Here is a 72,089-nt window from a genome sequence, read left to right as displayed (position 1 = left end):
GGAATTGATAAACCAGGGAAGGTATCTAGTCACTGTTATCTGATGTGTGGGGTCTTACAGTTATCTTTGAATGTTGAATCTTTGAGACACTTCCTGCTTTCCTTGTATCAACAGTGTAACTTGAGGGATTTCTGTTAAGCATTAACAGAAAATGTTTCCTCTGACTTGAACAAAAAAATCAAAGGACCTTAAGGGCAGATGTCAAGTGGAGAAATGCTGTATTTGGTGGGTTAGCTCTTATTGCTTTCCCATCTCCTTCCTTTTTGATACATTGTCATTGTATTTTCCCTTCCTGTTCTAAGGTTTATTATTTCATTAATGTATGCATCCCTGTATTCATATATTCATAATTTACACATTAACATTTATCAGTTTCTAGTCTCTGTACTTTGCAAAATATTCAAGATGATGATTAGTCATGCTGTACAAATGTGCAAGTGTGAGAGAGTTACACTTACTTGCTCCTTCGCCACAAAGCTCTCTTGATAGTTTATGTGGTGGATTTTTGGAGAAAATAATTCCTGCTCTAGGAGCCAGTCACAAAGTAGTGATGCCAGTATTGGGATTTGTAACTGCAAAAGGTGGCAAGGGGTTAACCCTGACAAGTTAATGGACACTTAGAACTTTATTTCATTCACCCACTGGCCCCCTCTCTTGATCAAAACCTCCCATAACATCATGTGGTGTTAATAATTCACACATAGGCTTACTATGTTCCAGGCACATTGTATGTGTTTACACATATCACCTCATTTAATTCTCACTACAGCCCTGTGAAGTAGGTCCTATAATTATCCCTATGTTTAAAATGAGGAAATTGAGACATAGATGTTTAGTACATTGCCCAGGCCACGCAACCAGTAAATGATAGAGCTGGGGTTTGAATGCAGATAGTCTAGCTCCAGTTGTCATGCTGTTAGCCACCATACTAAGATATGAAACTGGTTGATTAATTCAGTGTGTACATCTGTATTTCTCTCAGCTACTCTGTGTTTTCTAAATGTGGACCCACATATGTTTGCTCAAGAGAACTGCTCAGAACCAAGGAAAATGTTGGTTGCTCACAAAATTTAGATGTACTATAAAAGATTATGGGTACTCTACCAAAAGATTAACTGGAACTAGTAGTAAAAGAAAATTAGAGCAGCAATTTGGAGACAGAGGAAAGAAAGTGGAATTTTTAAGATCTCTTTTAAGTTCTGATATTATAAATCTTTGAACAGCTTTCTCTTCAGGGAAATCTTCAGTTATTGCCCTCTAGTTACCACATTAGCACATTTTTAAATTGGTCTACAAACTTGAATTGAAATGGAAGGGTATGAGATGTTTAAAAATAAGGAAATTTCATATCTTAATTTGGCAATGTCACCAAACAGGCAAGAAAAAATTCTAGAAAAGTATAAAAGATTTTCTTTTCTAAGAACCCAGAATGAATCCTACAAAGTGAATAATAGACTCTGTGGCTTTTAGAAGTTTAGTGATTACTAATGTAGTGTTAACATTGCTGAAATTTGACTATTTACAACAGTTTAGAATAGGCTAAAAGAAAGAGTACAGAATTAGTTTTGACAGGTTAACATGTGAGGTGATATACTTTTGTAATGGAGAATAAAGCACAAAAAGATTAAAACCAGTGAACATCACTTAGTTTATTTAGTACTATTCAATAATTGTTCCAATCAATAAATGGTCATCTTTCTTTAATGGTGTAGTAATTCTCTAGAGTTCCTAAGTTTCAAGTTTTAGAACCACCCATCCCTATACCTGTTGCACAATCCAAACAAACGATCACCAGGCAATCTCATTCAGTCTGACACTTTAAGTATCATTTATTTACTATTATTGACTCAAATCTAAATCTCCAGTCCTGAACTCTCCCTTAACTTTGGAGTCATGAGTCCAACTGTCTACTCTGTATCTACTTGGAAGTCTAATAAATAACCCAAACTTATGTTGCAAACTGAATTCTTTATTCCTACACTGAGCCTTCTCCTCCCCCAGTGTGCCTCATTTCAATAAACAGTATCACAGTTTACCCACTTGCTTAGTCTAGAATGCTTAGCCTCATTCTTCACTTTTTAAATTAAATTAAAATTTTTTCTTTATTTTCTTTTTAAATCCATACTTTTTAAATCACAAACAGGGATAATTAAAATTTTCAGTCAGGTTGAACATATGTGTACTTCCTCACACATTCAGGAAGTCCCACCATTAATGTATTCAGATTTATTACCTTCATATTTTTGTTTCTTAAAACATTATTCCTTCTAAAATAATACTTGGCATAATTCTGGATTCCCCTCTTTCTCACATGCCCATATGTAATCTTTTAGAAAATAGCACCACTGCTACGTCCAAAATATATTCATAATATGTCACTTCTCACCATCATAGTGTAAGCCACAATCATCTCTTGACTAGACAATTGCAAGAGCTTCCTAAGTCATCTCCTTGCTTCCATTTCATGCCCATCCAGCTTATTGTCTACATAGCATCCAGAGTTAAACATAACTAATTTCATTCACTTCCCTAATCAAAACCTTCCAGAGTCTTCCCAACTCACTCAAAATAAAAGCCAAGCCATTACAATGGCCTACAAAGCATCATATGAACTGCATCCTCCTCCACCTCTCTGACCTTTCCTTCTCCTACTTTCCTCCTTGCTTACTCTGCTTCAGCAACACAGACCTCCTTACCACAATTCACCAGTTACAACCTCTCCTCAGAGCCATTGCACTTGCTGTTCCATCTGCTGGTAACGTTGTCTAACAAGTTATCTTCATGGCTTCCTCACTCCATTCATTCAAATTCTTCTACAGAGAGGCCTTTTCTGATCACCCTTTCTAAAACAGCCACCTTCCCTTACTCCCCCAGTCACCATCTAGTCTCTAGCCCTGCTTTATTTTTCATTATGGCATTTGTCCTTACCATTTTTTTTACTTGTTTGTTTGTGATTTTAAACTCAATGAAGGCAGGAATTTGTTCATTCACTCCTGTATCCCACTTACCTACCACAGAACTTAAAAACTATTGGTTGAATTAGCGACTGAATGAATGAAACATTAATCACAGTAACCTAGAGAGAAGGTCATATTCCTGAAGAAAGAAATAAAGCAATTAATCAAAGATATGCTGCCAACTTAAAATAGTTTGCAAGATCATCTTAATATTAGTGTAAAGGATCCAGGGGTTCTCTTCTTAGGCAATATAGCCACTTTAAAGTCAGTCTTAATATTCAGTGAATATGATCCATAAAATCTGTCATTTTCTTCTAAATTAAATAAAAGGATTCATAGATTGGATGTTTTTGAAACCCTGTTCAGTAACCACGTTAAGAGTTTAAAACCAACATACCGCTAATAGAATGAGAACCTAAGGAAATTAACATGTATTGTTGATCTTTAATTTTCTGGAAATTTTAGTGTGCCCTGGCTGCTAGGAATTTTCTGTTGGTTGTCTGGTAACTAGCTGGGACTTCACTTCCTAATTTTATTAAGGCCTAATCCAAGGTCACACATATATACGCAATGGCTTCCTGTTAAAAGTTCATTAACAAGTTCATTTTACTGTCTCCCCATCATCAGGGGACAAACCAGGAAAGATCATGATGTTACAGTAAAATTTTATGTGATTATTTCTTTGAACTTTTTTGACTGAAGGACTGTTTATTTTAGAATACATTTTAGATGTTAAATTGGATAAATGGAAAAGGGTTGTTTTGTAATTTCCATTCTTGGAAAATAATTAGAAGGACTCATATCTGGTAATACTAGAGATTAGGCTAGCCTGTTTTATTGAGTTTATAGAGAGACCAGTTTTACCATATTCTATGAATTATTTTCAAAGAATTCAAATAAATTAATGAGTATTTTATACTAAGTGAAAGTGTGATATAGCAGAAACCAAATGTTATGTAGGCTCTGTCACTAACTAAATGACCTTGATCAGATCATCTCTACTTTCAGGTCCTTGTTTTCCTTGTCTGTAAAAAGAGAGTGTTAGACTAAAGTTTTTTCATTTGTTCCTGTCTTATCAGTTTAAGATTCTGTGACCATGGTACTTCCTGATATTTTAGAGTAGGAATATCGTTTCTCATGATATGATATTTTAATAAATATTTGGTTATCTGGATAATTGTCCAATCTAGTTAATGTGTACATGGGATTTCATTGTAGCATTTCAAGTTTTGTGTATGTTTGAATATTCTTACAATACAGAATTTAGAAATATAATTAATAAAATGCTTGATAGCAGATAATTTACTACATTCAAACTGATCTTATGTTCTCTTTTTCATGTCTGTAATGTTTTCTTCCATTGTCCCCAGAAACATTTACACAAAATGGCAATCCCTCTTATAGTCATTTCATAGCAATTTTCTTCAGTTTTTGGATAACTGTGCCAAGGTTCAGAATGGATTAAAATTTTTCCCCGTGAACAAATTTTCAAGATGAAGATATTCATTGATATGGAAACTAGAAAAATTTCTTATAGGCATGATGTAATTTTTATTGGCTTGGCAACTCACAACATGCAATTTAGGTTGACTTAATTACCCATAACTAATTCTTAAACCCAAGCTTATTTTTCCCTTTGCCACCCTACACCTTGCCAGACTGTTTCTGGAAGACAATGCAGCAGAATACATTGTGGCTGAAAAAGTGACGATGTCAAGCAGTTCTGGATTCAAATCCCCACTTCAGCCATTTTGTAAATGTGGGAACTTGGGAAAGTTATTTCATCTCTCTGAGCCTCAGTTTCCTTTTCTGTAAAATAGGAATGTCAATTATAGTCTCTACAACATGGAGTTATTATGAGGACTAAAGAACAGGGATAAATTGTTGAGCATGCTGCTTGTCATGCAGTTTAAACCAACAATATCATCCACCATTAGTTTCTTGGCATTATTTGATTATTTGCATTAATAGGACAAAAGTTATGTATAAAGGATTTTTTAAAAAAGTCAAGTCAAGGAAGAAAATATGGTTGTTTTGGTTATCTTTACTAGAATTATTCAATAAATTGGACATCTGGATTTACAGAAGCAGGTAAACACAGTCCCTACCCCTAAGGAAATTGCATACCAAAGGGAGAAACAGACATGTGAAAGCTTGAGTCTGAACTTAAAGGGGGTGACAGAGTTGTTGCCATGCTTGGACTTAAAAGGAGGTCAAAACAAAACAAAACAAAGTAACAAAATCTCTGACCAGTGTCTGGGTCTGAAACACCATTAATGTAATTTTCCTTTGGATTTTGTGCATTCTTTGATCTTTGGATTCTATGTGCAAATATCCTTGTAAAGAGTAACACTTTTGGAAATAGAATTAGCACTTTAATGAAGATTTGTTTCTGCATTACTTAAGGTACTAAGTAAGCTGCTATATCAAGAGAATTCAAAATATGGTGGCTCAAGCAACAGACCAAAAGTCTCTAGCCAGGGGACCATGTACACAGCAAAAACTCATGATTTTATATTACTAAAAGGAGGAGCAGGAGAATGGATACTGGGGGAACAATTAGCAGTCTCTCATGCAATTTATCAGACAACTTTCATCATGATAAACTTCCCGAAAGACCTATGCCTTTCCAAGTAGGTAGGGGATTGTATGACTGGCAAATAAAAAGTTATAGAGGATGTTGCCTTGGTATTGTGAGGAGCAAGTGTTCTCCCTGATGACCCTCACCCTTTTCCCCACAATGCAGGTAGAATTAACTGTTCTCCCATCTGAGCTCCCTTAGCCACTAATGATCCCTTCTATAGTACACTATACTTCTCACACTGTACTGTAGTTATTCAATAGTTTCTATTCCTCTAATTGAGCCACCACATGAGATAACTAATTCATCTTTATACCTCCTGCATCTAGCACGTTTGATGCTTCACTGTTCCATAACTGTTGTCTGAATGTGAGTGAATGGAAGACAGCCTGGTACTGCTGACCTCTGCAGTCTGTGTTTAAGCCTGTTTAGTGTTAATTCTTACTCCTGCCAGCATCTGGGGACCATGATGTTGCTAACTGTATTTTTTAGCTCTTGTGAGTTTCCTGAGAATCTCAGCTCTGGTCTCCTGCTGTTGAATCTGTAGTAGTCTGGAGAGGAATTCAAAGTTCATAAATTAGTTGGTTTCAGAAAAATTAAAAATGCATTTCAGGGAAAGCAGACAGGCTTGTTGCTCTGTCTCACAGGGTGTGTTCTTTACAGGCTATTGTTTTTATTTATAATATATGCCAACTATCCCAAATACCTTTTCATGTTGCTTTTCTGGGGGTAGTTTTGATTTTTTAAAACCTCTCAGAACTTTAGAAGCCTGACATTAGCATGAATGCTTAAAATCTGTTCTCAAATTCAGAGAATTTTGTTTAAAAAAGTATGTGCACATGTATATGCATATAAACTAAAAAGTCAACGATTGTTTTTGCCTATTTAATGGCCTTTAATCTTATGAAGGAAATATCTCATTTGGGGATTGTTTTGGCTTGCTAAAGCTGAAGAAATGCAATATACCAGAAATGGGTTGTCTTTTACAATGGGGACTATTAACTTACAATTTACAGTTCTTGGGCAGTGAAAATGTCCAATTCAAGACATCAACAGGATGATACCTGGACTCTGAAGACAGGCTGCCAGCATCTGGAAAACCTCTGCCACAGGGGAAGGCACATGGCAGCATCTGCTGGTCCTTCTCTTACAGGTTTCATTGCTTCTGGCTTCGGTGGCTTCCTCTGTTTCTTGTGGGTCCTCTTAGCTTCTCTGAGCTAAGAGCTCTCTATGCTTTTTCTGTGTGTCCTTTATCCTCTTATAAAAGACTCCAGTAAGGGCTTAAGACCAACCTTTGGGCAACTCCTCAATTGAAATAACCTAATCAAATGTCCCACCTTCAATAGATCTGCACCCACAGGAATGTATTAAAAGAATGGTCTTTTCTGGGGTACATAACAGCTTCAAACCACCACAAGGATTAAATACTGCCTTTGCTGATCACCTCATTTGAACAGCAGTTCAGGAATACCCACTTCCTGTTTTGATGGTCAACAGAATACTCTGGAGTTAAGGAACTTTACACAATAGAAGAGATATCATAACCCCTGCCGGTCAAGTATTTTAACTAATGATGTTTCAGAAAGAATCCCGGCAATACAGTGACTCTGCAGGAAGAGCACTAGACTGTGTCAAGTGACCTAGATTTTATTTCTCCTGAATCTTTGACTTTTAGAAAGTCACTTAACTTATTGAAATTGAGTTATGCCCATCTGTAAAACTGAAATAGTATTCTCTCAGCTGTCTGAGGGGTTAATAGATAAAATAAAGTAGTATATATGTTACTGCTAGAAACAGTACCTCTTTACATCAGTCCCATCCTAGTTGCACTTAATGGTGTCAGCCTACGAAGTTGTCTCAGCTCTGACATGGCTCTGGCCCAATGAGAACCATTCTCTATTAACAGACAGAAGTCTGGAAATAGCCTTGAGTGTGCTATGCCTCTGGAATTGATTTGGGCCCCTGGGAACCTTTGTAAACATCAGGATTTAGCTTTTATTTCTTATTCCACATCTGCTTTTGACTGTCTAATTGGGCTTTGGCTCAGATCTGGAAGCTCAATTCTTCCTCTGTGTCTATTAAAATTGGGGCCCAGGCTTAAATCCTTTTGCCTAGTTTCTAATGGCCCTTTCCAGGGACGGTTGACTGCTTGCAGAATATTTTTATCAACTTGCCTGGTTCTTCCAGAAGAATGACTGGATCCCAACAGTCCCGAAGAACTTCCCCATGCTGAGGCTTTGATGTACCTCTTTGCTCCACATCCCTTAGATGACACTGACCCTGGTCTGACTCAAATTTGGGTCATGTAGACCATCTTCACGCTAGGGATGGGCTGCCCCAATTAGTCTTACCTAGTCCCCTTTCTCCATACCAATCAGGTTTGCTCCCAAATCCTTCTCTTTTTCTTTGAAGTTGCAACATTCCTTGTGCCTGGGGCAGAGATTAATGAGTGCTAAGGTACAAGCATAAAAGTACCATTGGCAACTTGCAAGGCTAAGGATATATTTATTTTATGCGATGTCACTAGAAAGTCATAAAATAGGAATTTTTGTAAATTAAAATGAATTGTCTTTTTAGTGTCTTTCTCTTCACACCAAGAAGCAAACCTTAGCCTGTGTTTTCACTGATTAGCCCATCAAATCAAAGCAAAAGGGAAAATCTAAACTAACAGTGAAATTTAACTACTGAGGCATTGTGCATTATTGTTTCCAACTGTATTTTATTAGTTGAACTTGACTTATGGTTTGAATTTCTACAAATAAAAGCACTGTAACATTCCAAGATATCATTATGCTTCTATTTATTTTAATTCCACCTCTCTGATACCATGATATATAATAAAAATATCACTAAACTGGACCAAAGTCATTCAAAGATAAGCTACAGTATAATGAAATATTTACAACTGCCAGCAGATTTGGGGGAAACAGAGGCTTGAAGAAAACTTCCTGGGTATTTTCTTTTTTTAAATAGAAGACAAATGAATTAATTGGACAAATTCAGGAAAAGGAAAGAAGATTTTGAATCTAGGTCTCTTTTACTTACCATCATGTCAGCAAATTCCAATTATAAAATTGTTCACGTGGGCCTGATAAATAGTTTTTAAGAGAAATGACTGCAAGAGAGCCAAATCAACTGACATATGAAAAGCAGATGCCAAATCTTCAAAACAATTCTCAATTTCTTCCTACATCCCTAACTTCAATTCCAAGGAAACCATTAACTAATCATATTAAATAAAAAGAAAAGACATCTCGAGGTGAAATATCTTGGCATAAATAATGGAGATAAGGCTGTATACATGGTCACTTCTTCATTAAGATTCCCCTCCTTTTATTTGTTTATTCATATGTTTAGTATAAAATGTCTTTCAAATCTGAGAAAAGTTATCAAGTCCAAACCTGGGTTCCAAATCAAGGGAAATAATATTTATCCATTGGATAAACATTAGTTGGTGAATAAGCTGGATCCAACCTCAGTTCATTTCCAATTTGGAATAAATCACTGACACCATCTCACCTACTCTAGAAAGCCATCAAAAGTTTTCTGGCTTCTTATGGTTTTGCATGGTTCATGGACATGGAGATAAACCAAGGACAGACAGAAGCTTCGTGGAAACTCGAAGGATAAGAGACAATTTGGTGGTGGCCTGAATTTATACAATTTTATCTGGGTTGAAATAAAATTTCATTTGGATATGTAAAGAAAGATTTGATAAACTCTCAATGGGAAAAGGAAATGTATATATGAAACAATGAATTTTAATTACAATATCAAAGATTTAGAAATAAAAGGAGCCTTAGATATATTGCTCTATCTGTTCATTTTACATATGAAAAACTGATCATTTCTTGGGGAAATTGCAGGAGTAATTCTTGCTTGAGGTAGAAGTTTAGACTAGATGACTTCAAAGATCACAATGAATAAGTTGTTTTGCAACTGAGGCCCAAAATTGGTTAAGGAAGTTACCCAAAGTCAAACAACTGATTGTGGGAGGGATACCCTAGAGTAGAAACCATGTTTCTGGATTCCTAGTCCATTCACAGCTTTTTTTTTCATATTATGGTATTTGATATGCAAAACATTGATTCCTCTGGGCAGTACACTCTGAGGAAACAAAATAGACCTGACAATCACATACTTCCCTTTGGATTATCTTTTAATTCCCAGTGTGATGAGTCACATAGAAAAATAATATTGGCCTACCAAAATGCCATATCAGGAACTAATTAAAAGAGAGAAAATCACTTGGATGAACTTTGTGATTTCCTCTGAATCTTCTAACAATAAATCTTTGAGGCTGATCTGCTTTGAGTGCAAATTTTCTCGTGATGGTACATTTTGTGGATAAAGAAGAGTTCCTCCTGCATAAAACAAAGCCTTGGTTCCACTGAAGTCATTTAAAATCCATTAAGCTAAGAAGCAGTTCACTGAGGCAGAAAAATTTGATTACAACTGGATGAATCATTCACTTAAGGTAAGTCTGGAACTTTAGCTTTGGGGGGATTGTGGGGGGATGTGAGAAATAACTTGTTTTGAATAATTATATGTTTCGCTTTCTTTATCTTTTCTTAACGGGGTCGTGAAACTTATTTGCGGCAAAAATTGTTTGATTTGACATAAAATTAATTTGGGGAAATACTGCATCTTTGCATGAAACTAATAGGTAGTGGATAATCAGTACAGATAAAACTATTGCTTTTAAATTTTTTTGTTGTTGTTGTTTTCTTATCAGCCTTTATTTCCTATAAAGTCATACTCTTCCAAGCAAACCTAGCCCTTTGGAAATGGTGAGGATAGTTATTTTTTAGACTTAAGAGGTTCTCTTGAGGTTATTCTCTGTGTGATTTTTTTTTCTATAAATGAAAACTCTCCAGTTTGCAGTAACTTTTACCTCTTAAGCTCATAAATACCATAGAGTTCCTCTAAAATGAATCATTCCATTTATCTTTATATGATGTTTTGATTTAATTTACAGAATGTGTATATTTTCTATATGTGATGATTTCACCTGTTCATGTGTTATAGTTACATATATAGCAGGGTTGTTAAAATAAAAATTCAAGTTTCACTGAAGTTTTCTCTAAAATGATCTAGTATCTTATGCATTTGATGCATCTTTTCCTCTGAAAGAGTGCATAGTTAACACTTAAATCTGATCATCACTTTTATACAATGCACTCACTTTGGATGATTCCAGATTAGTTTTCTTCTTTTAATATGTAAGAAGATACATAACTCCAAGATGTGAATGCAGGGAATTTATCAGATGTTTTCTATTTAAATTTTGTTTAACTATAGAAAGTTCTAGAGAGTTCATGTCTCATGTAAATTATGTGAAAATTTCTATTATCTTAATTAGGGGGAGTGCTCAATTAAGGACCAAGAGATCTGATTTCTAGTTGTAGATAGCCAGTGTTCAAACCTTTAGAGGGTCTAAATATGAAATATTTTATCACGTTAACACCGTAGCAGACAGTGCGGCATAGGAGAAAGAATTCATATTTTCAAGGCAGGTAGACAGATTCCACCACTTAATAGCTATTTAAGTTGCACATGATGCTTAACCTCTCAGAGCTTCATTTTTCCTCTTGAGTAAAACAGATGCACAGGCCCTTAGTATACTAACCATAATGTGTTGAACATCTGCTGTGGCTGTGATAGAGTGGGAAGAGCACTGGAATGGAAGTCAGGAGACTTGGTGTCCTTATAGATCTTTTTCATTCACTCAGGTAAATATTTATTGAGCATCTACCATGTGTCAGGAACTGTTCTAGGCATTTGAAATACAGCAGTGAACAATTTAAAATCCCTGATTTCTTATAGCTTAAATTCTAGTTTGGTGCTAACCTGATATTATCCATATCTTGGTCATGTAGAAAGGGATAAATGTGCTCATTCACATTTTAGAGATAGGAAACTAAGGGTTATATGATACAGTGGTGAGTAAAATAAATATGGTTCCTGACCTCATTAAGTTTATAGTCTAAAGGAGTAGAAATTAATAGAATAATCCCACAAATTAATAAAAATTTAAAACTATGATAAGTGCTCTAAAGAAAAATATTCAGTTCTCTGGAAACATATAACAGGGGCCTCACTTCAGCTTCTCTGAGCAAGTGACATCTTAGCAGTTATCTGAAAAATGAATAGGTGCTAACCAGGTCATCCTTCTACATGTCCTTATCAGATCCTTCTGGATTTCCCTCAGCCCTTTTACATTCTTGTTGGTGGTTATCGCAAACCTTCTCCTCTCTCTTCAGGCCTCCTACTCAGTTACTACATATTTAATTTCATGAAGTAGGTTTGCCTATTTCACATAGAAAAAAAAGCCATTGAATGTGCCTAAACCTCTTCTCCACCCACCTCCCCATATCTTATATGTACATTGTTTGCATCATCATTCATCGTTTTGTCTGTCTCAAAGGAAAACCTAGCCTTCCATCAGTCCAAATTCAATTTCTTCACCTGTGTATTAGATCACATGCTGTCCTCTTGCTTTTACAGGTATCTCTTTCCATAATCATACACTTTGTCTTCTGTATTTTCAATCTCATCTTCTCTACAAGTTCTTTTCACTGAACAAAGAAAAATTGATGCCTCTTCTTGACCCTTCCCTGTACAAGCAAGGCCTGTACAGTCTATATAATAAAAAGTGGTCCACCCATATAACGACCATTACCAAGATCACCAATTATTTCTCATGTCCAAATGCAACAGACCCTTTTCAGTTATTATTTCACTTGCTCCCATCCTCCTTTTTTTTGCCATATGAAGCACTAGAATTTTGAATACATTCTCCTTGAAATTTTCTGCTTCATTGGGTTTCATGATTCCACTTCCCCCTGTGCTTCTTCCTACTTCTCTGGTCACTCTTCAGCCCCATTTGTGAGCCAATCAATCTCCAATTCTACCTGCCAACTCAACTGCCTACAATTTCTGCAGTTCTCTTCTCTAATATTCAGTTATCACTAAGACTGATTTATTTTACCTTCTTACTAATATCTGTTATGTGTTCCATCTTTTTTAGGGCATTATTATCATCACAGTTTGGGTCTTCATCATCTCTACCCTGGACTATTGGAAAGCCTCCTAACTTGACACTCTGTCTCCCTTGTTACCTCCCTCAGATTTGGTCTCTTAAAGGCAGCAAAGGCAATCTTCCTAAAGTTTATACATGCTCATTTTGAACTGTGTGTTAGACACCATGCTCAGGTTTAAAAATACTTCAGAACCCACTTATTATCCTCAGGATAAAGTCCAAAGTATTTAATTATATTTTAATTTTAACACAGCTCAGAATGCATGCCAACCTACATATTACACTGCAAACAAAACAAACCACTTGTAGACTCCTGAATTCATTAGGCTTTCTCACCTCCTTGCATTTGCTTAATCAATTCCCACTGAGGATAAATCCTTCCGCCAAATCTCCCTTTACCTACCTTGGCAAACACCTATTCCTTATCTATAAGAAAGCATAGGTACTTCCTCCTTTAAGGACACTTACCGGACCACCAATACTTCCAAGGCTAGATTGGGTGCCCATCTTCTGTACTTACCTCTTCTTGGAATTTACAACATATTAAAATTGAAGTCATTATGAATCTTAATCCAAGAAATTAATGAAAGAAAATTCATATTTTTAAATGTTCTTTAAGCTACTTTTTAACCCAACATTCTGCCAGGAGAGTAAGATTTACAATTTCAGTCAATACTTGAGCCTCCTGCTGGGTTATGCAAATATTTTGAGGCCTTAGTCTACATCAAAGTACCAGAGAGGTTCTTTTGGTAATTGATCATCGATCTTCTTTCAATTCTCTGATATATCATTTTTTCTCAACCTGGCAGGTCCTGTAGGGTTTGCTGCTGCAGCTACTTCTGTACCATTCTTGGGGAATCAGATCTTTGCTAAGATTCAGTCTTTTGTGCCTAGGGCCTTGCATACTCATTGACATTCCTCTGAGCTTTTGCTTCCTTCCTAGGCTGCTACCATCAAATATTTTACTCTCCCCCATTCTCCCTGCCACCTTTAACCCCTACTAGACTCATGACTTCCTTTTATCTGAAGGATATGTCCTTTTACATCCTTTCAACACTCTAAAAGGAATTTCATCTGTCCTCTTGAGACCCTCATTGGCAGTCCCAAGTACAGTCTATCTAATGGGCTTGAGATTTGGGAAAACAAAAGCCAGGATGTTAAATGTCTGTGGACAACTTATGCCTTTGACCCTGACAGTGGGGGAGGAAAGACTCATATGAGTAAGGAAGAATAAAAAGGCCTGGCTATCTTCTTGACATGGAAGGGAAAGGGGGAAAATTTTGAGTAAAACACAAATGAGTATCTCAAAATATGTTGCCACATAATTGTCTGTTTATAAGACTGTCTCCTCCTCTAAATTGTGAGTCCTCTTCAATATGCTGCAGAATTTCATTATCTAATATTTCATTATAGAGTAATACAGAGGAGACTCAGAATGCAGTCTAAGGCAGGGAGTACAGCAAACTTATAGAAGGAAGTGTTACCTGAGCTAAATCTTAATAACTAGGAATAATCTCCTTAACCAGACTAGGTAAAACAGGATTGGTATCAGTGGAAATGCATGGACAAAGGCTTAAATATAAAACAAGACTCTACTTTTCAAGACCTGTAAGGAGATGTGTCTGAAATTGTTGGTAGGATCCTGAAAACAAAGATCCTTGATTGCTACACTAAAGAGTTTGCATTTTATTATGAGTCAGTATAGCATAAAGGTTAAAGGCATAAACTCTAGAATGACACTTGCATGACTTTCAATTCTAGCTCCATCAATTGCTAGCTACGAGACCCTGGGACAATCATTTAGCTTCTCTGTGCCTTAGTTTCCTTATCGGTTAAATGGGACAATAGTACCTATCTCTTAATGTTGTGAAGATTAAATGAATAAATACAATAAAGTGCTTAGAAAAGTACTGGCATACCATGAGCATACTGAATTGTGAGTGATTATTATGAATTATACTGTAGAGCAATGGGAAGCCAATGTTTGCATTTGAAAAAGGACACACTGACATACAGTGTGAAGAACAGCCTGAATCTGACTTACTGTAAACTGGAAAATATATTAGGAGATTATTGCAGTTGATCACACAAGAGATGGTGATGGCTTGGATTAGGGTCATGGCAGTGAAATATGGCATGATGTAGGTGGACCCCAAATGTATTTAGAGAAAAGAATCACTGGCACATGTGTATGTGTGTTTGTGTGTGTGTGTATGTGTGTGTGTGTGAAAGAGAGAGAGAGAGAGAGAAATGGTGGTTGAGGATAAATGAGGAGAAAACTAGGATGATTCTTTGTTTTTTGACTTGGGACACTGCTTGGTCAGTTAAGCTAAAATTTTATGCAGTAAATAGAGTAAAGGAAGATGATGATAAGTTGAGTTAATGTTTTAAGAATTCATAATTCCCATGTGTATTCATATTCTTTGGAAAAAAACCAGTATTTTGAGACCATGTACTGAAGGATTTTCTGGGTATTTTAAGATAATCTGCATAAATGGAATTTATTACTGTCCCAGGGAACATATACTTTCATCTGTATGACTTTCTTCTGATAAGTACATGTTTGTTATTGATATAGCTAAACAATATTACTGAAAAGATTCCTTCAGAGACTTAAGTCATGGAAGGTCAAAGTACCATGCTAGAACTTTGTTTTAGATTAAGTATCTGTTTGCCTGGTTGAACTGCAATCCAGTAGCCTTGATTCTTGAAGATGATGTGTAACTAAAAAGCTTATATGATGTGAACATGTGATTGTGAAAACCTTGTGGCTCACACACCGTTTATCCAGTTTATGGGCAGATGAGTAGAAAAATGGGGACAAAAAGTGAGTGAATAATAGGGCATGAGGGTAGGGAATGTTTTGGGTGCTCTTCTTACTTTTACTTTTATTTTTATCCTTATTTTTATTTTTTTGGAGTAATGAAAATGTTCAAAAATTGATTGTGATGATGAAGGCACAACTATGTGATGATACTGTGAACAACTGATTGTACACTTTGGATGATTGTATAGTATGTGACTATATTGCAATAAAATTGCATTAAAAAAGTCTGTTTACCAAAACCAGAGGATCTCTGGCAATAACAATCAATCATATCAATTCTTTCACTCATATTGATTTATTCCCCAAACATTTATTAAGTGCCTACTATGTGAGAGGCATAATGCTAGCACAAAAGCAGAAATAGTTCCTGCTCTCATGGAGTTTACAGTTAACCATAAAAGATGGGCATTAATCAAATAGTCACTATGATAAATGTATAATTTTAAACACTACTATGAAGGGAAGTTTCGCAGTGGCAGTATATTATAATTAAAACACAGGCTCTAGAATCAAACTATTTTGGCTTGAATCCCGATTGCTCCCACTTACTATCTGCATAATCTTGGACCAGTTACTTAACTTCTCTGTGTCTCAGTTTCTTCTATAAAATGGAGTAATAATATGAGAAGAAATTAATTAGTTGAAGGGAGATAGAAAGAGATAAGAGTATTGCAGGTAGATGAAGCATTTGCACAGTCACTATAGTGAGAGTTCAAAGCACACATGAGAGAATGCATAAGAAGTGACTGAAGAAATAGTCAGGTGCCACAATATTTAGGGCCTTGAGGACAAAGCCGAGGATTTTGATATTTATCCTAAAATTAAAAGGAAGCCATGAATAGTCCAAGAAAAATAAGATAATGTTCAGACTAGTGTGGTAGGGGAGATAGAAGTAGATAGGTTTAAGGACTGTTTGAAAAATAGATAGGACTTGATTATGGATTGGATATGGGAAATATAGGTGTCTAGTGTGACACTTTGGTTCCTGGCTTATACTAAAGAATGGACACTGATGCCTATCACTGAGATGGGGAATACTGCAAGAGGACTCATTTTCATGTGTGAGATCATGATTTTGGTTCTAGACCTTTTGCATTTAAGGTGCACTTGAGACTTCCAAGTAAAGATATTGAGCAAGCAATTGGATATACCAATCTGGAGCTCAGAACAATATGTAGGGTGGGAAATATATGTTTGAAAATCATGGATGGTAATGGAAGCTATGGGTGTGGATAAAATTATATAGGAAGAAAGTAGAGTCAGGGGAGATGAGGGCCTGCAACCAAACTTTGAAGAATTCCTACATTTAATATTAGGATAAGTAAAGACTGAGCTTGAAAATGGAACAGAAAGCATGGCCAGAGGGGAAGAAGTAAAACTGAGAGACCGGTGTCAGAAAATTCAAGGGACGAGTGTTTCTATAAGGAGGGTGGGAAACAGGTGAATGCTGCTGAGAGATAAATGAGATTGTGATTAAAATGATCAATTGGATTCAGAAACATGCAGGTCATTAGTGATTCTAATGAGAGCTGTTTCAGGGGAGTGTTGATATGGAGGAAGAAGACAGAGGGACTAGAGTGATGAAGAGTGAGAAGAAGGTATGATAGAAATAGCAAATACAGACAACACTTTGTGTAGAAGTTTGTCTGTGAAGAACATGAGAATTGGGGCAGTTGCTGCAGGCAAAATGTGGGAAAGGTATTTATTTTATTTTTATTTTTGAGATTGGGAAGAAATGTGCATGCTAAAATGTTAATGGGATTTTGAAGATACACAAGAGAGAAGAAAATATTTAAAGTATAAGATTGCTGCTAATGTGTCAGGTTTGGCTTTCAAAACACACAGGAGGGAGGAAGAGGACCCAGCCCGGGGCATGGACACCAGGGCAACAGGCAGCATGCTGGGTGTGCTGGGGCCTGAGGTTCCCAGCAGCCCCACTTGATGAGTTCAACAGAAATATTTTGTGGTCACCTGCAACTATGAAGCCAGGAAACTTGGAGTTAAGGTTATGAATGCCAGAGATGCAAAAGAAAAATGTTACAGCTTGTCTTAGTTAATGGAGAAGGCTTGACCCATTAGAGAGAGATGTCATATAAGGTTACAGAGTTATTGGAAGAATTTAGCCCAGTTGTTGAGAGATTTGGATTTGGTGAAAATCTTGTGAATCTGAGTGAAATGGTTAAGAAGAGGCTACAACAGCTTCAAAGTGATGAACATTCTGCAGTCTGTGTCAGGTCACACATATAATAATCAGTCTATAAACGTACATGATATCTTGCACAACAGACTACTCATTGGATCTCAGATTGCAGCAGAGATATGGGAAGCCATAAACAATCAGTTTGGTTCCATTGGCTGTGTTGGAGTGTCTTCTAATAAACTACTAGCAAAATTAGTTTCTGGAGTCTTTAAACCAAACCAACAAACAGTCTTATTACCTGAAAATTGTCAAGATCTCATTCATAGTTTGAATCACATAAAGGAAATGCCTGGTATTGGCTGTAAAATGACCAAACATCTTGAAGCACTTGGTATCAGTAGTGTACATGATCTCCAAACAATTTCATCTAAAATATTAGAGAAGAGATTAGGAATTTCAGTTGCTCAGCATATCCAGAAGCTCAGTTTTGGGGAGGATAACTCTCCTGTGACACCCTCAGGCCATCTCAGTCCTTTAGTGAAGAAGATTCATTTAAAAAGTGTTCATCAGAAGTCAAAGCTAAAAATAAGCTCAAAGAACTATTTGCTAGTCTTTTGACCAGAGTATGCCAAGATGGAAGGAAGCCACATACTATGAGATTAATAATCCATAGGTATCCAACTGAGAAGCACTGTAGACAGGAGAGTCTTCAGTGCCCTATTCCATCTCATGTAATTCAGAAGTCAAGGACAGGAAATTATGATGTGATGACCCTGATGGTTTATATTCCTATGAAACTTTTTCAAAACATGGTGAATGTGAAGCTGTCATTTCACCTCATCCTTCTAAGTGTGTGTTTCTGCAATCTTAAAGCACTTAATACTGTTAAGAAAGAACGTATTGATTTTTGTCTGAGATCATCATTATTAACATCTTCACACTCTGGAAAATGCACTTTTAAAATAAAAGACATTCATATAGAAAATTATTCAAAAGATAAAGAAACAAACTGGGATTTTTTTACCAAGTGGAAGAATTGAAAGTACAAGAAATGGGAGTCTCCACTAGCTACTACAAATTTTTCTAAAGAAAAAGTCATCAGTGAATTCTTACTCTATTCACTTCCTGAGGGTACTGAACAAGAAGTCTTTAAGTAGCTTCCAGTAGGTATTCTAAAAGAAATCCTTTCTGGATAGTCTAGAAAATATTTCAAGGGAAAGGAAGTTCGAGTTTTCCATTACATTCCTCCAGAGGAATAGTATCTTTCTTTTCTACAAAACAGATGCAAGATAGTTCCTTGAATCCTAGAAACCATTTATCCAGTAGCAAACAGGTATCCTCTGTATCTCACTGTGAACCAGGAACATCAGGCTTAAAAGAGCAGTAGGGCTTCAGAGGTGGGGCAAGATAGTGGAGTAGTGAGGTGTGGGTTTTAGTTACTACTCTGGGGCAGTAGGTAGATAGCCAGAAACTGTGTAGAATGGACACATCAGGGAAATCTGAGTTTGGACATGTGTCAAACAATAGTCTTGAGTGCATGGAGCAGATGAGATCAGTGAAATCTGTAAGCTCTCATGGCTAGGGGGCCTGCACACCTCCCTGCCAGGCACAACAGACTGTTTTGAGGCTGGTTTCCCAAGGGAGGAGGGGCTGTTGGCACTGGGAACCAGGAGGGAGGCTCAACCCAGCCCCAGTTGCAGAACCAATTAACAAACTCAGACTGCTGAACAAAAACTCCAACCATAGGTAAACTGAGACCAGACACTGGAGAATCTGGGAGCAGTCAGCCTGGCTGAGAGGAAATAGGGCTAGCAGAAACAGCAAAATAAATAAATAAATAAATAAATAAATAAATAAATAAATAAATAAAAAAACCCCAAACAAAAGAAAAACAAAAACAGACTTTTGAAGTTGGGGATGAACATAATATGGAGAAGGGCTAGGCTCAGAGTCAGGCACATATGCAAATCCAGGAGGCCAAGACCCTTCTCTGAAAAGCCAGTTTTTCTGGTTTCTTGTTTGCTCCTCAATTGCTCTCCCACTCCTGGTCTTTTTGCATTTCAATAGCTCATCAGAGCTGCAAGGATGGAATTAAAGCACATTTTTTTAAATAGTCTATACCGGGCCTTTCTTTTTCTTTTTTCTTTTCTTTTCTTTTCTTTTTTTTTTTTTTTTTTTTACATTTTTCTGTTTTTATTTTAAATAACTATTCTAAGTAGCCCATTACAGAAAGCCTCAAAGACTTGCAATTTGGGCAGGGCAAGAGCAGAGCTAAGCTAGCCCTGAGAGAAAAAGCAATAAGTCCAGTGGGGGAAACAATTCCCTAAAAGGCATAACAGCCCCAAGAAAAGGGGATGTGCATTCCAGCTGGAGTGGCAGCCCTCCTTTGGGGAACTCAGACCCCAGGGGCTGGAATTCAGAAACCATCTTCAGTCAGCCATGCCTCTGACACAGTCAGGGTCACCGGGAGATCTAAAGACTCCACAACTCCTTACAATAGAGGGGGAGCTGCAGGCTGGCAAGTGCCACCTGCTGGACAGGATAGGAAAAGCACAGAATCTAAAGGCCTCAAAGGAGGGTCTATTTCAAAGAAACTCCATACCCTCCTCCTGAGACCTGGGCATCTCTGGACTGGGAAAACCTGACTGGGGTTGACCATATCTGAGGAGACCCTCACACAAAAAGATTACATAGTGGCAGGGCAAGGAACAGAAAAACAAGAAGTGAAAAACTCTGATCAACTAAATAGAACCTAAGTTAGAGGTCTAGAATAAGATGAACTTAACACCAAATGTTAGAGAACAAAGCCAACCAACAAGAAAACCCTAGGTAAAAAGGTAAAAACAAGCTCTAGAATAAACCAAGAAAGTCAGATGCCTAGACAGCTTAAGATAATGAGCCATACTAGGAAACACAAAAATATGGACCAACCAAAGGAACAAACTAATAGTTCAACTGAGATATGTGAATTGAGGTGACTAATGCAAGAGCAATTCAATGAACTACAGGAAGAACTAATTAAAGATGCTCAAACAAATCTCTTAAATCAATTAAAAAATCAAGTAGATTAACTGAGGGAAGAAATAGCAAAAGAGATGAAGGATATAAGGAAGGCACAGGATGACCATAAAGAAGAATTCATAAACTTGAAAAAACAAATGGCAGAACTTATGGGAATGAAGGACATAATAGAGGAGTTGAAAAAGACAATGGAGGGATACCACAATAGATTTGAACAGGCAGAAGAAAGGGTCAGTGAATTGGAAGACAAGACATCAGAATTCATACATACTAAAAAACCGATGGTGAAAAGAATGGAAAAATATGAGCAGGGTCTTAGGAAGCTGAGTGACAACATGAAGTGCATGAATATCTGTGTTATGGGTGTCCCAGAGGGAGAAGAGAGGGGAAAAGGGGCAGAAAAATAATAGAAGAAATATTCACTGAAAATTTCCCAATTCTTATGAAAGACAGAAAATTACAGATTCAAAAAGTACAGTGTACCCCAAACAGAATATATCCCAATAGACCTACTCCAAGGCACTTACTGACCAGATTGTCAAAGAAAGAGAGAATTCTGAAAGCAGCAAGAGAAAAGCAATCCATCACATACAAGGGAAGCTCGATAAGACTGTGTACAGATTTCTCCTCAGAAACCATGGAGGTGAAAAGACAATAGTATGATATATTTAAGTTACTGAAAGAGAAGAACTGCCAACCAAGAATTCTATATCCAGCAAAACTGTCCTTCAAAAATGAGGGTGAGATTAAAATATTTTCTGACAAACAGACACTGAAAGAGTTTGTGAATAAGAGACTGGTGCTATAAGAAATACTAAAGGGAGTGCTACTGGGTGACAGAAAAAGACAGGAGAAGGAGGTTTGGAGAAGAGTATAGAAATGAAGATTATCAAGAAGGGTAAAAGGAGAGAGAGGAAAAAATAAGACATGACATATAAAATCCAAAAGACAAAATGGTAGAAGAAAGTACTGCCCTTATAGTAACAGCACTAAATGTTTATGGATTACACTCTCCAATAAAAAGACACAGACTGGCAGAATGGATTAAAAAACAAGACCCATCTATATGCTGTCTACAAGAAACTCACTTTAGACACAAGGACAAAAATAGACTGAAAGTGAAAGGTTGGAAAAAGATATTTCATGCAAATAGGAACCAGAAAAAAGCAGGAGTAGCTATATTAATATCAGACAAATTAGATTTCAAAAGTAAAACAGTTAAAAGAGACAAAGGACACTATATATTAATAAAAGGGTCAATTTATCCAGAAACCATAACAATCATGAATATTTATGCACCAAGCCAGAGTGCCCCCAAATTCATGAGGCAAACACTGAGAACACTGAAAGGAGATGTACATACCTTTACAATAATATTTGGAGACTTCAGTACACCTCTCCCATCAATGGATAGGACATTTAGAGAGGATCAATAAGGAAATGGAGATGTTGAGTTGTATGACAAATGAACTAGACTTGACAGAGATTTATAGAACACTACACCCCACAACAGCAGGATACACATTTTTCTCAAGTGCTCATGGAACATTCTGCAGGATATACCACATGTTGGATCACAAGGGAAGTCTCAAGAAATTTAAAATATTGATATTATAAAAAAAGCTTTCTCAGATCATAATGCAATTAAGTTGGAAATAAATATAAGGTACAAGATTGCAAAATTCACAAATATATGGAGGCTAAACAACATCCTCTTAGAAAACAAGTGGGTAAAGGAAGAAATTACAAGAGAAATAGTAAATACCTTGAGGCAAAAGACAATTAAAACACAACATATTAAAACTTATGGGATGCAGCAAAGGCAGTGCTGAGATGAAAATTTATTGCCCTAAACACCTATATTAAAAGAGAAGAGAGAGCAAAAATTGAGAAATTAACTGTTTGCCTGGAGGAACTGGAGAAAGAACAGCAAACTAACCCTAAAGCAAACAGAAGTAAAGAAATAACAAAGATTAGAGCAAAAATAAATGAAATTGAGAACAGGGAAAAGAAATAGAGAGAATCAACAAAACAAAAGTTGGTTCTTTGAGAAAATCAACAAAATTGATGGACCCCAGCCTAGGTTAACAACAACAACAAAAAAGAGGGTGGATGCAAATAAATGCAATCAGAAACAGGAAAGGAAACATAACTACTGAACCTGCAGAAATAAAGGAGATAATGAGAAGACATTATGAGCAACTATATGCTAATAAACTAGACAAGTTAGATGAAATGGATAACTTCCTAGGAAAGCATAAGCAGCCAACACTTACCCAAGAAGAAATGGATGACCTCAGCAAAGCAATTGCAAGTAAAGCTGTTGAGTCAGTCATCAAAAAGCTCCCAAAAAAGAAAAGCCCAGGACCAGACAGCTTCACATGTGAATTCTACGAAGCATTCAAGAAAGAATTAGTACCAATCCTGCTCAATCTCTTCAAAAAAAATTGAAGAGGAGGGAAAGCTACCAAACTCATTCTATGAAGCCAACATCACCTGAATACCAAAATCAGACAAAGATACTACAAAAAAAGGGAAATTATGGACCAATCTCTTTAATGAATATAGATGCAAAGATCCTCAACACAATACTCACGAATCAAATCCAGCAGTGCAGTAAAAGAATTATACACCATGACCAGGTGGGGTTTATTCTAGATAGGAAATGCTGGGTCAACACAAGAAAATCAATTAATGTAATACACCACATCGATAAATCAAAGCAGAAGAAACATGTGATCATCTTGATTGATGAAGAAGAAGCATTTTACAAAATTCAACAACCTTTCTTGATGAAAACACTTCAAAGGACAGGAATAGAAGGGAATTTTCTCAATATGGCAAAGGCAATATATGAAAAACCCACAGCTAACATCATGATCAACGGGGAGAGACTAAAAGCTTTCCATCTAAGATCAGGAACACAACAGGGATGCCCACTGTCACCATTGTTATTCAACATGTGCAGGAAGTTCTAGCTAGAGCAATTAGGTAAGGAAAAGAAATAAAAGGCATCAAAACTTGAGAGGAAGAAGTAAAACTTTCACTCTTTGCAGGTATGATTCTGTATGTAGAAAATCCAGAAGAATCTACAGCAAAGCTAACTAGAACTAATCAATGAATACAGTAAAGTGGCAGGCTACAAGATCAACATGCAAAAATCTATAGTGCTCTTATACACAAGTAATGTGCAACAAGAGGAAGAAATCAAGAAAAAAATTCCATTTACAATAGCAACCAAAAGAATAAAGTATTTAGGAATAAACTTAACAAGGCCACAAGAGATCTATACAAAGAAAAGTACAAGAAACTCCTAAAAGAAATTGAACATGTCCTAAAAAAATGGAAGAAAATACTGAGTTCATGGATTGGAAGACTAAATATGATTAAGATGTCAATTCTACCTAAACTGATTTATAGATTCGATGCAATACCAATTAAAATACCAACAACTTACTTTGCAGAAATAGAAAAACCAATAACCAAATTTATTTGGAAGGGCAAGGTGCCCTGAATAGCCAAAAATATCTTAAGAGGAACAAAGTGGGAGGTCTCACACTTCCTGACTTTGAACCATATTACAAAGCTACAGTGCTCAAAACAGCATGGTACTGGCATAAGGGTAAATATACTGACCAATGGAATGGAATTAAGTGTTCAGAAATAGACTCTTGCATCTAGAGAAAACTGATCTTTGATAAGGCGGTCAAGCCAAAGCAACTGGGACAGAGCAGCCTCTTCAATAAATGGTGTTTGGAAACTTGATATACATTTCCAAAAGAATGAAAGAGGACCCCATCTCACACCTTATACAAAAATTAACTCAAAATGGATCAAAAGCCCAAACATTAGCACAAAGACCACAAGTCTCTTAGAAGAAAATACAGGGCATTATCTTAAAGATCTTGTGATAGGAGGTGGTTTCCTAGACCTTACACCCAAAGTGCGAGCAACCAAAGAAAAAATAGACAAATTGGATCTCCTCAAAATTAAACACTTTTGTACATCAAAAGGCAGCCTACACAATGGGAGACAATATTTGGAAAGCACATATCAGATAAGGGTTTAATATCCCACATATATAAAATGATCCTACAACTCAACAACAGAAAGACAAACAACCCAATTAAAATATGGGCAAAAGACATGGACAGCCTCTTTTCTGAAGAGGAAATACAAATGGCTCAAAAACATGTGAAAAAATGCTCAACTTCACTGGTGATTAGGAAAATGTAAATCAAAACCATAATGAGATATCATCTCACACCTACCAGAATGACCATTATCCAAAAAAACAGAAAATTACAGGTGCTGGAGAGATTGTGGAGAAAGAGGTACACTTATTCACCATGGCTGGGAATGTAGAATGGTGCAACCACTCTGGAAGACAGTGTGGCAGTTCTGCAGGAAGCTAAATACAGATTCTCCATATGACCCAGCTATTCCATTACTAGGTATATACTCAGAGTTAAGACATGAATGGACATTTTTAAACCAATGTTTATTGTGGCATTATTCACAATAGCCAAGAGATGGAAACAGCCCAAATGTCCATCAACAGAATAGTGGATAAATAAACTCTGGTACATACACACGATGGAATATTATGTGGCTGTGAGACAGAAGAAAGACACAGAACATATAATAATGTGGATGAACCTTGAGGTCATTATGTTGAGTGAAGTTAGCCAGAAACAAAAGGACAAATACTGCATAGTCTCACTAATATGAACTAACATTAATGAGCAAACTTTGAGAGTTAAAAGCTGATAACACAGGCTACCAGGAGATAGAAAGAGGGAAGAGATCAGGCGTTTGAAGCTGAAGGACTACAGAATGTTCAGCAGGATTGCTTGTATCGATCCAGAAATAGACAGCATAATACTGTGTGATGGTAGCACAGTATTGTAAGTACATTGAACAATGATATCCTTGAGTAAAGCTGAAAGAGGTGGGCTAGAGGTATGAATGACACCTGAAGTAAAGATAGAAATAAAGCCTGGGATTGTTTAACTTAGCAAAAACTGGAGTGGTCAATGATTATGAGTACATATACAAATATAAAATTGTTCTTGCATGTGGGAGAAGAAAGGAATGTCAACCATGCAGTGTTGGAAATGGGATGGTACTGGAGAAAAAACATAATCAAAGCAAACTGGAGCCTATGGTCAACAGTAACATTATAATATGCTTCCGTTAATTGTTAAGAAAGGCAATATACCAAATATGAGAGGGTGACATAAGGGAGGGATATGGTATTCTTGGTAGGAGTGTTGTCAGACCTTACTATTATATTATATTGTATGGTATTTAATTTTTTTCTTTTTATTATCTTTTTTATTATTCATTAAGAAAAACTTTTTTTTTCATAGTAGTCAATATGTTCAAGCATTGACTGTGGTGGTAAATGCCCAATGTATGATGATACCATGAACAACTGATTGTACACTGTGGATAATTATATGGTATGTGAATATAGCTCTATAAAATTGTGTGGAAAAATATAAACAGGGATAAAAGTACTAGAGAAAACAAGGAAAGAGGAATGTACATATTTACTGTTGATTGGGAAGCAGAATGGTATAGCCTTTCTGGAAGACAGTGTGGTGGTTCCACATGAAGCTAAATATGTGGGTGCCATAAGTTCCTGCAACCTCATTAGGGAGCATATACTTGGAGGATCTGAGAGCAGGGATATGAATGGACATTTGCACACTGGTGTTATTGGAGACAGTATGCATGATTTGCAATGGGTGGAGGTGGCCTAAGGGTACATTAACTGAAGAACAGTATGGTGAACTATGGTGTGTGCATACAATGGAATATTGAGCAATTGTGAGACGTGAAGCTGTGAGACCCCCAGTGAGGTGAATGGATCCTGCAGACAGCATTTTGAGTGAACTATACCAGAAACAAAGGCAAACACTATAGTGCCTCACCAATATGGACTAATTACAATGTGTAAACTCAGAATTGAACCTTAGAGCACAGCTTGTCAGGGGAACACTTATTGTAATGATCCCTAGATCATAAGCTCTTACAGCAGTCACATCTATTCCTGAATTGTAATGGCTATCTTCAGATTCTGAGATGCTGATCCCTTTGTTTATAACCTGATCTATCCCTAGAACCTTGGGCATCTGTGTGACACCTGAAACTCAGAGCTAGAACTCAGCAGATATGAATGGCAGTATTAGTGCATACAGCAACTGTTAAAAAAGCTGAAAAAGGGTCCAGACTTCAACTAGAGATATGAAAGAAGCAGATGTGGTTAGGACTAGGGCAAATCGGGCCAAAGGGTAAAGGGCTATACTGACTGTGTTTTAAATCTTCAAATTTCATGTGAGACCAAGGGAAGAGATTTTTAGTTGGTGCAAGATCTATATTTCCTAAACAATTTAACTCATACAGTTTGTTCAAATACAATAATTACATGGAACTTTTAATAGGAAGTGAGACCTGGTAGGTTTGCATAGATAAGTGTAAAATAGTGACACATCCCAAAGTAATTTGGACAAACAATAAAAAATATATGTGCAGGGCCTCCCTGAGGAGCTGGGGTACAATGCAGAGGTGTTGGGCTTCCTCACCTAGATTGTTGATGATGTTCTCACAAACATTGAGGACTGGTGGTTTAATGCGCCAACCCCTCTATCAAGGGACTTGTCCTTATGAAGCTCATTACTACAAAGGAGAGGCTAAACATGCTTATAATTGTGCCTAAGAGCCTCCTCCCCAGTGCCTCTTTGTTGCTCAGATGTGTCCCTCTCTCTCTAGCTAAGCCAACCCGGTGTGTGAACTCACTGCCCTCCCCCCTACATGGGATCTGACAATGCAGGATATGACTCCCAGGGATGAATCTGGACCCAACATCAAGGGATTGAGAACATCTTCTTGACCAAAAGGGGAATGAGAAATGAAATGAAATAAAGTTTCAGTGGCTGAGAGATTCCAAATGGGGTCAAGTGGTCACTCTGGTGGGCATTCTTATGCAGTATATAGATAACCCTTTTTAGGTTTTAATGCATTAGAATAGCTAGAAGTAAATACCTGAATCTATCAAACTGCAACGCAGTTGCCTTAACTCTTGAAGACGATTGTATAGCAATGTAGCCTACAAGGGGTGACAGTGTGATTGTGAAAGCCTTGTGGATCACTCTCCCTTTATCCGGTGTATGGAAGGATGAGTAGAAAAATGGGGACAAAAATTAGATGAAGATTGGGGTGGGATGGGGGGATGATTTGGGTGTTCTTCTTTACTTTTGTTTTTTATTCTTATTTTTACTTTTTCTGGTACAAGGAAAATGTTCAAAAAATAGATTGGGGTGATGAATGAACAACTATATGATGGTACTGTGAACAATTGATTGTACACTTTGGATGATTGTGTGGTATGTGAATATATCTCAATAAAATTGAGTTTTAAAAAAACTCTAGGTCCTCTTATATGTCTAGCCACAAGGATTATCCGCATTACTTAGAGACTGGATTAAAAGATGAATGAAAGAGTCAAGGACATAAAGAATCTTAAAGATTCCATTTTTTCAAACAGAAATCCTGTTGTGTCTGTTTTCCATTTGTCTCCAAATTTGCAAAGTGAGCACCTTTTTTCCAAAAACCACACTGCAAATAGCCATAAGGAGCCTATAGCAACAAGCTCTCATCATGGAGCACTTATAGAAAATAGAGAGCAAGATTCTGCAGAAGAGGAACTTACTTTTCCTTCAGACACTAATCCTGAAGTTTTCTATGAGTTGCCAGAAGAGGTACAAAAAGAACTGTTGGCTGAGTGGAAGAGAACAGGACCTTGTTTTCAAATTTTACATAAATAGACATGTTCAGAAAAACGAAACGTCTAAAAAGCAAGGAAAATACCATTGTTCTTCTCAGATTAGCAGTTTACTAAACTCTTCTAAATTAAACATTATCAGATATTCAATAATGTAGAAATCTAATGTGAAATATTCCCAATAAAGCAAGAATGGTTAGAGGAAGTAAACTCCTGCACAAAACATAAAAATATTCATAACAGAAGATATCATGTAAAATATTATCTTCCTCTTATTTCTAAAGCTATTATATATTTTATTGCTTTTAATACAAAGAATATCACCATCAGCACTAGCATACTTTCCATAAATTGAGGGAAAGATGGATACGTCCGCATATAAGAAATAGACTAGCCAAATCATTCCTATGCTATAGCAAAGAACAACTTTTCTTTGGAACATGGAATAACTCAAGAAATTCTATTACAAGATAGCTAAATAAGAAATCTTACTGCCAACTAACTTATTAAAAATGTAGATATCTTTGATAAAGTGTAATGTACCATTTAAAAAAACACAGATGAGTTTTATCTTACATAGTAAGAAATAAACTCCTTTATTGTAACAGGAGGGAAGGAAGGGACAATGAGGGGAGGTTCCTGTTTCCAATCAGGAAGATGGGAAAATTTTCATCCAATAACTTCAATTTTGTTTTCAAAGTAAGAGATGAGGTCATGTGCCAAGATAGGGGGAGAGAGGATTAGAGGATTGAAGAGAGTGGAATAAAATGAAACAGAGAAATGTAACAGGGTTTCTGAGTAGGATTGTAGGTTTATTTAAAATTGAATTTTATGAATTCATTGTGGAGCTAATCCTTGGGAGGACTTCTTCCATCAGAATTCACCTGCTGAGTGTATAGGCAAAGAGAAAATCTGAGAGTTGGATTCATCCAGGGTTGGGATTTTGGTAGGATGTTATAATGAAAATTCAGAGGGGCAAGTTTAGTTTGGGGTTTGAAAGTTAATCTGGAGTGAATAAATAAGTGAATGAGGACAAGTCTGGCTGATGGATTTGGAGAGAACAGACAAATGGGGTGAACTGAAAGCATTGACAAAGTTAAAAAATGATCACAGTGGCAGAACTTAACACATTCTGGAAAGAAAGGAGATTGTGGAAAAATCATTTAACTTCTTTGACCTGTTTCCTCATCTGTATAGATGGTGGCATCCAGGTGTGTGTAGTATGTGTGACAGGTATGTGTTTGTGTAAATTTGTACATATATTTCAATGTCTTGTTTTAACTTGCTTTTTAAAAGCAGTTTTATTGAGATATATTCACATACCATATAATCCATCCAAAGTGTACAATCAATGGTTCACAGTCTCATTACATAGTTGTGCTTTCATCACCACAGTCAGTGTTAGAATATTTTCATTACTCCAAAAAAAAAAAAAAAAAAAGAAAAAAAAAACCAAACAAAACCATACCCCTTATGCCCCACCTCTATTTTTGGTGTGGTACGTTCGTTATCGCAATGTCTTTTGATAGTAAGTATCAAGAAATCAGAAGGGCATAGCAACTCTTGAAGAGCAGCATTCCATGTTTTTGTAAGGAGTGATGGAACAGGGCTAGAGGTTGAGGGACTAGTCTCTGTAACCCTACCATGGATGTTCAGCCAAATGAAAACAAAGACAAGGTATATGTGTGTGATTCTTCTACAAGTAGTTCTCTTTTCCCTAGGCATGTTTGACTTTGTTCATCTAGCAGTAATTAATTAATTTCTAATTATATAATCAGCCATCTCCTTTATTTAGCACTTTTCCAGGCAGACAAGTATACTCTGTTGATATAATTAGTACTGATTCATTGAGAGTAAACCTGAACTCTAGGGCCTTCTGATAATAACCAAAGCATGTGGGTGAGCTGCCAACCTTTGGAAAATTTGGAGGCAGCATAGGATTAAAGCAGTGTGACTGCAACATCAGAACAAAATTCAGAAAACTGTGACAGCAGCTCGTGGTAGTGGAAGAAGTGCCATGAGCTCAGAGAGGGATATTTTAGTTTCCTAACTGCTAAAACCAATACCATAAAATGGGTTGGCTTAAAAAACTGGAATTTATTGGCTCACAGCTTTGAGGCCAGGATTTTGATTCCAAAATCAAGTTATCAGCAAGGAAATGCTTTCTCTTAGGAGACTGTGGCATTGTGGGGCTGACTGCTGATGATGGTCCTTGGTCCTAGGCTTTGCTGTCACATGGCAATGAGTCCCATTGACTTCCAGCTTCTGGCTGCTCCTCATGGCTTCTCTCTCTGACTTTCACTCTGCTTATAAATCACTCCAGTAATCTGGATTAAATGCCAACCTGATTCAGTTGGGCCACACCTTAACTGAAGTAAACTGACCAAGAGATCCTATTTGCAATAGGCTCACACCTACAGGAATGGATTAAGATTAAGAACATGTATTTCTGGGGTACATAACTCCAAGTCACTACAGGAGAAATTGAATTGCTTTCACATTGTATGTTGTCACTGTGAAAATGTCTTCAGCATTTTGTGGTCATAACATTTGTAAATTGGATGGTTCAGTCTGGTTTGTTTCCCAGATATCTGGTCAGAGGCTATGTAGCCTAAATGTGGCCCTTCACAGGAAGGCAGCAGATGCTTCTGTCTCAAAGGTTATATAGAAAATGAGAGGTTGAAGTGTATAAGTGAATACTTCTTTATTATTTAGAAATTTGGGGGTTAAAGTGATATGAACATTTAAAAGATTTTGATACACATTGCATAATACCCCTCTAGTAGGTTATAGATTCTGCTTAAATAGTAAAATGGTTTATTTCACTCTCATATAAACAGTCTGGAGGTAGCTAGCCCCAGACACATGAAGAACATGCAGCTTTGCTGCATGAGGTCAACAAGGACCCCCATCATTCTCTTTTCATGTTATCCTGCTTTATTTTTCTTCACAGAACTTATCATCTTATATGTTTATTCCCACACCAGAATGTTCATTCCATGAGGGCAAGTACTTTGTCTTGTTCACTGCTGTATCCCCAGTGTCTATAATGGTGGCAGGCATGTAGTAGGCTTCCAAAAACAATTGTTGAATGAATTAATGAATACATGATAAAATATTTAAATGTTTTTGTTAACATCATCTTCTTCAACTGATGGCACTATATATAATTTAATACCATATTTTTATGTGTTTACAGTCTATACCTTATGGATATGAAAGAACATGCTTGTAGAATAATCTTGAAGGAATATAAAACTTGCTATTGCATATTTTGTATTCTATTTTGAATACCTTCTTCTATATGAAGTGACCATTTTGGATACACAATGTTTGCAAACAAGGATTTGAGAGCATCTGGCAGTGAGGAGAAGGGTGTGGGACAAAAGGGATTTTTTGCTAATTCTAGAGCAGCAGTGCCTTTCAAGATAGTGCATTGCTCTTCCACTGTGACTTTATCTGGATAGAATGTAAGTATAATTAATAATAGCAATTTGACCTGTATTAAGAAATATTTCCCAATAATCACTTTAGGGGATTGTTTAAGGGGTTGTAAAGACCTGTTGGTCCTTCGTTGGATGCCATTATAAACTAATAAGGTTCTGATCTGCTCAGGTTAGGGACAAATTATGAAATGTTTAAACCTGCTTCACGAATTAACTCTGTAAACCTGGCTGTTGCTATGATAGTTCAAAACTAAATTCCTCTAGCTTTGACAGTACTTCAGAAAACTTGTTAGCTGGGAGAACTCAGAATGTCATAAAGGAAGCTATCTTCAAAAGAATTATGGAATCAGATGACTACATATATTTTATAAGATATATTGAGTATATTTCACAAATATCAATAAACTATGTTGGTACACAATGCTGACAGGGAAGCAAATATGATCATGTTATATATAACTGGAAGTTAAAGTGATATTTGTTAAAAAGAGATTCTACCTGTGTTTCATTTGTACACAGTGATTTTCATCATTCAGCATGTGCCTAAATTCTTTCTGTATTTTTATGGGAAATGACTTATACCACTCCAGTGACCAGTGGCAAGTATGAGGAATCTGTCTTATTCAAAGCCCATCTGTGTCTGAAAGTAAACAATGTCATCTTCAACATTCTTTATAAGCTATTTCACTGTAGGACACGTTATTTGCTAGCTCTTACCTTAATTATATTTGACTCGTTATAAGATCATAGGCTGATTGTACCATTATTGAGCCATGTATTGATCTCAGCGTGTTGCCAGGCCTCAGGATCTGTCAGGTTCTAGAGTACTAATTATGATGCTGAGTCATGGCTATACTCCAGAAGCTATAAATAGACATTTATACATATTGAATGGTCTCCTTAAAACAGGATTAGTTATCCAGGAAGTCATTGCTCTTGAGTCACATCCTGAAACTATGGAAGGATACAAGGCAGATTAACTGATGAAACTGAGAATGTCCTCGGAATATCTTTTACAAGAGGAAATTGAGCTTCACTGAAGTGAGATTAGTTGAAAGGCAGTATTATATGTTGAAAGGAGCGTTGTCTTTAGAATCAGATATAGAAATCTTTCCTTGTTTAAGTTGTATGACAATGAATAATTTAAATAAATTTTCTAAGTCTCAAATGCCTCATTTGTAATATTGGGATAATAATAGTAACTATCTCTCAAGTTTTGCAAGACAGAAATGAGCTAAACCGTATCAAGCATCTGGCACAGAACTTGATGCCTAGTAAGGATTTAATAAACTATAGTCCCTATTATTATTTTCCAAAGTCGCCTGACAAAGCTGTGGCTAGAGAGAGCCCAGGTCTCTTAGTCCATGCCTTCACATGTAAGACTCTATCAATTTGTCATTTTACCTGCAGACCACATGTAAGCCTTTGCAATCACACTACTTTTCCATTTTTCTCTCCTCAAGCTTTACTTGTTATCTATTTTCCCATTTTCTTTTTCTCAAAGCCTTATTCTCATTGCTTTGGATGATCTTTTTTGATGCCTTAAATAATGTGAATAAAAAGTATCAAATTTTATAACTGATTTTTTTACCCAAAGGCAACAGAAATAACATATCTATACTTCTTTTATGTGAACTTTTTGGAAGTCATTTTAATGACATTGAAAAACTTCATTTTCTATTAAATTAATATTTGTCTCTGCAACTTGGTCACCACCTTTAATAACAGAAAAATAAAAACCTGTGGTCATTTCAGACACTTTGGAAGGATCTCTTATTTTCTTTGTCAGGGTAGACAAGGAACTTTTCTAAAAAACATATTATGCAGGCGACTGCATATCAGCTTTGCACCTATCTTCCGTCCCTCACTTCTTATTCCTTTCCTTTTGGTATGGATTGTACTAGCTGTGGGACCTTGTGCACATCACATTCCTTCTGTAACAAATGGGTCCGTTCAGGTGTCCTCACGGCATCGCCTGAGACTCTGGAAAATTTTCAGTCCCCGCCCCCTGACTGAGCCCGAGCCCGAGCCCGAGCCTGAGCCCAGGGACCCCGAGGAAGGACCCCCGGAAAAGTGTCCCAAGTCCCCTTTGGCAGTCAGTTTCGGGCAGTGCCGGGGAGCCCAGCCCCCTGGGAGGTGGAGGGGAGAAGCCCTGTCGGTTGGTAATAACAGTCTTTCTTATACATCTACATATTTTTGTTATTGAAATTATTGTTATTAAGACAAGAGCAGAAAAAGCAGCATAATGGGTCAATAAGGATGGTGGACATAGAAAGTTAATAATAAGTGCCTAGTTATCAGCTATGTACACAGCCATTTTGCTAAATTAGCAGGGACAAATGTGTAAGATGATGCAAGTCATTTTCAAATATTTGCTTAGTGGCAAGCCCTCAGAAGCAAACACACTTTAAGTATATAGAGCAATTTACTATTCTCATTGCACTTTCATATACATTATCTCATCTAATCTTCAAGGCAACCCTACCAGGTTAGTTATTATTACCTCCAGTTTATAGATGGAAATTGAGATCTAATTTGCCTCTAAGCAAATGAGTGGTAGTACCAGAACTGTAACCCAGGTTGCATTATACCTTTGATTATAATAAACTCTTCAACCATATATCAGTTAGTTTATCCAAAGATGAAGTAGTCTTGTCAGTTTTTATAAAACCATGCTGTGAATCTAAATTTGCTTTAGATGGTTTTTTAGCCCCACCCATAACTTCCCCTGTCTTTTGACTGTAGTATCTGTGTCCTGGCTCTCTGGCTGTATCAGGAATGCCTATCTAATTTTTTCAGTGTGCTCAAGTATCAGACAGGAAATAAACTATTAGAAGTTTCTAGTTAATGTCTCTAGAGTGGAAAGGAGATAAACAGAAGGCTGTGATAACCGTCTGTTGGTAATCCATTTCTTGAGAAACCATATTATTGGTAAGTTACCTGGAGTTTCTCCTGTAATGCAAGGATTATTCCAGCCAACTCTTAGAGTGAGGAGATTAAGCAGTACTTTGAATAAGTGAGGAAGTGAGGCTAAAAAGTGCAAATAGCTTCAGGTTTGCCATTCCAAAGGAGATTCTCAATGGGTAACTCAGTCTAAGCAACAGTGTTATTTGAAGTTGAGTAGGTAGAAACAGAGGCGTGGTGGTTATCATCAAGGGTTTTGGTACCAGATTGTCTGGATTGAAATCCAAACTTCACCATGTATGGGCTGGGTGGCTCCAGAGAAATTGTTTAACTTCTCTGTGTCTCAGCTTCTGGTGTTTAAAATGGAAATTTTAATATGGGAATTTTGTATTAGGAATTAAAATAATCCAAGGCTGACTGTGAGGATTATATGAGATAATGCATGTAGTATTATCACTGTATGTCTGTTGCCACTTGCATGTTGTATCTTACATGAGATTTAGCTGGCATAGTTTCTGGCAAAAAAATAGATGCTTAATAAATGTTTATTGAATTATCCCTCTGCCAGAAATGTCATGATGATAAAACTGTGTGGTGGGGTTGATGGTTTTAGGGAGGCCAGCAGTTGAGGAAAGTTGCAGGGTCTGGGGTACTTCTGGTGCAGAACAGATTTCTTATGACAAGAAAAAAATTATTTGCTAGTTAGTGGAAATGGTTCAAGAGACCTAATTTTTGGTCATCATGCTGCTGCAGTGAGCTGTGTGAGTTTGGACAACTCACCTTCTTCTCTGGCTATTATTTCCTCATTTAAAAAAAATGAGGTGTTAAGACCAGATGAATGATTGTTAGCTGTGGGCTAGGGATGGGGAGCATATCAGAACTTGTTCTAACCTTTTATGTCTATATTTCCTTTCCTCTATCCTCTCTTTGTGATGTCTTCAGGTCCCCTCCTCCCTTGTGAAAAACTCGGGTCTTCCTGGTAACTATATATTATATAAAGTTCCTCATTTTCTTTAATACTGAAAATCCCATGAATTAGAAAGTCTAGGTTGGACCCTAGGTGTAATTTGGAAACTCCTTGTGTGGGTTAATAGATAAGTGACTCAGGAAGCCAGCTATCCCATTTCCTACCTTCGCTTGGATATGTTGGGCTGATCCAAGAAATGCTCTTTGATAACCTGAATCAGATTTCAGTCACATGTAAATTAAATAGAAGCAAATGTTTTTGACTCTTTACTTAGCGTTTATGCTATACATGACACAGTGCTATGAAATATCTAAGGACAGACTGATAAGGGAGATTTATTTTTAGGATCTCTCTGAGACCATTTTAAGGCAAGCGTGATTGTTGTAGTCCTTGCAGGTAATATAGAAGGATCTCTCTTTGTTAGACCTATTGCCTTGGCCCAAAAGTAACCAGTGTGTTCTTTTGAGTCTATGGGAGCAGCTTGGTGGAAGATCTGTAGCCTTCTGGTGACCAAATATACCTCCTATTTACAGAGTTTTCAGTGGGTAGCAATGGACTGGCAGATGGGGAGGGAGGAGTTGAGGAGAGAGATTTTTTGGACCTCAGTAAGAACAATGGCATCCTTTTATGATTCTATGAGGCATAGCATGGTGTTGATTCAGTCTGGCTAGCTAGTTGAAGGATGTCTTAAATACTGGCTGGGGTCCCAGAGTAAATGCTTTCATAATCCTGAGTCAAGTTTGTGGGACTCAGAATAGTAGATTGGAAGTGTACTTGACTGGGAATCATGAGATTTCTTACTTCCAGCTCTGTTACTTTCTGTGTAATATTGGGCAAGTCTGAGTTTCATTTCTCAATATAAAAAGGACAATTGGACTAGCACTTCTCCAATATACCTGCTGGCTCTAACAATTAGATCTCAGGATTCTATTATGTAATAATTGCAGCCCAACAACATTAGAACATTGCAGATGGACCAGGTAGGATGAAGAGGGTAGGGTGGGGAGAGAGGGTCTGTCCTGCTTAATTAATCTATGTAAGAGAAAAGAAAGGTCCCTGAATTTTGAGATAAGTGACCTTTAATCTTTAACTTCCTGAAATTCTTGGTTCTAGGAATATAGACTCAAAGAGAAGTGTCTCAGTTTGGAGTAGGATTCTTCTTTGAAAGGAAAGTATTCTGAGGTTGGGTAAGAATATGGAAGCATGAATCCTCTAATTTTTATCATAAAACCAATATTCTTCAAGAATAAAAAGATGATTAAATTGTATTCTGTGGCAGTGAAGTGCTGGTGTGGTTTTAAGAGAGTGTTAATAAGTTCAGGTTTGCCCTTTAGAAAGGTGACTTTTGCTGTACATAGTGTGGAGAATGGATTAGAGGCAGGAAGACTGGACAAGGAGATGCCTGAGGATAAGGTCCTCATCTTAGGAAGTCATAGTGATGGGGGAGAGATTGGATGGGAGAGGGAGGAGTTGAAGGAGAGTCCCAGGTTTCAGATTTGAGTAACTGGAAGGATGGTGATGACATTTGCTGATACAGGAAACTCAGGAAAAAGTAGAACAGGTGTGAGGGTAGAAGATGATTTATGAAGAAATAGAGGAAATTTACATTATCAGAGGCTTTGGTGTAGGTTCTGGGCCTTCTCAGTAGTCAGATAATTTTCAAATACTTTTTTTTCATTCAGGAAAGGTTATGTGTATGTGTCAGTGTGCTTTATTTGTTGCTAGGATAGAGGATTGCTATGGAGACTACTAATGCCGTTGCTCCCTCCTTGGAACTATAGGAACAATCTGATGGGACTGGCTCAGTTTTCAGGCTAAAGGTTACTTGACACCACCCTATCGTGGTCATAGCATATGAAGTACATGTGTATAGGTGGGAGGGTGGGGTTGAAGGGTTGTAGGGTATTTTGGTTTTCTGTTTTACTCTCACAAGAAAGATGAGCCTAGAATCCTCCCTTTCCAATTATATTGGATCCAAACTCAGTCATTACTGTTTCCATAGTACAAGGGGGAAGAGTTTTCCTAATTCTTAGTAGAAAGTAGATAGAGAGCTCCCAAAAATATTTTTAATCACATTTAGTCATTTGATTATTTGGGGTAAGATAAAGTTAAAATGTTACATTTTTTCCTCCTAGAGTGGAGATTTCAATGTAGTAAATCTTGGAGAAATGGCTTTCATTCATTTGGATATCAGATGCCTATATACCCTTCTTATTTGGACAGTATTTGGCTGTACTTTGTCTTCAAACACCGAGATAAAAGGTAACCCAACATGCTGACTGAATATTAATGGAGTGGTTTTAAAATGAAGGCTATTAACTGCCTTTTCAACTTACCTTATGGAAGTGCATATCAGGTATATGGGTTATTATTGGAAATGTTTTAGGAAGTCAATGCACAAAAGACATGTTCTAACTAATCAGACTTATTTATAAGGTAACTGATGATGACACACAATTTGTGTAAAAAAAAGGCAAACCAAAAGACATTTTGCAAACACTTTTGTATGATCCTTCCTAAAAACTGGGTTAAATATCTGAAACCTCATTACCTAGTACCCAACTAACTGGAACTTTTCCTTGATTACTACCCTTGACTTCTTTTAAAATTCAATTTTATTGAGATATAGTCACATACCGTGCAATCATTCAAAATGTACAAAATGTACAATCAATTGTTTACAGTACCATCATATAGTTGTGCACTCATCACCCCAATCCATCTTTGAACATTTTCCTTACACCAAAAAGAATGAAAAGAATAAAAAATAAAAGTAAAAAAAAATAAAAGTAATTTTTTATTTAGTTTTTGTCCCCATTTTTTCTACTCATCCATCCATACACTGGATAAAGGGAGTGTGACCCACAAGGCTTTCACAATCACACTGTCACCCCTTGTAAGCTACATTGCTATACAATTGTCTTCAAGAGTCAAGGCTACTGGGTTGCAGTTTGATAGTTTCAGGTATTTACTTCTAGCTATTCTAATGCATTACATTATATAGAATGCATTAGGGTTATCTATACAGTGCAGAAGAACGCCCACCAGAGTGACCTCTCGACTCCATTTGAAATCTCTCAGCCACTGAAACTTTATTTCCTTTCATTTCACATCCTGCTTTTGGTCAAGATGTTCTCAATCCCATGATGTCGACTACCCTTGACTTTTAAGACAATTTGATAAATTTTTTAAATTACAGAGATTTAAAGTAAAATTTAAAAATAATTGCAGAATTGTTAAGTCCTTTCTAATGTACTTTTCTTATTGCAGAAAATAATTAGAGTGATGGATTTGACAAAGATTTCTGACCATAAGGGTTGAAACAAATGGATTGTCATTTCATTCTCAATGGGGATCCTCTTTGTAGGTACTTGTGGGTCCTAAGTCAAATAATAATTTGTGTCACAATTTGTCTCTGTGGATTCTCCCCCTCACCCCAATAAGCATTATGAAGTGAAGAAAATATTAAAATGAACAGCAGGGCAGCAATGGGAGGAAAATTATTAGCAAAAAGGAAACATGAGGGCAGTACTACTAGATAGTAGACAAGTTTATAGAATTATTGAACATATGTATATACCTTGCTCCCTTCAGTCACTAGCAACCACTAATTTACTTTTTGTCTCTGTGGATTCTGGACATTTCATATAAATGGATCAACCTTTGTGACTGGTTTCTTTTACTTGACATAATGTTTTCAAGGTTCATCCATGTTGTAGCATGTGTCAATACTTCTTTTTATGGCTGAATAATATTCCATTGTATGAATTTAGCACATTTTATTCATCCATTCATCAGTTGGTGGACATTTGAAAGTAATCAGTTTAACAATCATTGTCATAAAATGCAGAAAAAAAATTTAAAGTATTTATTTTATTTCAGTTAATCCTCCTCAGGATTTTGAGATAGTAGATCCTGGATATTTAGGTTATCTCTATTTGCAATGGCAACCTCCACTCTCTCTGGATAATCTTAAGGAATGCACAGTAGAATATGTATCAAAATACCGAAGCATTGATACTGAAAACTGGAAGGTAAGTAAAGTATGAACTTGCAATATCAGAGTAATTCTTGGGAGTTTTCTGGTGTTTCCTGACTTCAGTGTCCACTCCAATTTCCATATTTGAATAACTATAATTAGGCTAGTACAAGCTGCCATGCCTGCTGCTATCTCCTGTGTATCCTGCCACATCTATTATAAGCCCACCCAGTATTAAGACTACCATTGGAAGGACAGGGAAAAAAATAGTTGGTCCCATGAAATATGGACTTGAAGAGCACTTACATATTTTACATTTTATAGTTATTTATATATTTTTATATAGGTCTCATATATGTTACTGGACTGTAAGCTTTTTCTCTTTGAGTCAGCCTCATTTATTTTTGTGACCTCCCCAAGAACATGGCATGGTGCTTTGCATATATTGCAGTAAGTGTTCAGTGCAATTTACTGAATTATTAGCTATTCACAAGCATATTCATTCAAGGTTTCTATTGTGCAAGACATTCTGTTACTTCCCTAATTCAGCTATGTAGTTTCAAGGGACAATTCAAATCAAACATTTATCAAGCATCTTTTTATGTCAAACACTCAGCTAGGTATCGGGTATACAAGGGTAAACAATACATGATTTTAGTCTTCCAGGAGTTCATAATTTGCCTGGCTTTCACTGGCATCAGGTCATTCCATTTACCTCCAGGCTTTTACATTATGTGATTCCTGAAAGTTTCATATATTTGAAATGTCATAAGTCACTTGCCAATATGCCTATAGTATGTGAAAATCATCTATTTGATTTCTTGTTGGTTATACCTCAAGTTCCTGTCCATAGAGCCTTTTTTCCCTTCCAGTGATTTTTAATTTAATAGATTTAAACAATCTTATCCAATGATATGATACAGAGAGAAGTTCTGCTAGAAGTATGTCTAGGGCATTGTGTCAGATAATCATCAAGAGTGTATTAGATATTGGGAACTCTCCAGGGTTTTAATAGCATCTTAGCTTTATTAATGTGGGTTATTAATAATTATTTATTAGTGTGGCTTGCCTTTGTCTCATTTTATTTATTTACTTATTTACTTATTTATCTATTCATTTATTTATTTTATCAAACAGACCATCATTACTAAGAATCTACATTACAAAGATGGGTTTGATCTTAACAAGGGCATTGAAGCAAAGATACACACACTTCTGCCAGGGCAGTGCACAAATGGATCAGAAGTTCAAAGTTCATGGTCAGAAGCTACTTATTGGATACTTCCACAAGGTTAAAAGAAAGCTCTCTTTTCACATTTAATACTGCCAGAACAATCCATATAGAGAATAAGTTAGTCCTTTAACTCTTCTGCACCAGATTGTATGTACAATAGAAACTATGACAGTGTGGCACAAAATAGTATCCTTCTTATGAGCAAGTAATTGGCCTTTTTGAATCCTTTAAATCAGCAAACATTCTACAAAACTTACATCTCATTAGATTAATATAATTCCCAATTTTGGCATCATATTAGTAAATATGTATGTGAGTTATTTGCTCAACTACTCAGAGCATCCTAGAATTATTAACTTAATACTTTTGTGTATGCTTACACTCATGCCAGCAAATGAGCCCTCAAAGTTTTCTGATATTGCATACCCCCTTATAGTGAAGTTATTTCCAACAATTTATTTTTGAAATATTCCCAATTCTGTTGATTGCTAAATGAAATGGAGAGACCATAGGAAATGAAATAAAATTGCATAGCATAGTGATTTCTCAAATTATTCATCACTGTGCCTTTCAAGCATTCACAGTTCATTCAATCCTTAGGAAATTTGGAAACTAAAATTCAAGATATGTATTGCATATACTACAACTGGCAATATTTACTCTGCTCTTGGAAACCTGGCCTGGGTGTTCATTTTGATACCAATTACAACTTGTTTTACTGGTAAGTATTCTTATAGTTAAAATTCCATATTAGAAAAATATCTTTCAAAATTAATCCACATTATGAACAACTGCATTTTCACTAAATTATGTTCATTTTATTTGTTAGAGTTGTATTTATGATGATGATTGCTTAAAATTATTTGAAATTTTCAATTGGAATAACTGGGTTTAGGCTGTAACTACTGGAAGGCTTTCTGTAGATATAAAGAATTCAGTCACTGCTTCTGTACTGGATTAAATTTTACATCCTTCAGATAGAATAAGTTATATTCTAAAAGTTGTGGTGTATTTTATATTCTTGCCTTTAAAACAAACAGGTATCTATTAAACTGAATCCTTTTTCTGACTTCCCTACCTTTATGAGCTGTCACTAAGGCATTTAAACTTGGAGCTATCTAGATTCTTCCCTCTCCTTCATTCCTTAATTGTTTCTTGGTAAAGTTCATCACCAAGTTCTGACACTCATTTGCAAGGTCTCACTTCTGTATTTCTCATCTCTGCTATAAGAAGTCTACATTAGGCTCACCTCATTCTGTCCCTGGATGATTGCCATTGCCTCCAAATGATCTCTGCTTCCAGTCTCTCCCCTTCCTAGTCGTTATGCACATTGTAGCCAGATTCATCTTCCTACATTGCTATTTTTCACATGCCATTTCCTCATACAAAAACCTCCAGTGGGTTTTCATTGCCTCCAGGGTAAAATCTAGGCTGGTATTTGAGCCTCTGCCTTACTCTGTCACTGCCTTCCCATAATTACATTCTACTATCACCAATATGATTATTCCACCCCATTTAGACCCATCTCTACATCTTTTCCTCATCGTTGTCACTACCTTCTATGCCTTTGTGTGCTTTTTCATCTGGAATGCCCTCTGACTCTCCTTCCCTTTCAATAATTCTTATCCATCCTTTAAGGCCCATCTGGTATCCTATTTCATTAACCGTTTACTGATTGCTTCAGCCTGTGTTCAGTTTTCTTTTGTACTATTACTCATTATAACTTTTTATTATTTATTGTCCAGATGGTACTTAAATTTTGCTCATATGTGTATGCTTTGTCACCACTATTAAATTTCTAAGGGATTAGTGGGCACAAAGTATACCTTATATATCTCTTGACTACACTCACAATGCTATGCCCATAGTAGGCTATCACTAAATACTCATTAAATGCATGAAAAATATAATAGTAGCATTGGTAAACTGATAGATAAGTAGCAGAAAAAAGAATGATGTGTTATATTCATGAGTTTTAGGTCCAAATTATCATGGCATGTTTCTTTAGAATATCATAAAGTATAAGCCATGAAGTATAAGTGATTAACAATCCTGAGAACTGGATTCTAATCCCTGCTCTCACATCAGATCAATTAACTGGCTGACCATGGGAAAGTAATTTACCCTTTTGAAGTCTCAGTTTCCATATCTGGAATTGGATGGGTAATTTCCAAAGTCTTTTGCATGTAATTAATTTATTCATTATTCCATCAAATATTAAGCATCTATTAAGTGCCAGGCACTGTTCTAGATAACAAAGATAAATTGTGAACACAACAAAGTCCCTACCTGCTTGTACATCCTAGTTCATGTTTAATAGAATGTAACTTTATCCTCATCTTAGTTGTGTAGCAAGGGGTAAATATTCACATCTTAAAGTCTGGACAATAAGGATGCTATGAAGCTTCCCAATGGCACAAAATAAATCTGTGTAAAGTCAGGCCTAGAACTCAAGTCTCCCAAACTGTAATCAAGTGAACTAACCAGACACTACAGTTTTGCATACTCTGCCTAAAGTAAACACTTTGCATAAAGTGAATTTGGTAGAGTTGGAATATTTGTACCAGCACCCAATTAGCTGCTATGTTGGCAACATGACAAAGGGGATTTTGGCTTCTCTTGCAGATAGTCACATTTTGCACTGCAAGCTATTCTTTAGAAAAATAAACCAGGCATTTATTGTTTTGGAAATCAGTAGGGAAATCCCGTCTAATTCCCTTTAGCTTTATTACTGGAAAGAGGTTAACTTTAAAGGTTGTGGCAAAATTTCTTGTCTAGGAGAATGGGAAATTAGACATTTACTTGCCAAAAACTCCTCCTTTAAAAAATTTTTTTGCCTCCTTTTTAGCTTTTCTGAGATTTATCTCTTAATCTTTATTGTATCCTTAGAGGATTTTAATTTTATTAAACATAATATTTTGTATTTCTGCTTTTTTCTAAAGTAATTTCTCCAGAATAATATAAAAAAACAGTATCTCTCAGGATTATTTATATAAACCCCAGGTTTCCTTAATAGGAATTCTTACTCCTTGATTTACAAACCCTGTTTGTGAGTCAACATAACTTAAGTACATGAGTAGGAATCCCTGTCTTATCTTTGAGATTTTGTAAAGGCTCCCACTTACTGTTGTATCTATCCTTAGCACTTATCAGAGTGTCTGACTCATAGTAGATATTCAATAAACATTAAATGTTATTAAATTACTTTTTATTCACTTGACATCTTAAGATAAGTGAAAATTGAGCACCCTATAGAAAATATATCTATTTTTCACAATACTCACTAAACTTCTTTTTACAAGTATGAAGGCTTGAACCATGCCTTACAGTGTTCCAATTACATCAAGGCTAATGGAAAAAATATTGGATGCAGGTTTCCCTACTTGGAGTCATCAGACTATAAAGACTTCTATATTTGTGTTAACGGATCATCAGAATCCAAGCCTATCAGATCCAGCTATTTCATTTTTCAACTTCAAAATATAGGTGATATAAACAAACATGTTCAAATACCTTGTTTCTAGTTTAGGCTATTTACAACCACAAGGAAGAGGGAGGTGGGAAAGACCAAAAAAAGTGAAAAGCCAGAAAAATGAGGGTCAACAATGTGCACCAGGAAGCTCTTATTAAATATCCAAATATGGAAGTAAAGGAATTGAATGAAGGATAAAATGCCATTTTAATTTAGCACCAGCAATTCATTTCAAAGCTTCAAAAAATTGGTCTGTTATGCAGCACTTTGTGCAGTGTTAGTAACAGACTAATTGTGGAATTACATATTCCTCTTACTCTAAATGTGAATAGTTGGTTGTTTTCTGAGTCTGTGTTCTTAGTTCTAACACTGATGAGAGTGAAAGTTTATAGAGTCAGTCAGACCTGGGTTTGAATCTCAGATCTACCACTTTCTAGCTATGTGACTTTGGGCAAATTAATATCTCTGATTCAATTTCCTTATCAGTGAGATGAGGATATAACAGACCACCTAATAGGTTGGTTGTGAGACATGAGTGAGATTATGATGTAACATACTTGGTACAGTGCCTGACACATCCTAAGGATTAAATAATGGTTAACTATTAAAAGTAGTAATACTAGTTGTGGTTGTTTTTAATACTAGAAAACAAAAGTGATTGTAATGATTTTGGTGTTCTAACTTTTCTCTTGGGTTTTAATATTTGTTAATATGTGACATCCAAAAATGAGTTTCCAAGATAACCAAGTTTCTCAGTAAACTAATGTTGGTTGACAAGTAACTTTGATTTCAATTCACATCATAGGGAATAGCCTTAAGCCACCTCGTTTTTCTCTAGAGGCTTTTGTTTTTAAGTATCCCCAGTTTTAATAAGGGCTAGTGCTAAAGTTCTATAACCTCCGTGTTGCAATTGTTTCCTTTTGCTTTTCAGTAAAACCTTTGCCACCAGACTACTTAAGTCTTACTGTGAAGAATTCAAGTGAAATTAACCTGAAATGGAGCATGCCCAGAGGACCCATTCCAGCAAAGTGTTTAATTTATCAAGTTGTGCTCACAGAAGATGATACTACCTGGGTGGTATGAACATTGCATTTATTTGGGAAAATCGTCAACATAGCCCTTTAAATGAAATAGCAAACATGAGAGCCATAATCAGTTGCTGTCCACATGAGGAATAGACCATGACATGTACCTTAGTTAAATTTCCAGAAAAGCCAAACACTCTACTAGACAAAAGAAAGATGCTTACAATCTGAAAGTATAATCAACCATACCAATTTTTAAGCTAATAGGACCTTAAAGTCTTATTAGTCATTGGTTTCCAATTTTGTGTGACTAAATTAAATTTGCCAAGGGCCTTAGATGGATTGTGAAGAGGCCTCATATAAAACTACAATTAAAACTAAAACCAAGCAACCAAACAAACAAAAGCACCACTCCTTGAGGAACAACTTTCAGGTCAAAATTAGAGCAAAATCTGGCAAGGCTACAAGAGAATTTCTCCTACAAGGAAGGAAGGACTGGCAGGAGAAATAGGGGATTGTTGCAGGATGAATTTCCCCCCAACACCAACAAAGTAGTGATGCCTTTGGCCCTACTTTGTTATATGTTAATTTTATTCATTGGCTTCTAATTTAAAATGTTGTGGAGACCAGTAGGGGACCCACTGGTTCTGATTAATTCATTTCTTAGATAAGGAAACTGAGTCCTAGGGAGTTGGAGTGATTTACAATCAAATTACACAGCTACAACTAGAATCCAGATCTGATACCCAGTCCACTTAAACCTTTCCCTTACATTATGCTGATTGCCAAAATAAGTTACCACAAAAGAAAAGCTGTTATTTTGAATGAGAAACACTCTTCAACTTTTTAAATATAAAATAGAAGTAATTGCTTTAGTGATTTTTTTTTTATTCTTTGATATCACCCAGCTTTTTATATTCTCATATTTGAATGGGTATGTTCATGCCAAACCCTGAGCATTGTCACACAGGTTTGAGTGCAATTAACCAAAACAAGAATGGGGGTGGGGGCTTTATGTGTATGGGCTCTATAGTTTCCATAGAAACAATAGTCACATGATAGCTCTGTCTTTTGCTAACTCTGTATATGTAGCATATTCCAGTTTATGGAATCTGGGAAATCTGACACTAATCCAAATACTTGGGCTTCAGTAAACACTATGGCTACATAGGAATTTTGCAGTCATGTAAGCCCTGTACTACAAGTAATCCATTACCACTATAGAAAAATATTTAAAATATTGATATGGAAGACAAGAAAAAGAAGAAAAAATTACCCACCATTCAGAGAGGTAATCACTCTTAGCATCTTGGTATATGTCCTTCCAGTCTTTTTGATGCATATATTTTATGTATCAAAACCCACTTTGAAAATGACAGATCAAATGGCATCTGTCTAGTTAAAATTGAATTAAATACTGGTGGCTTATTTTTCCCTTGCTTGGCTTCCAGACTACCACAGTTGAAAATGAAATGTGCATCATAAGACAGTCAAATGAACGCCAACAATTATGCTTTATGGTAAGAAGCAAAGTGAATATTTATTGCTCAGATGATGGAATTTGGAGTGAGTGGAGTGATGAACAATGCTGGAAAGGTATGGGATAAAAGAGCAGTAAACAAATATTGAACCTATTTGACAGCAAAATTAATTTTCTTTCAGTGTATTTTGTTATTATGGAACTCTTGCATAAAAACTGTTGAATATAGTCTATGAACAGAGAAAATACATTAGCAAGCACCTGAATTGAACACAGATTTATTGAAAATCTAATATCTCTTAGAACCTAAGAGTCTTGCTGTACTTCTATTATCAACATTCTTGTTTTTCTTACTGTAAGTAGAATAGTATTTCTTTTCTTTAAAGCATGATTATAAATGTAAATCAATGTTTTCATATGCTTTCAGTTTTCAAGAGAACATACATCTTTTGTTAAAGCAAGAGTAGGTCAGCATACAATTGTTCTCACATGTCTAGTACTATGCTGGAAGAATATTTTTCTAATTAAGATGCTATGATTATTAAAATGAATATTCCACTCACTTACAACAGTTGTTTAAGATTACTTATGATAAAAGACATATTTAAATTAAATAGAAGTGTAAACTAAAAAGTCTATATAATAACGGAAAATATAATTGTGCTTCACAGTACTACTAACTTCAGTAAAAAATACTGATAGTTCAAAGTTGTAGGATATTAACTCAGCATTGCTTTTTCAGGTATATAGATATAGAGCCAGCTATAAATGCATATATAAATGTATATTCAGACAGATACTGTCATTTCTACTAATCATCTTCTTTCATGTAGTTCCACTATAATAGAATCCCTGTTTCACTGTTATCTCCTTGTGAATATAGTGGTATCATTGTTCTCTTTCATTTATCAAATATTTTATTAAGCACCTACTATATGTTAAGTCTTTTCAGGCACTAGAAATACAATAGAGAATAAATCCTTGCCTTAATAGAACTTATATTTTATTCCTGGTTTGGGTAGTGATGACAATAAATCAAAAAGAAGCCAAAAATAAAATATAATCACTAAGGGCTATGGAGAAAAATTAGGCAGGGAGGGGGAGAACTCAGCTGACCAAAAGACATATGGAATCAGAAAGAAAATTTACTGTGTCTACATTTTTGATTTTTGTCACTGCTATTAGAAATCTGGAGACTGTATGGAACTGACAGTGAGAAAGTCACGTCCTGAATTGTATCTGGTCATTTGTCAATGCATAGTTTAAAGTAGATATGCTGGAAATATATTTCATGAATTTTTAGCAACAACCTCAAAATATACAGCCTCTTACATGTTTTTACACAAGCTTAACAATGATTCTAATGCCTGAGATTTCTTTTGGCCTAATGGGTGTCCCTTGGTAGATTCTTAAAGACTTTGTGATTAGGAACCAAGAGTTTCATGAGTGGTATGTGGTCCTAGATCTTTATTGCACTTTTTAAGTCATAGAAAAACAGGACAATGACTTTTTTTTTGAAAATAAAAAAATATCCTCTTCAAGATTGGCTGTGTACAAGGAAAACAAGTGGTTGCCTATATATGATTTGCGGAACCTCAAGAAAGGAGTCTTCTGCTTCCCACTGTTATTTTAGCATTCCAGAAAATTTGTATTATCAGCCAGTTTTTTTGGATTATATCCTTGAAAATCTTAATTGAGCTGAACATATGAATTTGACTGGTAATTTTCTAGGAGAAAATAACATCCTAAGGGAATAGGACAAAGAAAACGGAGTATGGAAGTAAAGATTTGAGTGTAGGTTGAGTGTAGGGTCTGAGCATAGGACTCAGGATGTTGTGTATTACTCCAAAGCAAGTGAGAGATACAGATTTTTGAAGGGCAACTTCTGGCTACTTTAAAAATTTGTCTAGTGCTTGCCCAGTTCTTGCTATACAGAAGAGCCATTATAACTTCATTCTCCCTTTAAAACTTAAAAAAAGGCCTTAAAAAAATAGTTCCTTTACTCACACAGACATTTTTATTGAATAGCAGATCTTGCTCACTCCAGCATTGCTAAGATAGATATAATGTAAACATTTGACTAATTGATAGATATATAGGGCATGTTTGTCTAATCACTTGGTTAGTATTTTATTATTTTGTTATGAAAAATTCACATGGTTAAATTTTAAATAAAATCGTATTAGAAAATAACAATTATGCTTTGGGGATATTTTTTTAAGTGAAATGAACAGCTGTTACAGTTTAATAAAGTAGTTCTGTACAAAAATTACAAAATGGAAGGAATGCTATACTCAGACATAGCTGTGGTATCTTTGCACTGGCAAATATGGCAAAAGTTGCCATGTTTAACTTGGTTCTCTGCCATTCACTAGGAGCTTATTTATAGAACAATTCCGTTCTAAAAGTAACTATAAACAAACCTCTAACTCTTCCCCTTGTTTTTTGATTTTTTATTCTAGGTGACATGTGGAAGAAAACTTTGCTATATTTTGTGATACCATTTGCTTTTGTCTTATTATTTATTTTGTTAATAACTATTCTGCTTATGTATAAGCAAAAAGCTTTACTTAAAATGGTAAGTTGTATAGCATTATAATGTTTAGTCTGAGTATGAGTAGATAAAAAAACTTTGTATTTAGAAAATATGGACCTACATTGTATAGCTTTGCCTGCACACTGTAGATATACACTTGATAGTATATGGATTATGAGGATATCATAAGAAAAGACAGTTATTTAAAAAAAAACTAACCCTAAAAGGCTGCCTTTTTGGGTGGATTTACTTTTGTCTAAATAGAAAAATAATGCTTTAGGACCTGAAATATATTTACCTCTAGATTGGAGAATAGTATAAGAAAAGCAGGATTGAAGAAAGCAGGAGAAAAGCAGGAATGAAGAAAGGAAAAACTGACTTAAAATGGATATCAACTGGAACATGTTATTAGTGAGCCACAGGCAAAAGATCAAATAAGGATTATAAAATATGGTGCCTGCCTTCCAGGAGTCCTCGCTCTAGTTGGGAGAGACAAGATACTTAAGAAATATATAATCAGGATTATGAGATGATTTTTAGATGATTGCTATTTGAATGGCATAGATAATGTTATAGAATTTTAGAAGATGAAGAGATCACTGTGATTTGGTGGGATTTAAGGAGCTGTGACTTCAAGAAAAATATATTAATGCCAAGTATTTTATTAGAGATAAAGAGAAATGTGCATGTATATGAAACACTTCACTTTATTTTTCTGCTGAATGCTTTTTTGCCTGTTTCTCTGAGTTATTAAACCTCAGGAAAATAGTTTGTGTTATTAATGACTGTTAATAATGGAGCTCTTTTTTTAATTTCAGCTTTTTGATTCCAAAAAAGAAGTTTTTTTCTCATCAAAAGATACTCTGTTGATTTACCAGTTTCCAGTCATATGGCCAAATAATGTTAACTATGAGACATTAAACTAAATTTTTTTCTCAAAATGTTGAACATATTTATTTTAAAGCATTGTTGTATTTAAATAGGCTTTAGGGCACTTAAACCCACAGCTGGTAGTAAATTTACTACATTTTTTAACAGTTTTTTTCCTCATAAATCCATGGTGAGATTGCTGCATGAAAGGAATTCTAAGGATGGGTCAGATTCTATTGAAAGATGTATTAATAAAACAATGTGATTTTTTAATTCAATTTTATTAAGATATATTCACATACAATGCAGTCATATAAAGCATACAATCAATTGTTCACAGTACCATTATATAGTTGTGCATTCATCACCAAAATTAATTTTTGAACATTTTCATTACCACACACACAAAAATAATAAGAATAAAAATTAAAGTGAAAAATAACAATTAAAGTAAAAAAGAACACTGGGTGCCTTTTTGTTTTTGCCCCCATCTACTCATTCATCCTTACACTGGACAAAGGGGAGTGTGGTCCATATGGCTTTCCCAATCACATTGTCACCCCTCATAAGCTATATTTTTATACAATCATCTTCAAGATTCATGGGTTCTGGGTTGTAGTTTGATAGTTTCAGGTATTTACAGCTAGCTACTCCAATTCACCAGGACCTTAAAAGGGTTGTCTATATTGTGCGTAAGAATGCCCACCAGAGTGACCTCTCGGCTCCTTTTGGAATCTCTCTGCCACTTATTTCATTTCCTTTCACATCCCCCTTTTGGTCAAGAAGATGTTCTCCATCCCATGATGCCGGGTCTAGATTCGTCCCCGGGAGTCATATTCCATGTTTCCAGGGAGATTTACACCCCTGGGTGTCAGATCCCATGTAGGGGGGAGGGCAGTGATTTCACCTGCCGAGTTGGCTTAGCTGGAGAGAGAGGGCCACATCTGAGCAACAAAGAAGCATTCAGGAGGAGACACTTAGGCACAATCATAAGCAGGCCTAGCTTCTCCTTTGCAGTAACAGTCTTCCCAAGGGCAAGTCCCGTGATACAGGGCTCAGCCCATCAAAACACTAGTCCCCAATGTCTGTGAGCACATCAACAACCATCGAGGTGGGGAAGCCCAACATACCTGAATTCTCCCCCAGCTCCTTAGGGGGGGGCTCTGCATATTTTTTTCATTTTTTTTTTAAATTAACTATTAACTACATCAAAAAAACTTTTAAAAAAATGTACAATAAAAAAACATTTCAAACAAACCAAAACAAGGGAATAAGAAAAAGACAACTAACCTAAAATAACTACTTTACTTCCAACATGTTCCTACTCTACCCCAAGAAAATAACCTAATATAGCAACATTTCTGTGAACTTGTTCCTACCATAGCCATCAGAAATTAACAAACCATAGTCATTCCTGGGCATTCCCAGAATGTTAAATTTACCCACGATAGCTTGTCTGTTCTTATTGGGTTATCGTTGCCCCTTCACTAATTGCTCTCTATGGCTAGGACCCCTACATTCTACATTATAAACCATTTATTTTACATTTTTCAATGTTCACATTAGTGGTAGCATATAATATTTCTCTTTTTCTGCCTGGCTTATTTTACTCAGCGTTATGTCTTCAAGGTTCATGCATGTTGTCATATGTTTCACGACATTGATCCTTCTTACTGTCACATAGTATTCCATCATGTGTATATACCACATTGTATTTATCCACTCATCTGTTGAAGGACATTTGGGTTGTTTCCACCTCTTGGCAATTGTGAATAATGCTGCTATGAAAATTGGTGTGCAGTTATCTGTTTGTGTCACTGCTTTCATATCTTCTGGGTATATACCGAGAAGTGCAATTGCTGGATCGAAGGGTAACTCTATATCTAGTTTTCTAAGGAACAGCCAGACAGTCTTCCAGAGTGGCTGCACCATTATAGAGTCCCACCAACAATGAATAAGAATTCCAGTTTCTCCACATCGTCTCCAGCATTTGTAGTTTCCTATTTGTCTAAAGGCAGCCATTCTAATTGGTGTGAAATGGTATCTCATTGTGGTCTTAATTTGCATCTCTCTAACAGCGAAGCTGAACATTTTCTTCATGTGTTTCTTGGCCATTTGTGTTTCCTTTTCAGAGAACTGTCCTTTCATATCTTTTGCCCATTTTATACTTGTGCTGTCTGTACTATTGTCATTGAGTGTAAGATTTCTTTATATATGCAAGATATCAGTCTTTTGTCAGATACATGGCTTCCAAAAATTTTTCCCATTGAATTGGCTGCCTCTTCACCTTTTTGACAAATTCCTTTGAGGTCCAGAAACTTGTAAGTTTGTGGAGTTCCCATTTATCTAGTTTTTCTTTTGTTGTTTGTGCTTTAGGTGTAAGGTCTAGGAAATGACCACCTAATACCAAGTCTTGAAGATGTTTCCCTACATTATCTTCTAGCAGTTTTATGGTACTGTCTTTTATATTTAGGTCTTTGATCCACTTTGAGTTAATTTTTGTGTAGCGTGTGAGGTAGGGGTCCTGTTTCATTCTTTTGGATATGGATATCCAACTCTCCAAGCCCCGTTTGTTGAAAAGACTGTTATGTCCCAGTTCAGTGGCTTTGGGGCCTTTATCAAAGATCAGTTGGGTGTAGATCTGGGGGTCTATCTCCAAATTCTCAATTCAATTCCATTGATCAATATGTCTATCTTTGTGCCAGTACCATGCTGTTTTGAATACTGTGGCTTTATAATAAGCTTCAAAGTCAGGGAGTGAAAGTCCTTCCACTTCATTTTTCTTTTTTAGAGTGTTTTTATCAATTTGAAACATCTTTCCTTTCCAAATAAATTTGATAGCTAGCTTTTCCAAGTCTGCAAAGTAGGTTGTCAGAATTTTGATTGGGATTGCATTGAATCTGTAGATGAGTTTGGGTAGAATTGACATCTTAATGACATTTAGCCTTCCTATCCATGAACAGGGAATATTTTTCCATCTTTAAGGTCCCTTTCTAGTTCTTTTAGTAGAGTTATGTAGTTTTTTTGTATAGGTTTTTACATCTTTGGTTAAGTTTATTCTTAGGTACTTGAGTTTTTTAGTTGCTATTGAAAATGGTATCTTTTTCTTAGTGTCTCTTCACTTCATTCATTTCTAGCATATAGAAACATAACTGCCTTATGTGCGTTAATCTTGTACCCTGCTACTTTGCTTAATTGGTTTATTAGCTCTTGTAGCTGTATCATTGATTTCTCAGGGTTTTCTGGATATAAGATCATATCATCTGCAAATAATGACTGTTTTACTTCTTCCTTTCCAATTTGGATGCCTTTTATTTCTTTGTCTTGCTGGATTGCCCTGGCTAGCATGTTTAACATGATGTTGAATAACAGTGGTGATGGTGGGCATCCTTGTCTCTTTCCTGATCTTAGAGGGAAGGCTTTCAGTCTCTTACCATTGAGTACTATGCTGGCTTTGGGTTGTTCATATGCTCTTTATCATATTGAGGAAGTTTCCTTCAATTCCTACCTTTTGAATTGTTTGTATCAAAAAGGGATGTTGGATTTTGTCAAATGCTTTTTTGGCATCTATTGAGATGATCATTTGATTTTTCTCTTTTGATTTGTTAATGTGTTGTAATACATTGATTTTCTTATGTTGAACCATCCTTGCATGCCTGGAATGAACCCCACTTGGTCATGGTGTATGATTTTTTTAATGTGTCTTTGGATTCGATTTGCAAGTATTTTGTTGAGGATTTTTGCATCTATATTCATTAGGGAGAAGTTTTCCTTCTTTGTAGCATCTTTGCCTGGTTTGGGTATTAGATTGATGTTAACTTCATCAAATGAATCAGGTAGTGTTCCATTTTCTTCAATGTTTTGAAAGAGTTTAAGTAAGATTAGTGTGAGTTCTTTTTTTGGAAAGTTTGGTAGAATTCCCCTGTGAAGCCATCTGGCCCTGGGCATTTATTTGTGGGAAGATTTTTGATGACTGATTGGATCTCTTTGCTTGTGATTGGTTGGTTGAGGTCTTCTATTTCTTCTCTGATCAGTCTAGGTTTTTCATATGTTTCCAGGAATTGTCCATTTCCTCTACATTACCAGTTTGTTGGCATACAGTTGTTCATAGTATCCTCTTATAAATTTTTAAATTTCTTTGGGATCCACAGTAATGTTAGCTTTCTCATTCATTATTTTGTTTATATGGGTCTTCTCTCTTTTTGATTTTGTCAGTCTAGCTAGAGGCTTGTCAATATTGTTGATCTTCTTAAAGAACCAACTTTTGGTGTTATTTATTCTCTCTATTGTTTTTTGTTCTCTATGTCATTTATTTCTGCTTTAATCCTTGTTATTTCTTTTCTTCTACTTGGTTTAGGATTAGTTTGCTGTTCATTTCCTAGCCTCTTCAGTTGTTCCATTAGTTCTTTGATTTTAGCTCTTTCTTCCATTTTGATGTATGCATTTAGTGCTAAAAATTTCCCCCTCAGTACCGCTTTTGCTGCATACAAGAGGTTTTGACATGTTGTGTTCTCATCTTCATTCTTCTCTGTATACTTAGCAATTTCTCTTGCTATTTCTTCTTTAACCCATAGATTTTTTAGGAGTGTGTTGTTTAACCTCCAGGTATTTGTGAATTTTCTAAGTCTCTGATGGCTATTGACTTCTAATTGTATTCCATTGTGGTCAGAGAATGTGCTTTGAATAATTTCAATCTTTTTAAATTTATTGAGGCTTGTTTTATATCCCAGCATGTGATCTATTCTGGAGAAAGTTCCATGAGCATTAGGTATCCTGGTGATTTTGGATGCAATGTTCTATATATGTCTATTAAATCAAATTCATTTATCAGATTGTTTAGGTTTTCAATTTCCTTATTGGTCTTCTGTCTTGTTGATCTATCTATAGGAGAGAGTGATGTGTTGAAGTCTCCCACAATTATTGTGGAAACATCAGTTGCTTCCTTTAGTTTTGCCAGTGTTTGTCTCATGTATTTTGTGGCACCTTGATCGGGTGCATAAACATTTATGATTGTTATTTCTTCTTGTTGAATTGCCCCTTTTATTAGTATGTAGTGGCCTTCTTTGTCTCTCATGACATCCTTGCATTTGAAGTCCATTTTATCTGAGATTAATATCGCTACTCCTGCTTTCTTTTGGCTTTAGCTTGCATGAAATATCTTTTTTCATACTTTCACTTTCAATTTCTTTGTGTCCCCATGTCTAAGATGAGTTTCCTGTATGCAAGATATTGATGGTTCATATTTTTGATCAGTTCTGCCAATCTGTATCTTTTAATTAGGGAGTTTAATCCTTTTACATTCAACATCATTACTGTGAAGGCATTTCTTTAATCAGCCATCCTCTCCTTCGGTTTATTTTTGTCAGATATATTTTTTCCCTCTCTCTCTTAATGTCCTTTAATGTGCCTATACTGAATCTCTTTTGTTACTGAACCTTTCTCTATATGTCTCTCTCCTTTCTTTCTTTCTCTATTGGTAGGGCTCCCTTTAGTGTCTCAAGTAGGGCAGGTCTCTTGTTAGCAAATTCTCTCATTTGATTGTGAAAAATTTAAGCTCTCCCTCAAATTGAAGGAGAGCTTTGCTGGATAAAGAATTCTTGGTTGGCAATTTTTCTCTCTCAGGGTTTTAAGTATGTCATGCCACTGCCTTCTCACCTCCACAGTGGCCACTGAGTAGTCACTACTTAGTCTTATGCTGTTTACTTTGTAAGTGGTGAATGGCTTTTCTCTTGCTGCTTTCAGAACTTGCTCCTTCTCTTCAGTATTTGACAATTTGATCAGAATATGTCTTGGAGTTAGTTTATTTGGATTTATTCTTTTTGGAGTTTGCTGGTCATTTATGATTTGTGTATTTATGTTGTTTAGAAGGTTTGGGAAGTTTTCCCCAACAATTTCTTAGAATACTTTTCTTAGACCTTTACCCTTCTCTTCTCCTTCTGGAACACCAATGAGTCTTATATTTGGACATTTTATGTTATCATATCCCTGAGGTCCATTTCAATTCTTTGATTTTTTCAATTTCCTAATTGGTCTTCTGTCTGGTTGATCTATCTATAGGAAAGAGTTTGTTCTTTTCTTTAATTTTCTGTTCTGTCATCTCTGATGTCTCTGATTTGCTGTTCAGCTTCCTCTAGTCTTGTACTATGAGTATCCAGAATCTTTTTAATTTGGTCGACAGTTTCTTTTATTTCCATAAGATCATCTATTTATTTTATTTACTCTTGTGATTTCTTCTTTATGCTCTTCTAGGGTCTCCTTCATGTCCTTTATATCTTGTGCCATGCTCTTGTTATTTGTCTTTAGTTCTTTGATTAATTCCTCCAAGTACTGTGTCTCCTCTGATCTTTTGATTTGGGTGTTTGGTTTTGGGTTATCCATATCATTTGGTTTTTTCATATGCTTTAAAATTTTCTGTTGTTTTTGGCCTCTTGGCATTTGCTTAACTTGATAGGGGTTTTTTTTTTTTAGGATATTTAGATTTATTCAGACACTTATCTCTAATTTTTCAGATCTACAGCTTGGTGGTGTACTCTTTAACCAGCATGTGGTGTCTGTGAGCCACCTCTTCCCCTCAAGCCAGTTCTCCCCAACTGTGTCTTTGTGGTGAGTGGGGGTCTGAGTCTTGTGGGGGTCTAATTGGTGCCCCATGTTTGCTTGTGTAGTTGGTGCTGCCCACCCTGAATGTGGGGTGTTTGTGCAGTTAGGAAGGGAGGGCAGCTTTAATAATCAAGTCTCTCAGGTGTTCCTGGAGATTTAAAGCTGTTGCAAGAGTCTAAACCTTCAATGCAGTCTTGCCACAATTTGTCTCTGCCACCGACCCACAAGTCCTTGGTATTGGCGTATTGTTCCTGGGACTTCTGAGTGGGTTGCTCTTCCAAACATTGCCCTCCCATGGCCTCTGCTGAGGGAAGGCTGCTTTGTCACAAGTGAGCACCATCCCTCAAGGGAAGTTCTGGGCCACAGGGCTGTGTAGGGGCATTCCCAGCCTGCTGAAAGGATAGCTGTATGGGGCGTGTTAGTTTCCTCCTTTTCACACAGCTCCACTTTCTCAGCTCTGGGACAATTAGCTGCAGGTGTGTGAAAGGCTAATGTCCATGCCAGATATTGTGGCTTGTGCGTGTGTTGCTGGAAACATTTTCTGTTGCACTGGGTTGTTTGGCACAACTCTGGGCTGTGGTGCCAGTGCCAGGCAGGAGCATTCCCAGCCCACCAGGAAGATGGCTGTAAGGGGCATAGTTATTTTCCCCTTTTGGCTAACCTCTGCCTTCCTCGCTCCAAGACAGTTAGCAGTGGGTGCATGAAAGGCTATCATCCATGCCAGATATTGAAGCATGCCCATAGGTTGTGGGGACACAGTTCCCACTGCTCTTCACTGTGTGATTCTCACTGCCATATCCACAGCTGCTTTTCAGTTTTTAAAACTAGGCTGACTCCAAACACCAACCCATGGTTTCCCCAGACTGCAGTGTGGCTGCCAGTTATTCAGCAGACTTACTCCTTTCAGATTGCAGACTCCCGGCTTCACCAAGTGCATGGTGCCTGTGGGTTCAGCATACCTTGTCCAGCTGGTGCCTCAGTGGAACTGGTGTTCTGGGTCACTTTCTGTCTTTTATTTAGTATTTTTCAGGGAGATTTTTTTTTGCCCTGTCTCTCCTCACCACCATCTTCCAGAAGCCCCAACAATGTGATTTTGTAACTTGTACTAAGCCATAGAGATACTGCCAAATCTTGGAAGATGAGTTTCTAGTTTGTTAAAATTGAACTTAGGATGAAAGTATTCATCATGAATAAGATTGTTTGGCTTTTCAAGCAGCCTGTGGAGAAGATTAATAGGAAACAAGTTTGGATACATTCATATATAAACTTCACATTTCAGGAAAGAAAATAATGGAGGGAATGTGGTGCTTAAAAGGCTGAAAAGAATGGAATGAAAAAGGATCATGTTTTAAATTCAAAAGTCAAAAACTACACAGTAAAAGCTTGGGAGTTTCCTATACAAGTTTGTAGGCATTATTTCTTATTCCCATCCTTGTGATGGTTTGATTTTTTTTTTTTTTTTTGGTTCTGGAACCAAAAGTAACAAGCCTCTGAAATTAGTAAGAAGCCTTATAAGAGCACATCCAACCTTCAGATTAATTGACAATTTACTTCTAGGATAGAATGTGGCTACCTAAGAGTAGGCAGTTTCTTTAAAATTTAGGGCATAATGAACTACAGATTACAATCAAGGGCCAAGTTTTATTTTGGATAGACTCATATTTCATATTATTCAGAACATCTCTATTCTGTGGTTCACAGACTAAAAGTGTGTCCGTCACCTGGGAGTTTGTTAGAAATGCAGAATTTTAATACCCTAACTGGGACCTACTCAATCAGGAATCTGCATTTTTTTCAACATCCCCAGATGATTCATTTGCACACTTAGTTTTTTTTTTTTTTGACACGTGAGCTTTTATTCGGGGTTTTACTTACTAAGGAAATGGAAGTTGGTCTTGTTGCCCTGGATTCAGGAGTGCTCTGAATGGTGGCAAGTTCGGAGCTCAACATGAAGATACTCTGCAAAAGCAGGGAGTGCCTGGGAGTGGTTTATAAGGGTCAGGACAAAGACATTCCAATGTGTATGAGAGCATAAGGGTGGGAATGGGGGGGTCTTGTGAACATAGGGAGGGATCAGTTGTAGTCAACAGGGAAGAGGGGCAGAATATAGGTTATCTTGTGAGTAATAGTATCTCAGGGAATTTCAGGGAGGAGATAGTTTCAGGAGGGAGGTATGATATAGATTGTATTTAACACTGGAAGCCTGATTTTACAAGGATAGTAGGTCAAACCCTAACTGACCTAGGTCACACAAGCTGCTGTGTGCACATTCTTTAAGGCCCTTGAGGAAGGCGGTGGGCCTGGGGCTCCCACAATCCACACCCATGTGGTAATTTGCATTGGCCATAGGACAGACATTGCATCCATAAACCACAACAGTAATACAGTAAACAGAAAGGCACAAATAAACCAGTACATATGGGCAGTAATCTTATTAGTAAGTGGTGCTATGGTCAAGTTAAAGAATTAAATCATTTGGACAAAGGATCATCAGATAAATGCTCAATATTTTGTAGATAGACTCAATAAATTTTACTTAACTTTGACCACAGAAGTAAATTTCCTTTTGATAAGAACCCGTCCCTCATACCTTTGAAATTAAACTTGTTAGAATAATGCTAAATACTCAAAAAAGTTAATTTGTTATTGGAACAGTAATATAGAATTTTAACAAGAATTAAGGACACTGGTAGGCGTTAAACTGGATGGCTTGGTGGTTTAGCAATATATAAGTTAAGTTTTCATTAGTAGATAGAAGAGTACTAGGTGAAGGGATTTTAAATATTATATTTTTCTCCCTCTGCAGTGGCAGGGAGCCCTTAGGGGTCAGATCTACAGTCAGTTTGGGGCATAATGAGTGTTTACAATGTTATGCATACAGTTCCCTGGGGCATGGGGGTCCCAGATTGGTAATACAAATAACTTTTGGCATTTTGTGTAATTCTAATACCACATGGACTTAAGATTCTCAACCAGTTTGGCTGCATGGGCCAGAACCAGAACCAATTGACCTTATTTTCTCTAATTTCAAGTGTTGGTGGCACAGGCAAGAATGAATTGCTATTGTTACCTTGCTGTGGTTGTAAGGTAGCTGATCCCTTTACTTGAATTTGCAAAGCTTGCATGGTCCCAGTGGTTACCATCTCAACAGGAGTGGGGGCAGCCACCCTACGCCTGGAGTTGATACTGATTACTGTTGAATATGGTCAAGTCCATTGCTATAGGGAAATTTTGTCATCTTTCAACTGTTCTTTTAGAAGGCCATCGTTCATTCTCTCAATCAACCCTGCTGCAGTGGGGTTGTAGGACAGGTAGAATGTCCGGAGGACATGCTTAGCACCCCAGGCCTGGGTTAACTGTCCAGTAAATGGGTCCCTATATCACTGTCCACATGCATGAGGACCCCAAAGAAGGCACTTAATTTTTCTAGGCTATGTGTGTAGCCTGTTGGTTGTCCTTGTCCACTGGGAAGGTGAGCAGCAATTCTGCAGCCCTGTCTACAACAATGAAGGCATATTTTGCCCCTTCAGACAGAGGAAGGGGGCTCAGATAGTCTACTTGCTGCCAGGTGACAGGGATGTGGTCTCGGCAGATGTACCCAAGTCAGTGAGGAAGCATTTTGGGCCATCACAGTGAGCAGGAGGAGCAAGTGTCCACTAATCCTTTTAGTGTCAGGTGATGGGTATTTGAAACTGCTGTGCAAGCCTCCACAGGATCTGATATCCTCAGTGCCTTGTTTTTTGATGCAGCCACTCAGCATCTTCATGCTTTGTTGGTGCTAGGCTGCGGATCTTTGCCAGGGTGTCTGCTTCTATGTTACCCAGTAATGAGTTCATGTTATGGGCGGAGACATGAAAAACAGTTACCTTACATTTGTGGACAATGACCATCCATATAGGCTGCAGCTCAGCCCACTGGCTGCTTTGCAAATTTCCTGTCTCCCACCAGATGGTGTCAGTAATGGGCTGGACAGCCACGGCCATCCAGGTAGCAGGTTGCCCATGTACCAATCCATCAGTATACCATGCAGAGTCAGGTATACTTCCTTGTCCATTGATGGTTTGCATGGGAGGAGCCACCTCAGGAGGATTGACAGGAAGTGGAGAATGCTCTCCTCTACATAGGAGACCAGTCCTAAATTTTCATACATCTCTGCAAGCAAAGGGCTGTTGTTAAAAATGCTGCATTGTAGGAGGTAGGTTTTCCATTTGTCAATGTGCTCAGCTAAGCACTCCCCAAATGGAGCTTGTTTATAGTGTCCTGTGTCCACTTCTGTATGGGTATGGCCATCTGTAAGGTCACTGGGCACCTTTGAGTTAGCCCTTCAACTTGCAGCAAAGCATTATAAGCTGTGCTCTATTGCTTTTTCAAAGGGCTATATCTGAGTCCTTTGCCCTTCCATAGTTGGGACCAGAGTCCAATAGGTGCATATTTAGCCTGTTGCCTTTGCCACAAACCCCACCCTAAGCCAATATTGGCACTGGCCACATCCAATTCACAGGGCATATTGAGGTCCATCCCCCTTAAAGCCTGTGCTTGCCCAATAATTCTCTTAGCTTTTATAAACACAGCCTGCCATGGAAAATCCCATTCCCAGGCTTTTCCTTTTCTAATTAGGGTGTACAAAATTTTTAGAATTTGTGTAAACAGTTTTCAATAACCTAATAAACCAAGAAAAGCTATTAGTTGTTTAGAGCATGCAGTGTGGGATAACTTTGTAGTTTATCAATGACAGCTGAAGGAAGTTTTAGTTTTACCCAACCAGACAATTCCCAAGAACTTGACAGAATGTCCAGGCCCTTATAATTTGCTTCAATTTATCACCTATCCTTGAATTTCATGGTGGGTCACCACCATGCTAGTAGCAGTTTCTAGTTCTGGAAGAAAACTTCTAGTTAGCATGATATTATCAATATAGTGAAACATAGTGACATTTTAAGGGGGTGTCCATTCCTTTAAGTCTTGTGCTACCAGTCCATGGCAGATAGTGGGACTGCTGAGGTATCTTTGTGGAAGCATAGCAAATGTCCATTGTTGTCTTTCCCATTTGAAGGTGGAAACACACTGGGTGGAGGGATCTAAAATACTAAAGTAAGCTTTAGCAAGGTTTAACACAAAGTGAAATATTCTTACTTGAGTACTCATATTCTGCAGCAAGGTAGCTATATTCAGCAAAGCTACAAAGGAGAAGTTACTAGATTAAATTCACTATAATTAATAGTCATTTGCCAGGTACCACTAGATTTTTTCATTGGGCAGAGAGGGCTATTAAATGGACTGTGAGTGGGGATTATAATGCCCACTCTCTCTAATTTGCTGATGATGGCAGTTATTGCTTGATGGCCCTTTGGTAGTTTAATAATGATATATTGCCACAGTACATCTGGGAGAAGGCACCTTTTGAACAGGAGCTGCTGCTAGAGTGACAGCAGCTGCCACAATATCTTTCCTCATTGGGGTTCAGGACATTGAATTTGTTCTGTCTTAACCTTTTGTTGGACCAGAGTATGGACATGCCTACTTTCTTCAGTTTTGATTTCCCATTCAGACAGGGGCTCAGCATCTTTCAGTGAGGAACCAACAGGGTCCCACACTTTAGTGTCCCAGTCAGGCGAAGCTAGGATATGCCTAACTTGCTCTTTGGGCAGCTTATGCCCTCTTACTCTAGTGTACTGGCATGCCAGTATTTCTAAAGATTTATCTAGAGCATCTTTCAGTTCTGCTTGGGCCAATTACATATCCCTTTCTAACTTCAATTTTTCTGTGTGGCAGACTGCCACATTGGCCATTAAGGCCTTTTCTGTAGCTGCACACACAACCTCCAAGAGTGGCCAGGCTACTGCTATGGCAGGCTGGCAGCCTTCCTTTTTTCTCATGAACTCCTACTAGTCCTGTGGCCAGTTGCAGGAGGGCAATTAGTCTTTCCAGGGAGGTACAAACATTTCCATACTCCCTCAGCAGATTAAATTCATCTAAAAGGGTAGGCACCCCTCCCCACATAGACATTGCTGGCCACCACTGTGTCCTACCTGGGGACTTCCCCTTTCCCTTCCCCAAGCCTGGGATTTCTTTAGTCTCTAGGCTGGCACACCAGTTGTCATGGCCCAAGGGGGCTTTTGCAGCTGAAGGACTAAAGGAGATGCCAGGCATGTTCTGAGACATGAGCTTTTATTCAGGGCTTACTAAGGAAATGGAAGTTGGTCACATTGCCCTAGATTCAGGAGCTGCTCTGAATGGCAGCAGGTTCATAGCTCAACATGAAGATACTCTGCCACATTCAGTTTAAAACCAATGAAAATGGCTAAAACAATGTAATGGAGAGACAAGTCTATGGGTCAGAATAAGTACAGTTATGACCATCATCTCTAAAAGGGGGGAAAAGAGCTAAAATTGAACTGTAAACCAGAATACCATGTTTTACTATCACTTGTAAACAATGATAGCATACACCACCATTCCCCCAAGTAGTCCTTTCTTTGTTTAATATTAAAGACCCTGTGACAAAATGAATTAAGATATAATCAGATTGGCAATTGTTCTCAAACTGAGGCTTGCTTAAAATCTTCTTAATGTGTTGAGCATTGTTGGAGAAGAAGGGAGGTGAAGGTAAGAATTCAAGGCCTGCCAAGGAAACAGCAGGCAACCCAATCCCAGGAGGTTAAACTGAGCCTTAGAGACTTAGTATTCTAATAACCCTTTACAATCCTGGATTAGTAGGATTCCTGGAATCACTGACATAAATCTAGAAGTCCCAACCACAATCATCCCATCAAAGTGGATACAACAACCAAGTGGCACAAATCTGGACAATATGGGACCTTGCAAAAGGATCCCTAGAACTCCTGATGTGCTAGCTGTGAAGGTTTATTAATTTTTCATTGTTACTCTAAATTTTATTCAACTGAATTTTTGTTGATTTGTTTTTGCTTTAAGAAGGAGTTTTAAAGTATTGAATATTTCCCAAATGCTTGGTATACAGATGATGCCCTGAGGCATGGCCCCCCCCTGCCCCCACTTTACTTCTGCCATGCTGGGCTACCCTTGCCTGTCACTTTGAAACCCTTCCCACAGTACCTCCCATGATCCAACAACTAAGGAATACAATCTGGTAAAGCACAGGTCCTCCAGGACCCCACTCTAAGGCTAAAACTAACAGGGATGAATTGATGGGTGTGTGATCTGTGGAGTCATACAGGGTCCCATGCTTGGAAGGGCCCCAAATATTGTTTAATGCTCTGCTGTTACCATCTTGTAATTCTTTATTTTTGAAAAAGGGGTTCACATTTCTTTTTCCACTGGACTCCACTAATTATGTAGTCACTCCTGAGAGCCAGCATCAGTCATGATTAGACTATGCTCAGGGTACATCATTAAAACATTTTAAAAATCATCCTTGTTTTTTAAACTGGTAAATCATTGATTGAAACCTTAGAAATCACTCTAACCACATAAATATCCATCTTTCACCCATCTTTCAATCCAGTTCAATATTTGTTGCACACCATATGCCAGACACTGTGCTTGTCACTAGATATACAGCTATAGGGCCTGGGTGGCACAGTTATCTGCTTAAAACGGGAGAGAAGTAACATTTATCAACTGTCCGTGATGAGCCAACTTCCATGCTTTGTGCTTTATATATACTATCTATATGTGATTTATTTCACGTGTCAACTTGGCTAAGTTGTGGTGTCCAGTTATTTGGTCAAGCAAGCACTGGCCTGATTGGCACTGTAAGGGTATTTACAGGTGGATTTGCATTTATAATAATTTGCATCTGTGACTGATTTCATCTACAACCAAAAAAAGAGATTGAGATTAGCAATGTGGAGACTCTTTATCCAATCAGTTGGAAGTACTGAAATCCAGAACTGAGGATTTCAGAGGTCAGAAAGAATATCTGCCTCAACTCCAGTCACCAAACTTCCCCTGGGAAATTTTGATTCAACTTAAGCATCACCTTCATCAGAGTTCCCAGCTTAGAACCTGCCCTATGGAGTTCAGACCTGTGAGCCCCATGGACATGTGAGCTACTTCCTTAAAATAAATCACCTCTACACATATGTCTCCTGTTCATTCTGTTTCTTTGGAGAACTTAGAGTAATATACTATATAATTATTTAATCTTGACCACAATCTGAGGGGTATATAAAATGCCTACACTATAAATGAAGAAAGTCTCAGGTTAAATAATTCCCCTAAAGTGTTAAAGGCAAATTGGGAGTTCATTATTATTTTCATGCTCAGAACAGTCCTAAGTGCATTCTCTCTTTAAAAAGAAATCTTTGAAGAAACATTTCAAAAATGGTGGCATGAGGAACTCTGTGGACCCTCTCACCAGCATAACAACCATAACTAGTGAAAAGTATAAAAAAACAACTATTCAAGATCTCTGGATATTGTCCTAAAGGCATATGGTAAATGTAGGAATATTTATTCAAGAAAATCTACCAAATATTGGTAAGAACAGCTAAAGTTTTTGGCATTTGAGCCATGAACTATTCCATCTTCCAACCTCTCTCAGCTCAGAAAAATGGAATTCCTACTTCAGGTAGGTGTATCCAAGAACACATGACTCCTTTTTTCCCCAGCTTCCAATGTAGGACCATCATTTCTCCCAGGAGAAGCAGGCAAAAAGCATTTCTTATCTCCCCTCCCCAGCTCCATGTTGCAGAAGATCTACTCTAGGCAAATGCAGCCAAGAGGTTTGTGGCTTCCTTCATCCATCTAGCCCACAATCCTTGGAGAGAAGCTCTACCCCAGGCATGGCAAGCTGAGAATACTGGGTCCCCATAGCCCTCATCCCAGCTTGCTTAAACCACAGAAGGTCCATGCCAGGAAGAGCAAGCCAAGAAGACCAAGGGCTGACACCCTGCACAGAGTCTTGCGTGTATGCAGGAGTGTCACTGCAAGAGTGGAAGGTCTCTCTTCCCAGCCCAAATCCCATAGCAGTAGCACAGAGGTTCTGCTAGGGGGAGAGTCAGGTAATGAGAAGAGAGAGCTCCATAGCTCTCCCTAAAAGGACTAACTTAATTTGGAATAAAGAGTGGAGAAGTTCAAGCTTAATGGTGCTGTCAAAATAATGCAGATCTTGCTAGTGTGCAATTAAGAGGAGAATAGAAATAGGAGCAAAATGGTAGATCAGCTTGCATAAAAAGATCTAGGCAGCTTTCTTGGGGTTAGGAGCAAGCCTTACAGACAGATCTCAAAGGCTATACCTGCAAAGAAGCAAGTTTTGATTGGATCACCATGTGGAACAATTTATGCCCCAGGTCATCGTGGAAAACACTAGAGCCGTCAACTAAAAATTACTGATAGGATAGAATAGAGGCAAACCAGCTAACAACTTAACAGGGAGATCCCAGGGAAGGTAAAAGAGACTTGGGATGTCATGAGAAGAGGCCAGGACATGCCTAACACTATGCTTTCTTGATAGCAACATCACAGGCTGAACATGTTGGGGGGAATAGAGGGCAGGAGGACTGACTTCACTAATATAGCCCAGTCACATAACTAAAAATGTAAACAAGGAAGCAACAATGACAAATTCTGAGGGGATCAGTATGCAGAGCTGATATGATATGTTGTCTGAGATACCCAGTTTTCAACAAAAAATTATGAGACATGCAAAGAAATAGGAAGGTGTGGCCCATACATGGGAGAAATCGTGTAACAGAAACTGCCTCTGAGAAGGTTCATTTAAAAAACTAGCAATATTATTTGTGCTCCTTTCTTCTCTCAGCTGTTTAAAAAGACATAATAAACATAAATTAATGATGTTAGATTTAACAGGCAATACTTCAATGCAACCATTATAAATATTTTCAAAGAACTGGCAGAAACCATGCATAAAGGAACACAGGAAAATATGAAGATGTATAAGGGTGACATTTCATCATAGTGAGAAGATCAATAGACATTATAAAAAAGAACCAAAATGCAGATTATGGATTGCAAAGCACAATGGCCAAAATGAAAAATTTGCTGGAGAGGCTTTTGATCAGCAAACTTGAAGGTAGATCTATAAAGATTATGTAATCTGAAGAACAGAAAGAAAACAGGAGAAAAATAAACAGAGCCTCAGAAAAATGTAGGGCAACATTAAAAGTACCAAAATTCACACATTGAAGGAATCAGAAGGAGAGGAGAGAGAGAAAGGTTTAGACAAAATATTTGAGGAAATAGTTACTGAGTACATACAAAATTTGATGAAAGAGATTTATCTACATATTCAAGAATCTCAACAAACTCCAAATAAGCTAAACAGAAAGAGAGCCACATATAAGGGAACCCCAATAAGATTAACAGCTGATTTCTCATCAGCAAAAATGGAAACAAGAAGGCAGTGGAATGACATATTTAAAGAGGTAAAAGAGGAGTCAACAAAGAAAAATCATATCCAGCAAAACCATCCTTCTAAATTGAGGGCAAATTAAAGACATTCCCAGACAAACAAACACTAAGAGAGTATGTTGCTAGTAAACATAGCTTCTAAGAAATACTAAAGGATGTTTTTCCAAGCTGAAAGTAAGTGACCCCAGACAGTAATTTGAATTCACACACAATGAAAAAAGAGATCTGATTCAGGTAACTAATTATAAAAGACATTATAAATGCATATTTCTTCTGTCTTTCAACTAATTTAAACATCAATAGTATTAAACAACATGCATATGATGGTATTTGGGGGTCTATAATACATAGAAAAGTAATATATTTGGCAAGAAAAGCACAAAGGAGTGTGAGGGAGAAAAGTTATATTGCAGTAAGGAAATTACTTCAGATGGTAACTTGAACCCAAATGAAAGAATGAAGGGAATCTGAAATGATACATACGAATGTTCATATAACTAATTCTATCAATATTACACATTATCCTTCCTTCTCTCAGCTGTTTTATGCATCATAATATTATATAAGTTAATAATTATAACAATGTATAGTTGGGTTTATAACATATATAGATGTTACATACATAATAACAGCACAAAAAAGAAGTGGGAATAGAGCTATATAAAATTGTTTCTATATCTCACTATCATTAAGTTAGTATAATTTATCAGTATAAATCTGAAGTAGATTCTGATAAGTTGCATACTGTAAGATCTAAAGCAACCATTGAGAAAATACATTTTCAAATATACTAGAAAATCATTAAAGTAATTAAATGCTACACTAAAAAATGTTCACTTAACACAAAATAAGGCAGAAAAGAGAAAATGAAGAACAAGTGACATAAGACATAAAAACAAAAAGTAAAATGGCAGTCATAAATCCAATCATATTAATAACATTAAATGTGAATGAATTAAACAATGTAATCTATAGGCAGAGATTTTCAGACTGAATAAAAGAACAAAACCCAACCATATGCTGACTACAGAAGCACACATTAGATTCAAAGATATATAAACAGGTTTTAAGTAAAAGCACCAAAAAAGATATACCCTGCAAACCTCAATCATAAGTGAGCTGAATTGGCTATACTAATATCAGACAAAAATATTTTAATATAAAATGTCACTAGAGATAATTATAAAAGGACAAATCCATTAGGAAGATATAAAAATTATAATCATATGCATATCTTATAAGAGAGTTCCAATATACATGAAGTATAAATTGACAGAATTGAAAGGAGAAATAGACAATTCAACAATAATGGTTGGACTTGAATAACTGATTTTCAATAGTGGATAGGACAACTAAGCAGATGATCAACAAGGAAATAAAAGACTTGCATAGCCAACTAAACCTAACATCTTCTTAAGAACACATGGAATATATTCCAGGGTATATGGTAGGCCACAAAACAAGCCTAAATAAATTTAAAAGGATTGAAATCATACAACATATGCTCTTTGAAAACAATGTAATGAAATTAGAAAACAATAACAGAAAGAAATTTGTGAAATAGGTAAATATGTGGAAATTAAACAACCCACTCTTTAAAAATGGGTCAAAAGAATACAAGAGAAAGTATGAACTATTTTGAGATGTTATAAAACAAAATTACAAAATACCAAAACTTATAGGATGCAAACAATGCAGTGCTTAGCAGGAAATTTGTAGCAATAAAAGCACATATTGAAAAAGAATAAAGATCTCAAATGAAAACCTACACTTCCACTTAAGGCACTGAAGAAAGAGGAGCAAAGTAAATCTAAAAAAAGCAGAAGATAGTAAATAATAAAGTTTAGTGTATAAATAATCCATCAACCCAAAGTTGGTTAATTGAAAAAGATGAAACCATAAAACAGAACAAAACAAAATCACTGCCAAGCCATTAGTTACACTGACCAAGAAAAAAAGAGAGAAGACTCAAATTACTAAAATCAGGAATGAAAATGGAGAAATTAGTACCAACTTTAAAGAAATAAAATCAATTATAAGAGAATTTATTAACAGTATGCAACAAGTTAGATAACTTAAATGAAATGGACAAATTCCTAGAAAGTTCCAATTGAAACTGATGCAAGAAAAAATTAAAAATTAGAATAGTAAAATAAAGAGACAAAATAAGTAATTTAAAAACTTCCCCCAACATCATGCCCCCATAAAAAGTCCAGACCTAGATGGTCTCACTGGTGAATTCTATAAAAAATTTGAAGAAGATTTATACCAATTCTTCATGAACACTTCATAAAGGTAGAAATGGAAACACAGTTTCAAACTCATTTTATGATGCCAGTATTATCTTAATGCCAAAACTAAAGAAGGACATCACAAGAAAAGAATACTATGGACCAATATCTTTTTTTTAAATTAAGTTTTACTGCGATATATTCACATACCATAAATCATCCATGGTGTACAGTCAACTACTCACAGTACCATCATATAGTTGTGCATCGTCACCCCAATCTATTTTTGAACATTTTCCTTATACCAGAAAGAATCAGAATAAGAATAAAAAATAAAAATATAAAAGAACACCCAAATCATCCCCCCATCCCACCCAGTTTTTCATTTAGTTTTTGTCCCCATTCATCTACTCACCCATCCATACACTGGATAAAGGGAGTGTGATCCACAAGATTTTCACAATCACACTCTCACCCTTCGTAAGCTACATTGTTATACAATCATCTTCAAGAGTCAAGGCTACTGGGTTGGAGTTTGGTAGTTTCAGGAATTTACTTCTAGTTATTCCAATACATAAAAACCTAAAAAGTTTTATCTATATAGTGTGTAAGAATGTCCACCAGAGTGACCTCTTGACTCCATTTGAAATCTCTCAGCCACTGAAGGTTTATTTCATTTTGCATCCCCCTTTTGGTCAAGAAGATGCTCTCAATCCCACAATTCTGGGTTCAGATTCATCCCCAGGAGTCATATCCTCCATTGCCAGGGAGATTTACACCCCTGGGAGTCAGGTCCCACATAGGGGGGAGGGCAGTGAGACCACCTGCCAAGGTGGTTTAGTTCGAGAGAGTGGGCCACATCTGAGCAATAAAGAGATACTCAGGGGGAGACTCTTAGGCACAATTGTAAGCAGGTTTAGCCTCTCCTTTGCAGTAACAAGCTTCATAGGGGCAAGCCCCAAGACAGAGGGCTCAGCATGTCAAGCTGTTAGTCACCAGTGTTTGTGAGAATATCAGCAAAAATCCAGTGAGGAAATCCAACACCTCTGCATCCTCCTGCAGCTCCTCATGGGGGTCCCAAATATATATTTTTATTCTCCACACAAATTACTTTGTGATATGTTGCTATTTCACTCTAACCTATACAGATCTACCATATCTCACTTCCTATTCAAAGTTCCATGTAATTGTGGTGTTTGAACAAACTGACTGTAGAAGTTCTATTGTTTAGAAAGTATAGATCTTACACCAAAGAAACATTTCTTCCCTTGGTCTCACATGGAAGTTGAAGTCTTAACACACAGTCTGTTTCAACCTTTACCCTTTGGCCTGATTTGCCCTAGTCTTAACCAGATCTGATTCATTCATATCCCTAATTGAAGTCTGAGCTCTTTTACAGCTTTTTTTTTTTTAACAGTTGCTGTATGCATTAATACTGACATTCATATCTGCCGAGCTCTAGCTCTGAGTTTCAGGTGTCACAGAGATACCCAATGTTCCAGAGACCAATCAGGCTATGCACCAAGGGATCAACATCTCAGAGTTTGGAGACAGCCATTACAATTCAGGAATAGATTTGGCTGCTGTAAGAGCTTACAATCTAGGGACAATTACAATATTCATTTCCCTGTTAGGCTGTGCTATAAGATTCAATTCTGAGTTTACACATTGTGGTTAGTCCATATTGGTGAGGCACTTTAGTGTTTGCCTTTTTTTCTGCATTCTTCACTCAAAATGCTGTCTACAGGATCCATTCACCTCCTTTCATGTCTCACAACTTCACTCCTCATAGTTGCTCAATATTACATTGCCGGCATACACCACAGTTCACCATTCTGTTCCTCAGTCAGTGTACCCTTAGGCCACCTCCACCCACTGCAAATCATGAATACTGCCTCCATAAACACCAATGTGCAAATTGGACCAATATCTTTTGAATTATAGGTACAAAAATCCTTAACAAGATGTTAGAAAACTGAAACCAGTAGCATATAAAAATGATTATACTCTATGACCAAGGGGGACTTCTCCCAGGAATGCCAAGTTGATTTAACAACCCAAGTGTAGTATAATACACCATATCAAAAGAATAAAGGACAAAAGCCACATGACCATCTTAACAGATGCAGAAAAAGCATGTGAGAATATCCAACACCATTTCATGATAAAAACACTCAACAAACTACAACTAGATGGGAGCTTCCTTAACCTGTAAAAGCGCATATATGAAAAACCAATAGCTGACATCATACTTAAACATGGAAGACTGAATGCTTTACATCTAAGATCAAGAAGAAGGCAAATATATCCACTCTCTCAACTACAGTGTACTGGAGATTTTAGCCATGGAAATTAGGCAAAAATAAATAAGCAAATCAATCAGTCAGTTAATCAGTTGAAAGAATTAAAATAAAATAGCCTAGAAAAGAAATAAATGGCATCCAGATTAGAAGGAAAGTAGGAAAACCATATTTTCAAAAGAACTTGTAAACAGAACATCACAAGGAATCCACACAAAGTATTAGATACAAAAATGATTTCAAAGTTGCAGGATATTATACAAAATTAAAATGTATTTCTATACAAAGCCATGAAAAGTTTGAAAATGAAATTAAGAAAATAGTTCCATTCAAAATTG

At 36.7% G+C, this 72,089-nt stretch overlaps 1 protein-coding gene and 1 pseudogene across 1 annotated transcript; both read left to right on the top strand.

Moving 5' to 3' along the window:
- Positions 1-17,358: 17,358 nt before the first annotated feature.
- On the top strand, positions 17,359-28,400 carry LOC119523399 (annotated as a pseudogene).
- Positions 28,401-37,842: 9,442 nt separating this feature from the next.
- On the top strand, positions 37,843-50,326 carry IL13RA2 (interleukin 13 receptor subunit alpha 2). The gene is given in 9 exon segments (XM_037820884.1): positions 37,843-37,936; positions 39,557-39,708; positions 40,791-40,944; positions 41,488-41,612; positions 44,190-44,373; positions 45,291-45,436; positions 46,836-46,980; positions 49,327-49,442; positions 50,219-50,326. Coding segments are annotated over 9 exon segments (1,224 nt in total).
- Positions 50,327-72,089: the final 21,763 nt, after the last annotated feature.

Source organism: Choloepus didactylus, chromosome X (assembly GCF_015220235.1).
Source record: "Choloepus didactylus isolate mChoDid1 chromosome X, mChoDid1.pri, whole genome shotgun sequence".
Lineage (NCBI taxonomy): Eukaryota > Metazoa > Chordata > Mammalia > Pilosa > Megalonychidae > Choloepus > Choloepus didactylus.
This window is presented reverse-complemented; position numbering and strand designations above follow the sequence as displayed.